Below are 72,089 nucleotides of genomic sequence, written 5' to 3'. Positions count from 1 at the left end.
AGGTCTTGATGCTGTTGTAATCTTCTTTGAGGTGCACCGAGGGAGCCAGGGGAAGAAATGGGAACTTATTACCATTATGGAGTAGCACAGCTTTGAGGCTCCTGAATGAGCTGTCAATGAAGAGACGCCACTCATTCTGGTTACAGGCGATTCCGATTGCCTCGAACAGACTGGTCACATTGTGGCAGAAGCAGAGCCTATCTTGATGGGTGGAGAAGCTGCAAAAAGGTTGGTGACGCTTCTGATCTGCGACTTGCACACTTTCATCCAACAAGTTCCACTGCTTGAGCCTAGACGTCAACGCTCAGCATTGGACTTGGTGAGACCAAGATCTCTGATCAAGTCGTTGAGGTATTTTTGGTTGGGGTATAGGTTATTCTCAACTCCACCTCTAAAATTGTCATCTGGATCTACAACGTCTTCCTCGCTCTCTGACTTGCTGCTCTCTTCTAAAGACGGCTGCTCTCTCTCAGGAGGAGTGGGTACGGGGAGCTCATGGCAGTGTGGTACCGGGGCGATGGATGAAGGAAGGTCCGGATATATGATAGGAGGTGCATTCTTGCCAGTTCAACGTTTTGAAGGGTCCACCATGCAGAAGTAGCAGTTGCTTGAGTGGTCAGTGGGTTCCCGCCAAATTCTTGGGATAGTGAACTTCATGGCTCTCTTTTCCCCCTCTGTACCATCCTACAAAAATACATTTCACCCATGACTAATGTGTAAGAGATTCTAGCAACATTTTTCATATATGACATACTTTTTCAATAACATTGAAAATTGTAAAACGTTTTTTAATTAAAAACTTTTACAATTAAATTTTTTTAAACAAATTTCATAACAAAAAATTCCGAGTAACAATTGTCCATCTTACCTTCCAGAGTTTATTTGCATTGCTCGCAGGTGAAATGAGGTGCCCAGGGTTTGTCTTGATTCCCGACAGGCATGCCGAAATATGCCTTGTAGGCCTCACATATCTTAGCAGATGCTTCCACAGAGTACTTTTTCGCTCTTGTAAATTGGCCGCAGACAAAGCAAAATGCGTCTGCCAGATGTTTGCAGCCTCTTGATGCCATCTCAGAAAAATGCAAATATGTATCCACTTAGGCAGCTGGAACTAAACTGAACTGGTGGACTTAAGGCCCCTGTAATTATACTGCTATTTGTATTACTGGAAAGTTCTAGAATGTTCTAGGAGTTACTCCAAGTTTACTCAGCACTAAATCTATCTGGAATGTTCTGGAAAATAGGTAAATTTCAAAATATCACTGTTCCGGTCACAAAGCAAAGTTTGTGGGGAATAAAAGCCATTTTCTGTACTTTTGAGGCATAAGCAATTAGGAAATAACACTTACTACCCAGGAACCAAAAAAAAACTTTGTTACAGTGTTATTTATGGTGAAATTGTTTTCGCTTAAAGCGTTCTTCGCTTAACACAGCAGGCCAGGTTATACACCCGAGGGGGATCTAGGGGAAAGGTCACAGAAGAGGCACACCAATAACCCGCTGGTGGGTTCTAGAAAGGGAGCGTGGCCGGGGGCGGAGCCAGGCCACGCTGACAGTATAAGGGCCCCTTGTAGGGCTATCGTATGGAGTGGGATCCCCGTTGTGCTGTTGGAGTCTTCGTTATTTTCGTCGTTCTTCACCACTCTTGTCGTCGTCTCCATCTTCACCATCTCGGGGCATCACCAGTCAGGCAGCCTACCAACTGTCCTGACTGAGTAACGTCACCGACCATAGATGGACTTATTATAAAAGTGTTAACCTCGATGGTGCTTGTTAATAAAGAAGTGCCTCCAACTCTTAGTGTCTCCGAGTTAGTCACTACACAGGTAGTGATAAAAAACGGATAACAGCATGACACAGGTACAACTATTTCCGGCTATGGGATTTTATCTTGATTTTTGGGAAAAATTGTTCAGTTTCATACATATGGAAAATTGGGGTTACAGATCATTCTTGAGAACCTAACCCTTTCGTAAAACGGAGACTGCCTGTACTGTATCATACTGCTCAGCCACACAGCTCAATAAAGTAGTTCGTGATCGACTGCTCAGAAACCGTGATAGAATGGCGTGCGTTGTGCGAAAAGCGTTCTCTCATAGAAGAACAGAGTTATAACGAAAACATGTTGTGTGAATACGCATTAAGCAAAGACTTGCAGACCTCGCGGAATGCAGAGGTTACGTTCCTGGGCAGGGGTTTCATGTTGGAAGAAAAAATGCGTTCAACAAATAATATAACTTATGGGGAAAATATGGTTGTGTTTTTATGTCCGAAATTATCACCCCCTCCCTATTTGTTTAACCAATACAATAGGAGATCAGCCCTTGTTATTGTCTCTTATTTCTTGTGTTTGTGTGTACACTCTATTTTTCAATTTCACCTCAACACAAAATTTACTCCATTACTCTTCCCATACCGTGACACACATGCCCAACGCTTGCTCCTAACACTGTCAATCAATTAATAAGTTTATTGGTCGCATAAACAGTGAAGCTGATGTTATCGTGGGTGCTGCTACATTTTTGAGTTGTCAGCTCCACAACAAAGCAATAGAATGTCGAACAAATAAACAACAAAAATTCGAAAGATAAAAACAAGAAATATCCGAAGGAATCCAAATTACAAACAAATAACACTAACAATAATCCAAATAACAATTTGTGCGCATACGTATGGGATGAATGAACAACAATTTATACAAAAAATATGTACAATAATTTATATTCGTGAGCTTTGTCGAGTATATGATAGGTATTGTCTTAAAGCTTTAGTGACTGCAGGTATTCATATTCTTTGGGTCTTTTGGTTAAGTCACGTATAACAAAACAATTACTGAGATGTGTTTGGGATGTGTTTAAACACATCCCAGTCGAGGATATCATTTCCCAGGTCGACGTAGCTTTGTTGGATACAGGAACAAACGGTGGACCTCTTTAAGCATGCGGGGACAACAGATTGGGATAGGGAGAGATTGAATATGTCCGTAAACACTCTAGCCAGCTGATCTATGTATGCCCTGAGAACGCGGCTCGGTATGCCATCCGGGCTGGCAGCCTTGCGAGAGTTAACGTGCTTGAAAATTTTACTCACGTCGGCTACAGAGGTCGAGAACCCACAATACTCTTGAGCAGTGGGGACCCGCGTTGGTAGGTTGGTGTTGTTTTTCTCGAATCGAGCAAAAAAGGTGTTTAGCTAGTCTGGGAGTGAGGCATCAGTGTTTGTAACGCAGCTGATTTTCCCTTTGTAATCCGTGATCGTCTGGAGTCCTTGCCACATGCTTCTCGTGTCTGAGCCATTGAATTGCGACTCCACTTTGTCCATGTGTAGTATTCGGAATGACCACTTGACGGGTAGCACACTTTATTAAATCTTGTCTTTCCACAATAACACGTGTGGTCACTATTTCTCACACCACACACTCCACTTGACACGTGTGGTCACTACAACTCACGCTGCACATTCCACTTGACACGCTTGGTTACTATTTCTCACACTACACACTCCACTTGACACGTGTGGTGACTACGGCTCACGCTGCACGCTCACGCTACTCGCTCACGGTGCACACTCACGGGCACTCCAGCCCCGTAGCATCCGTGGAGCCTACAGACCCACCCCGGCTTGGGCGTGGGTCACGACCTCTGGGTCCCGCGGGCCGGCCCTCACACGGACGTTCGGCCCCGGGTCCCAAGGTCCCGCCTCTGAGCCACACAGGGCCCCGGTCCCCACAAGGACAGCGGGACTAGGTGCCTCAGGGCCTTATCTCTTCCTCCTCCGTCTTCTGTCTTCACTGGTCACCAACTCCCCGTGCGCCTGTGCGCACTGCCTTATATAGCCTCCGCTCCCGGGAGACGGAGCGTATGCGGACCGCGACGTGAGCACCCCCTTAGTTGACCAATCCCCACGCGCTGCCACACGATCCCCTCGCTGTCAGCGCGCGTCACCGATATCCAGCCAATCACCGCCTCATAACCCATGACCCCGCGCTGACCCATGATCCTTCACCGTCAGCGTGCGTCACCAACACACACAGCCAATCACTACGCGCTGGCACACGATCCTTACCCCAGTGCGTATCACCACTACATCACCCCCTCCCACATAGCTCGCAGCCGGCCCGGCTGCTAAACAACACAACAACAACAACAATAGTAACAACAACAAAATCCCCACCCCCCAGTGTGCCCCGTAACACAACAACAACAACGCAACGACACAACACCAGACAACAACCTATGTACAAACCGACGAACAACACAACAAAAAGTCAACATCAACATACAACACCAGACAACAAGCTATGTACAAACCGACGAACAACACAATAAAAGTAATTCCAAGAAAAAAACGTGTCCAGTGTCTCTGTAACTATCGATCCCCCCCCCTCCGCTCGCTCCTCAACCGGGGTGATAGAGCGGTCGAGCGGATGGGGAACGCAGTGACGAGACGCTCCGGCCGCGTCGGCCCCTCATTCAGTTGGTCAGGAAAAGTTGGGCGACTTAGCGCGAGTCCGCCTGGCCGGTCCATCGTACGGGACGGGACGCTGACGACCGTCTGGTGGCTCCGGCAGCCCCGGAAGGCACGGATTGGGCCTGGAAGGACCGGCCGTGTCGCGGGGATTCGGCCGCCGGTGGTCGGCAGCTGTCAGTTCCGAGCCACCTGGGAGCGGATCAGGCGGAGACATGTGAGGATCAGGCGGAGACATTTCCCCCCTCGGGTCGTCGGTCACGTCACATGCTCGGTCCTCACGACACAAAGGGAGGCCATACGGAGGCGAGAACGGTTTCAGCCGGGAGGGGTGGACGTACCAACGGCGCTTTCCCCATTTTATCTGAACACACTGGGGGCGTGCAACCCGCACGACCTCCACGGGTCCCCGCCATGGCCTCAACAATTTAGGCGACGTAGCCAAAGGTGCCTGAGGGCAGTGCAGCCAGGCCCTATCGCCCGGTTTCCAGACGTGCACGGACACCTTCCGTGCACGCAAGCGCTCGTTGGCGATTTGGCGAGACCTCGAATTAAGCCGTGCGGCCTCCCGCGCCTCGGTCAGCTTAGCAATGTTACATTTAATATGTTCGGCCAATTTTGAATTCGTTCGTGGCGCGGAAAGACCCAGCTGAGTTTCCATGGGCGGGTCGGCCTCCCGACCATACATCAGATAAAATGGGGAAAATCCCGTTGCTGTATGGGGGGCCATTCTATACGCGGCGAGGACCCACGGGACCTGCAGGTCCCAGTCAACATGTGCCTCGCACACCTGCTGGCACAGCATAGAAGTCAAAGTCCTGTGGAGTCGCTCCACCATCCCGTCAGTCTGTGGGTGGTACGGGGAGGTACGCACCTTCTTAGTACCCAAAAAGTCGCACACCTCCTTCAGCAATTTACTCGAAAATTTTTTTACCTGGTTGGTCAGCAATCGTTCGGGAGCCCCCTTATCCAGAACGTAGCCCTGGACAAAGGCGTCCGTCACAGCCGCCGCCGACTGGTTGGCGAGTGGCCACGCCATAGGCCACCGGGTAAAGTATTCCACACCAATCAACAGGTACTTGATACCCCTAGGCGTGACTGGAAAAGGCCCCAAAATATCGAGCACAACGAGCTCGTTAGTGCGCGAGACCTGAATAGATTACAGCAGTGGATTTGACGCCACGGGTGGTGGTTTCCGTCTGGCGCAGTCCACACACCCCTTTAGTATATTTACCACATCGCTCCCCATCCCCGGCCAATAATAGTCACGCTGAAGCAGAGCAAGCGTTTTGTTTACCCCCAAATGCAAGAGGCGTTCGTGTGCGGCCAGAACAACTTTTCCCCGCATAGCGGAAGGCACCACGAGTGCGTGCCGCCGGGACAAATTGTCCCATCTCATTAGCAGGCCCTGCTTGAGCAGCCAGGAGCCAGTTCGCTTCCGGCCCTCCTCGGGACCCCCCACCCTGCGACGCATCGCTAGCAGGGAGCTGTCAGCCATTTGGAGACGGCCCCACTCAATCAAAGACAGTGAGAGCAGCGAGTCCCCTCCCTCAGGGGTAGCGGTAACGTCACCAATCGGCGCATCCACGGTCGCGGCCAACGCACCCACGCTTACCGCAGCTGGCGGTTTACAGCGCACCAACCCCATTAAGCACGCACATTTGGGACAAGGCGACAATCGCGACAGGGCATCCGCGTTAGTGTGGCGCAACCCCTTACGGTAAGTGGTCGTAAACTGATAGTCCTGGAGGACTTCCAACCACCGTGACAATTGGCCCGAGGGTTGGGCGACCCTCAATGAATACTGAAGCGCCGCGTGGTCCGTCCGGACCGTAAAATGACGGCCATAGAGATACGGTCTAAATTGCTGTACAAAAAAAACAATAGCCAGCAACTCGCGACGGGTGACGCAGTAGCGCTGTTCCGCCGGCGACAAAACCCTGCTACCATAGGCGACCACCCGTTCGACTCCCCCAACGACCTGTGAGAGCACCCCTGCAATGCCCGTGTTGCTAGCATCCGTATCTAGCAAGAAGGGACTTGTAAAGTCAGGATAACGTAAGGGCGGGGCACCCACCAAGGCGTCCCGGAGGGAGCAGAACACGGCCTCCTCCTCCGGTCCCCATCGGAACTTGACTCCTTTTGCCGTTAGAGCGTGCAAGGGTTTTGCAATGGTGGCGAAATGCTCAACGAATCGGCGGTAGTAGGAAGCAAAACCAATGAAACTGCGTACGTCAGAAACCGACGTGGGCGTTGGCCATGAACTGACACAGTTCATCTTCGCGGGATCGGTAGAGATCCCCGAAGAATCGACAATGTGGCCCAAGTATCTCACGGACTTTCGAAGAAGATGGCATTTGGCCGGTTTAAACTTTAATTTAGCCGATCGCATCCGCAAGAACACCCCTCTCAACCGCTGGAGGTGTTCCTCAAACGTTTTACTGAAAACAATGACATCGTCTAGGTAAATCAAGCAAGTATCCCATTGCAGACCCGACAAAACCAACTCCATAAGGCGCTGAAACGTCGCGGGAGCGGAGTGAAGTCCCATGGGTAACCAGTTAAACTGGAACAGGCCCCCTGGAGTCCGAAATGCTGTCTTAGGTCTAGACTCGTCGTCGAGTGGCAGCTGCCAGAATCCCGATAATAAATCAAGAGTAGAAAAATATCGCGCACCAGACAATGCATCGAGGGACCCGTCCATTCTGGGGAGTGGATACGCGTCAGCCACGGAGATTTTATTCAGGCGACGGAAATCTACACAAAATCGCAAGGACCCGTCTTGCTTTTTAACCAGCACGATAGGTGCTCCCCAAGGACTGGAAGAAGGCGAAATGATGTCGGCCGCCAGCATATCGTTGACGGCCGACTGAATGTGTTCCTTCTCAGCAGGACTCAGCCGGAAGGGATTCTGCCTGACTGGTGCCGCATCGCCTGTTTCAATATGGTGGCGCAACAGGTCCGTGCACCCAATGTCATATTTGTGCTTACTGAACACATCAGATAATTCTATCAGCAAAGCACGCAGCGCACCCAACTGTACCCTTGACAAATCCTTTGAATCCGCACACAGCGAATCGACCCATTCAAGGTCCTCCTCCGATCGATTTTTCTGCGCCGGGACTGGATCAACATGCGCAACAAGGCGCTCTTCCGCAGGGACCCGTGCCGCGTGAGCAAGCACAGTGCCCTGCTGAATAACGGCCGGCCGCGAACCAGCGTTTAGAACCATAATGAACGGGTCCTTGTCAGCCCGAACCAACGTGTGAGCCACCGACAAATCCAGACCTCCGACAGCCCTATTTGATGGACCCAAAAGCACGCCCTGTTCCGAGGTCTCCCCATCCAATGGCTTCCTCAACCGGAGGGGAATCAACATCTGCGAACCCGGGGGCACGTGCACGGTCTGTGTCGCCAGCGCTTGTATCGTAGCGCACACCGTCCGAATTTCCGTAGGATTCGACAAAAAGGAAATACGGCGACCCGATGGTAGCTCAATGCAACGTTGATCGATGAGAATTTTAATGGGCATTTTAGCCAAAAAATCTGTGCCCAACAGACAAGGAACCGCTAAGGAAGAGGAGACGAAAACAGGTCCCGACAATTTAATATCCCCAATGCAAATGGACGCCCGAATCTGCCTGACAATGCCCAATGAGCCCCCATTTGCCGCGTAAAATGGCACGTCCACCGGAAGCAGAGGTCGACATTGGACGGGGAGAATGTTGTAAATGAGGTCTGAAATAATAGTTGCCGACGCCCCCGTGTCCACTAACACCCTGACCTCGACCCCGTCTATGAATCCCGTAATGACCGATGAACCCGCCGATGCAGCCACTATTCTGTGACCCAACTCAGACCATTTAATGTCCCCTCGGTCCCGCACGAACCCCCCTCTCCGAACCGAATCCCCAACCCCTAATCGGCCCTCCTCCGCCGCAAAGCGACGGCCCATGTGTGTCGTGCATGTAGGCCAAGCATGTGAAGTGCCGCGACTTGCCGGGGGTAGTAGGGACGACTTGGGGCCTTGGTCGTCGTCCAGCCGAGGTCCCATGGCGCGCTGACGTGGAGCGCGGCAACCGGACGCCACGTGGCCCCGGAGGCCGCAGTTGTAACACGTGATGAGGGACGTCGGAGGTCTCGGTTGCTCCAGCTTGCGGGCCGATCGCAGAGGCGAACGACCCCCGGCCCTCCAGTCCCCCGGTCGTCCAGCGGTGAACGCCTCCTCCCGTGGGCAGACGACTTGGGGCTCGGTGACCACCGGGCCCGGAGCTGAGCCCACGGCAGCAGTGCAGACGACCCCCTGTTTACGCTTGAGGACCTCGTGCGCCTGTATACTTGTTGCGACCCGCAAAGAAGATATGTCGACTTCATCGGCCGTGTTGATGGGGACCCCCAGGTCCTGCGCCAACTTGAGCAGTTGCTCCAAGACCATCGCATCCTGGCCCTCCTCGTCCATACGAGGGAACGCGGCGTCGGCGAGAGCCAACAACGCCGTGCGGTAGGCGAGCGCAGTCTCCGTGTCCGCCTTCTGTCGCTCGTAAAACTGATGGCGAAAAACCGAAGGAGGTCCATAGACCTTGGCCATGAGGCCCAACGCAGCCTTAAGCGTGGAGCGGTCCGACCTCTGTGCGGACCTGAAGGCCGCGAGCGCGTCGTTGTCCAACATGGCAGGCAGTGCCCGCAGCGCCATAGCGTCGGACCAGGCCGACATTTCTTGATGCGCCAGAAACCTGCGTTGGAATGCGCCCCAGTCCCCGCCTTCCGCCTTGAAGGCTGTCAACGTGGGAAGGCGCTGCTGGAAGATGAAGTCGTCCTCTGCCACGTGGTTCCTCTCCGCCCCACCGTCGGTCTGCAAGATGGCGGCCCCTATGGCGGGTGGCTGATGGCGGTCCATAGCGCGCGCTGATGACGTAAGCGGGCGCGCTTGGAGAACTCCCGCCACGTGTTGCTCGCCGTTCCCGCCAAAAGATGTCCGCGTGGTTGAAATGGCGGGAACTGCCAAGTCATTTTGGCGGGAATCAGCGAGGCGAGCCTGTTGAATGTCCGCCGACGTCCCCGCTCCTCCCGACGTGGTGATCTCCGCCAGGATGGACGCTGCGGCGAGTAGCAGCTCTGCCAGACGGGAGTGCGCCTCGCGGAGTCCGGCATCTGCCCTCAGCCGCTCATCGGGCGCCCCCGGTGGTTCCTGCGGCGTCGGCATCTCCTCGTCCTCTCCCCCTGATGCCAGCTGGCCCGAGTCGTCGAGGTTATCCTCTCGGTCAATCCCGTGAGTCCGAAGAGTCTTCCTTGTATCCATGCCTGGAAGACTGTTTCACTTCTGACGCCAGTTGTAGTATTCGGAATGACGGCGGGAAACCACTTGACGGGTAGCACACTTTATTAAATCTTGTCTTTCCACAATAACAGGTGTGGTCACTATTTCTCACACCACACACTCCACTTGACACGTGTGGTCACTACAACTCACGCTGCACATTCCACTTGACACGCGTGGTTACTATTTCTCACACTACACACTCCACTTGACACGTGTGGTGACTACGGCTCACGCTGCACGCTCACGCTACTCGCTCACGGTGCACGCTCACGCTACTCGCTCACGGTGCACGCTCACGGGCACTCCAGCCCCGTAGCATCCGTGGAGCCTACAGACCCACCCTGGCTTGGGCGTGGGTCACTACCTCTGGGTCCCGCGGGCCGGCCCTCACACGGACGTTCGGCCCCGGGTCCCAAGGTCCCGCCTCTGAGCCACACAGGGCCCCGGTCCCCACAAGGACAGCGGGACTAGGTGCCTCAGGGCCTTATCTCTTCCTCCTCCGTCTTCTGTCTTTACTGGTCACCAACTCCCCGTGCGCCTGTGCGCACCGCCTTATATAGCCTCCGCTCCCGGGAGACGGAGCGTATGCGGACCGCGACGTGAGCACCCCCTTAGTTGACCAATCCCCACGCGCTGCCACACGATCCCCTCGCTGTCAGCGCGCGTCACTGATACCCAGCCAATCACCGCCTCATAACCCATGACCCCGCGCTGACCCATGATCCTTCACCGTCAGCGCGCGTCACCAACACACACAGCCAATCACTACGCGCTGGCACACGATCGTTACCCCAGCGCGTATCACCACTACACATGTACTGTATTTTTGCCTCTTTGATTGCCTTTCAGAGGTCGTAGCTGGCCTGTTTGTATTTGTCCATGTTCCCAGTTGTCCTACTGTGGTTAAATGCGGTGGTTCATGCTTTCAGTTTTGCACAAATATTGCCATGTATCCACGGTTTTTGGTTGAGATATGTACGAATCGTCAATGTTGGAACAACATCCTATATGCACTTCTTGATTAACCTGGTGACTGAGTCTGTTCTCGTCGATGTTACTTTAGGAGACGACCCGGAACATTTCCCAGTCCACGGAAGCAAAACAGTCCCGAAGCACAGATTTCGATTGGTTAGACCAGCGTTGAACAGTTCTCGTCACAGGCAATTCCTGCTTCAGCTTCTGCCTATAGATGGGTAGGAACAGGATGGAGGCGTGATCTGATGTGCCGAACAGTGGGTGGGGGAGGGCTTTGTATCCATCCCGGAAAGGAGAATACCAGTGGTCCAAAGTCTGGCCTAAGCACGTGTGTCATTTGATATCCTGGTAAAATTTTGGTAAAACAGTCCTTAAATGCTTTAAAATCTCCAGCCACAATGAATGCAGCTTCTGGGTGTGCAGCACGTATAAATCATTGAGAGCTCGAGTGGCGTCGACCTGCGGGGGATGTATACAGCCATGAGGATAACAGAAGAAAATCCCCTCGGGAGATAATGGGCTAGGCATTTCATCATCAGGTATTCCAGGTCGGGTGAACAGAATGATGAGAGCTTCTTCAAATTGCTGTGGTCACACCAAGGGTTGTTGATCATGAAGCATACCCCTTCTTGGCTTTTCCCCGACGCCTTTGTCCTGTCCCCCCATTCGATGGAAAATCGAGCAGGCTGAATCGCTAGGTCCAGCACCAGTGGGGAAAGCCATGTTTCAGTCAAACAAATGACATAGCAGCCTTTCACATCTCGTTGGTATGAAATGATCGATCTAAGCTCATCCAGCTTATTCTCAAAGGACTTAAAATTGGCTAACAAGATACTGGGAAGTGGGGGGCGATTGGCTCGTCTTCTCAGCTTTACTAGAGCGCTCCTGACCCATCTGCACAGGCGTTGCTTGGGAAGAGCACTGGGTAAGATAAACGGAGCTGTTTCGGGGGTCCGAACAAAGAGTCCAGGTCAGGTAAGTCGAAATGGAGGTGCGTAACTGACATTCTAATGCCCAAAAGTGCTTGGCGGTCATGACAAAAAAATATCAAAGACGTTCTGAGTAAAAAACATATATGACACAAAAAACAACAAAAAACTGCAAGCTTGTATAGGAGCGCAACAAGGCTACCTTCTCTGTCGGCGCCATCTGATGACGTGAACGTTAATGATTTGCCATCTCGGCGTCCGCATGACTAACGTCCTCAACGAGTGGGCAGCTGGATGCATGTGGAAATGTGTGAACGTGCTGTTGTGTGTCGAGGGTTAGATATTCGCACAATAAACACACACATACACACGCAAAAAACATACATCGTAAATAAATCGTTTTCAGTCAATTTATTCATACCTTTCATGGGATGCACTCTCACGGCACTACTTTGCGAATCGGAGATGAGAATCTTAGCAGTATCAAACTGCGTATAGCTGAAACATCACCCCCGTGTTCCTGGAAACAGACCTCATTCGGGAAACCGTGTATAGCCAAAACACGCATTCGATCAATCTACGTTGGGCAAGGTTTTCCTGTTATCAAAGCATATTTGTTTGCATGTTTACCACAAACATATATGGCTAATGCAGACTTGATGCCTTGTAATAGGTGTCTTTTTGGTGTTTGAAGATCTTAACAGTTTTTTCCACAAAAGATAAAAAAATATTCCGTCATGTTGATACTGGCATGTGATATACTGTCAGTTCATTGGAGCCTTTCAAACAGGTTGCACGTGTGGCATGGGAGGGAGATAGATTGAATGATTTTAGCCTCTGATGGGTCTTTTCCAGGATTGAGGAGTGCTTCTATTCGGGCTTGCCTTCATCACTACATGATGAAAAATAAAAGTGTCGCAATACTGTGTGAACGCTTGACTAGTTTTTATAAAGTCCAATAAATTAAATTTTAAGCACAGTAATTAACTAGTCATGAAAGAAAAAAGCAAATGTCTTAACATTAGCATTTTAACGTTCCATTCCGATTCGGTCGTTCTGCCCTGCTATATTGATGATGTCTCTGAGAGTCTGCGCGAGGCGTGGTGGTACCACCTGGGCGCTTCTAAGGCCATTGAGCTGTTCAGAGCAAACTAGATTGGCGTCCCGAGCCTTGGTGTGAAAAGCATCTCAACGCCGTTGCTCGTGAAAGGGAAGGACTGGTTTGTGTGTTTCCCGAATTTTCTGCTGTTGATGTCCAGATAGGAAACTGTACACTCTTGTGTTTGAATAATCCCCGTGCCTGAGTGCCAAATGTATTATTATCTGGTTTACCGATAACGCATAATCATAAAACAAGTGATAACGATTGTGGGCATGCAATTATAACATTAGAGTAAGTGGCAAAACATAAGCAAATGCTTCTTAACTTGTAGCTACGTTCAGAAGCTGTGTATTCCTTGTTGTAGCATACGAGTTTGAATATTTGTATCCACAATCTCTACACATAAAACAAATAATATTTCGTTAAGATTGTTGGTGCAATCTCTACACGTATAAAAATAAATGCATTTTTGTTAAAATATTCAAACGGATTGTTTTAAAAAACAAATAGAATTTTGGTTTAAATATTTTAACTGGTGCTTCTCTTGGTAGTACGATTATGTTTGAAACGAATGATGCATCAATATTTTTGTATATACCTCGACCATGGTATTTCCTCCCATGGACTCTTTTTCCAAAGTTTGTACAACCTTGCTCAATTCAAGAAATGTATTAGTGCCTGTTATGACTGTACACCTTCAATGGAGCTGCTCGTTGCTGGCCGCTTGGCGTCTCCTGACCTCCTCGTCATACGCAACGAGACAGTAGCGTTGTGGCTCCCCGGCTGTCAACCAGTGGAACTCCGTGCTGTTTATGATTTGTCTCTCTTAACGAGTTCTGCACTATTAGACTCAAGACTAAAATGTTCAGTACATCTTACAAAACATAACCACAGTGCCCTCTTGATAACCTTTGCGCTGTAAGAATAACCAAATGTCCTTATTCATATATATAATGTATATAAAGGAATTCACTAAACATATTTGTGATTTGCAGATCGAGGTTATGTGCGTCTCTCTTCTGAGTGTGGAGTAGAGTCCAGTACCACGCAGTCGTTTCCAGTGCAGTAGAGGCATCAGCAACACCACAGGGCAGCACGGCCTTCGCTATTGCGTTCGGCTTAAAATGTTTTAGCGAGTACATTTAAGGCTGCCGATACTTTTTAAATGTATTTTTAGAGTAGTTATTTATCATTATCGGTCTTTTTCATGGGTAAACAGCTTTGCTTGTACTTACTGATGCATATGAGTGTTTTGGTCATTTCAATTATCTGAAGTGCGTTATCAAAAATAAATGTTTTTTTGTAGTAAACCCCTTCCAGCTCGAACAATTTAATAATTTGGCGGATGCCTTTCTGGTTGGGAGGGTTTGTCAGGCACGGTGACTTCGAAAACAAAATAACAAATCTATATTGAACCATATCCTCTTACGTATATACATAATTACAATTCTCCTTTGTTATTGTTAATCAATGATATACATTACAAAATGTAACTCTCTCCAAATGCGATTCATATTAAAGTTATAAAAGGATGACTAATAAGAATGGCAAACTACCATTCCTGGATGTTTTGATCGAGAAGAGACCTGATAGCTCGTTGGGACATTCGGTCTACAGGAAAGCCACCCACACGGATGCCTATCTAAAGCCTGACTCCCATCACAATCCAGCCCAGAATAATTTCCTCATCAAAACACTACACCATCGGGCTCATTGTTTCTCCGACCAGCACCACCTAGCCAGTGATTTGGAGCACGTACACCAAGCCCTCAGGATGAACGGATACTCGGACAGTACAATCCGCAAAGCTGTCTCCCCAACTATGGGGAGACAAACTTTTAAGGATCCAATCAAAACCATCACTTAACCATACATAGCAGGAGTTGCCAAAATATTTCCAAAATCTTAAACAAATACAAGATCGAGGTTCGTTTCAATACAGTACACAAAATCCGTGATTTAATCCCATCTGTAAAGGATGTGATTCCTGACTTGCAATACCCTGGTGTCTACAAACTGAGTTGTGGTTGCGGCAGCAGTTATATTGGGGAAACGAAACGACATGTCTCGGACCGCATTCGTGAACACAAGGCAGATCTTAAACACGGTAGGACGAATACCTCTGCCGTTGTTGATCATTGTTTTGACGCTGTGGGCTCACACGAAATGGATTTTCCAAGACGGAGGTACTATGCAAACCTACTGGCTACCTTCAGAGATTTGTTCATGAAGCCATCCAGATATATAAACACAGACACAACTTCAACCGAGAAGATGGGTACAAACTGAGAAATCAATGGAAGGACGTTTTTAACCAGGTAAAGTCTTAACTGACTGTGATGTTTCCATCTTACCTGCCTATGTCAGCCGTTATTTCCGACTCTCTATGTCTCTCTTTCTCTCTATGCCTCTCTCTTAGATCTCTCATGCTCAGATGTCCTTTGCATTGCACTCTCATGCCTTTGGATTGCACTCTCATGCTCACATGTCCTTTGCATTGCACTCTCATGCCTTTGGGTTGCACCACTGTTCGTTCTTACATTAACATGCTAATCTCTCAAATTAACATAGCCACTTCCGTGCCCTCGTCGAGGTTGTTATTTCCGCCTCCCTGTGTGTGTCTCTCTCTCTCTATGCCTTGCACTCTCATGCCATTGGATCACACTCTCATGCTCACATGTCCTTTGGATTGCGCTCTCGTGTATTTTGGTTGCACCACTCTTTGTTCTTACATTAACATGCTAATCTCTCACACTAACATAGCCACTTATGTGCCGTCGTCGAGGAGGCCGCTCTCCGTTCTTACAGTTACATGCTAATTTCTCAAATTAACATCACTCGCCCCGCTCTCATGCTCACATGTTCTTTGCATTGCACTCTCATGCCTTTTGAATGCACTTTCATACCTTTGGGTTGCACCACTCTTCCTTCTTGCATTAACATGCTAATCTCGCACATTAACAAAGCCACTTCCGTGCCCTCGTCGAAGAGGCCGCAGCTGTTATTTCCGACTCTCTGTGTGTGTCTCTCTCTCTAAGCCTCTCTCTTAGATCTCTCATGCTCACTGTCTTGCCTCACGGCAGATGTGGAGCGTACGTTCACAGGAAGTTCCTGTTTTTTTATGCTAATTTTGGTCACGTGACCAGGAAGTTACGATTTTAGATTTCCACTGTACCACGCGGGCGTCGGCCATTACACAGATAAGTCAAGATGGCGGCACGCATCGCATCTCAGTGAGACCACAGCCGCACTTGTCCATTGTGGGAGCTTAAGAAGCATTGTCTGTAAGTTGTTTATATTCCTATAATATTGACAATGCTGTTGTAATGTTGGAATGACCGTTATAGTGATGTAAATGCCTTTATGGTGCCGTTAAGTTGTTTTAGTAAATACGAGTCCTAGTTAGTAACGAAGCCTGCGACTTTCCTTATTGTGGATGTTACTTGTGATTTAGTATGTCAAGTCAGACTTGTGCCTATGTTGCGATCCTGAGAGTAAAGATGACGAAGTATTTCATCCACAGTTTAGTGTTATGTGTAATGCTGTACATTTGGGGTGCAGTGGGATGAATACACGATGTGCCTGTATGGAACGCACCGGCTTGTGCTTTTGTCTAGTTGTTCAGTGGTAATGTAGGGGCCTGGTCCGTCCAGGATCTATTGTTATCTAAGACAATGTTCTGATGCTGTGGTGTTCATTGTGTTGGTGTTTCCGGATTATAACAGATGCTGTATCTGTGTTTTCTCACCAGTTTTACCTTGTTACAATCAATAAATGACGATTGGAGTTGGACGTTCATCCTGGCTCTGAGGGTTTATTGAACGCAAGGTTATCTACTCGACTAGCGGTGCAACGCAGCGCACAGCGAGGCCGAGATACTCACATGTCCTTTGCCTTGCACTCTCATGCCGTTGGATTGCACTCTCATGCTCACATGTCCTTTGGATTGCACTCTCATGCTCACGTCCTTTGGATTGCACTCTCATGCTCACATGTCCTTTGGATTGCGCTCTCATGCCTTTGGATTGCACCACTCTTCGTTCTTACATTAACATGCTAATCTCTCACATTAACATAGCCACTTCCGTACCCTCATTGAGGAGGCCGCTCTCCGTTCTTACAGTTACATGCTATGATAATTGTTTTTTTACCCTTTTATCTGGCAACAAAACTGACACCTTTTTTTTATAAGGAGTCATGTTTTCATAGACCACAATTCCATGCGGTCGGAATGAAAACAAAAAACGCAACTCTGATAATGTATGCACTGTCCTTGACATTGATTGGTCCACACCCGAGACAGCTTTTCTTAGAGCCTAGTCTCACATGGTGTTGGACCAGATGACGCCAAAACGCGCACAACTCAAAGGCAATGCACCATCAGAGTATGAGAGCTCGGGTAAGCATTTACACCATTGGAACCTCCTTTGCCAGTAGCAAAATATGATAATTGTTTGTTACCCTTTTATCTGGCAACAAAACTGACACCTTTTTTACAAGGAGTCATGTGTGCATTGACCACAATACCTGCGGCCGGAATGAAAACAAAACTCTGATAATGTATGCACTGTCCTTGAAATTGATTGGTCCACACCCGAGACAGCTTTTATTAGAGCCTAGTCTCACATGGTGTTGGACCAGATGACGCCAAAACGCGCACAACTCAAAGGCAATGCACCATCAGAGTATGAGAGCTCGGGGTAAGAATTTACACCATTGGAACCTCCTTTGCCAGTAGCAAAATACGATAATTGTTTTTTTATCCTTTTATCTGGCAACAAAACTGACACCTTTTTTACAAGGAGTCATGTTTGCAAAGCTGTTTCGGGTGTGGACCAATCAATTTCAAGGACAGTGCATACATTATCAGTTGTGTTTTTTGTTCGCATTCCGACCGCAGGTACTGTGGTCAATGCAAACATGACTCCTTGTAAAAAATGTGTTAGTTTTTTTGCCAGATAAAAGGGAAAAAAAACAATTATCATATTTTTCTACTGGCAAAGGAGGTTCCAATGGCGTAGTTACATGCTAATTTCTCACATTAACATCACTAGCTCTGCCCACTTCTTTATGACCCTTGGGCTACACCCATTTCAAACCTTTTAAAACAGTCTGCCTCAGCAGCAGATCATGCTTTCCCACCTGATGACGGATGCTTGTGTAGCGCCCGAAACGTCGTGATTTATTTTATTTTATACCTACGTGACTTTACCGAAAGAACCAAAGAGTATGGATTCCTGCAGTCACGAAAGCTTCAAATCAAAATTAATAAGATGCCATAATTATTTCATGTTATGTTATTCACTTAATTTAATTACTGCAGGCATTATCTTTAAAGAGCATCAGTACTTTTTACTGCAAGTTAAACAATGAAAGGCAAATAATTGAATAAAGGCATAAACTTATTTTTGAAATTTCTTCGATATTGTAATTGTATTGATATAATGTTAAATAGCATTTACATCTTGCAAAAGAAGCATACATCATGTGGGAAACTTTGATCAATTTATGGATGCCCCACTTCTTCCCAATGTGTTGGTTTATAAGCAATGTTCACGAGTATTCCTGCTGCGCTTGTACTTAGAATGAACAGCTCTGAATTATTCAGATGCCACCAAGCACGGGTTAGTACTGTAGAGGCATCAGCAAGATAACATAATCAGCATCATCCATTGTCTATCTACAGCTAGATAAAGGTGTTTCCATGCTTGTGCCACTCCCATGGTCGTGAGATCATGGTAGTAGCCATCTCACCTCTCAACAAAGCGCTATGCTTGTTCGGATCTCTGTTAGGCTAAACGCAGTTACTGTCACGACGACGGTTGGATCTACAAACGCTGAACCTGTCTTCCTCAATAGGCCCTCTTCTTCTGCTCTCAATTCATACATAAAGTCTTGGGGGTGGGATCTGAGCACAGAAAATGTGCATGAATCCCACCAGGTAGCGATTCACATGGGCTTCAAAATTGCAGAGTACGAAATGCAGAGCATCTGTGCGCGTCTCAGGGAGATCAAAACAAGGACACGTGACAGTAATTGCTAGGGATTATGTCATCAATCCCTCAACTATACCGGCCAATCTGCTGCCAGGAAAAAATCCTGATGCAACATGGCCGCCGTGACATCATCGTGGTGTACACTGCAGCCGGACTTGTGGCTAAGGTAAGTTGCACGTTTACGTTATTCATAGTTTAAGTAAATGCGTGGGAATTTTGGAGGCGGCGCCACCCGAGGCCTTGCCGGCACGGCGAGAGCTAGTCCGGAGGAACCCCTCCCCCCACCCTCGTGCACCATCATCGCTATATTCTCTGGCATGCCGCCTGGCTGGATCACGTGCTCATTGGGACCGCCCCTGGCCAGTCTCGCTATATCTCTCAGTGTCCTCTCCTACCTGGAAGGAAAGCCTTTCCCCTGAGCGGGCAGGTGCTGCTAGCTTGGTTGCCGGGGCCCGACCAGGAGTGGCTCACCCCCACGCATGGGGGGTTAGCCCCACCCCTTGGGCCTTCCTCAACCAGGCTCTTTGCACCAGATAGCTCTCGGCACCAGATGGCTCGGCCGATTCTACATCAGAGTCCTGGAGTGTGGGCAGGGGGGGGGAACAGCTCTGAGCCACACTCGCCCCGAGCGCAGCCCCTCTGAGGGGTACTCCTCCTCATCATGTGCACTAGAATACGCTACAAACTTACGATCCCACACTTCACCTGGGAAAGCAGTCCGCACCTCGCAACCTCCCATTGGAGTTAATAGTCCACTCCGCTTCGTTGAGTAGAATGCACCCGTGCGACCATCGCTTTAGGTGGGTGTCTGTAGGTGTATGTATCTATATGTAACCTTATATGTGGGTGGGTATGGATATGTGTATCTCTCCACAGGGGTGGTGTGAACCCAAACCTAAGGTCGGCCCTTCGCATCCACAGCGAATCTACACTTTTCCCGCCTTTTCGCAATCTCTGGCGGCACGGAGCGGTTATATCAGGCCGTGCTTGGTCTCGAGTGAGAGGGGAAGCCGTTTTGTACAAGATACAAATTACTCAGTGTTAGCCCTTCTGTGCGCAGGGTGCACAATTCCTAGTTGGCTCCTTGCCCCACGTACCCATGCCCCAATACCCCCTTCCACCAGAGGCTATGTGGCCTTCCCACGGCTCAGGGAGACGGCTCAGGGAGACGGCTCATAGGGGTGAAGACACTGTGCATGCCTCGCTGGTGGCAGGGAGGGCTTTCTCAACTGAGAGCCTCCCGTTTGAGCCGAGCCCTCTCATAGAGTTAGCTACCTGCATAACAACAGTCACTTGCACACTCACAACGCACCATCAATATGAAGATCAAGATGACACATAGTGTAACTTAAATCTCTCACCTAAGGCTTGGCTGGGCATTGACCAACTTTTTGAGGTGACTCGACCTGGTGTGCACGGCGCGGTGGCACTGGAACCCAGAATGTGAGAGTTCCCGCGGAACAAGGCATTCCCGTTCATCCACACACACCCACTCTCCAGCTCGCCCTCCTCCAGACTCTGCGACTCATGCCCTATGCCTCCCCTTCCTGGTTTACGCCTACTCTGGGCCCTAGCTCACCTATTCGCTACCAATAGGGGAGCGGTTATAAGGGATCCGCCAGTGCCAATCCTGTGACCCCGACTCTCCCCCCCCCCCCCCCGTCATGCAAAGTTAGAAATATCAAATCATCATCAAACGCCTGCTGTCAATCAACTTTTGAATTACTCCCAGCGAGAAGCAGTCGTTCCCACGTGCTTGGGCGTGGCCATCTCCATGACTGCCACGTATTCGATCAATATTGGACCTCGTACATTAGGAAAACGCATCGTGAGGCCTCCAACTTGGAGTGACTTGGCCGAAAACCTTTTGTCCAAGGTGTGGCGGGATGGTGGTCCTAGCATTAGCAGAGAGAGTGATCCATAAACAATGTCTCCCACATTCTGCTTGTCCCTGCGTCACCAAAACAGGGACCCTTATCCCGTGGTTCCTTTGTCCCCTGCTGTATTGTGTAGCCATGTACGTTTGTGTGGCTGGATAGCAACTATGGGTATGCACTTATGTTAATCTGCTACAGATGCACCCCCTGGGGCACCTGCCCCGCACTCCATTATATTTAGCTTGAAAGTGAATGTGTTTAAGAGGCACTGTGGCTGAAATTCAAGCTTCATAATAAAATTACGACCTTTCATACACGAGAGAAATGGGGAAGAGTAGACCAAATCGCTTCTAGGGATTTTTGGGGTGGGGGGGGCTGCCAGCAGTGGTACAAGAATTAAATTTAGGTCCACACATAAAAAAAATATATTGCCATTAAATCTATGTTTTACTGTATATGTCATGTTAAAATGTGGTACTAAATTTTACGTCTAAATAGTAACATATTGGACGTCTGTAATATAAAGAAAATATGACATTATATTCTTAGGTTTTTTCCGTAAAGTCACGTAGGTAAAAACATTAAAAAGTAAAATAAAAAATAAAATAAAAATCACGACGTTTCGGAGGCAACACAAGCCTCCGTCTTCAGGTGGTACCGTCACAGCCACGACAGCTGTATCAAGTAAATGAGAGATTTCAGGAGTTACCACTGCGTTTATATAATGGTTGGAGAAGGAGGTGGGGCAAGGGCCGCATACTTATTATTAATATGGTAAGGTGAGGCTTGAGACTAAGAATAGACTGCATAACAAAGGCTGAGCCTTTGTTATGGAGAGGTGCGGTTTGTGACTCAACCTGTAACAAGAAGACCACCACTAAACATGGTAAAACAGTAATGGTTGTCTGTCAAATAAGATTGGCAAATAAGTGGAGTTAAATCTTTTTGCATGGTTAATCACATCTTTCCAATGATTACTCAGTTTGTAACCGTCATCACGGTTGAAATTATGTCTGTGTTTGTATATTTGTATGGCTTCGTGTACAAACCTTTGATGGTAGCCAGGAGGTTTGCAGAGAACCTTGGTCTCGGAAAATACAATTTATGAGGGCCCACCGAGTTGTAGCAATGATCGGCAACGGCCGAAGAATCAGTTCTGCCGTGTTTCAGATCTGACTTGTGCTCGCGGACTCGATCAGAAACATGACGTTTCGTTTCTCCAATGTAGCAATCACCACAAATGCAACTCAATTTGTAGACTCCAGGATACTGTAAGTCAGGAACGACATCCTTCACAGATAGAATCAAATCACGGATTTTATGCACTGTACTGAATCGGACTTGGATCTTATGTTTGTTTAGAATTTTGGAGATCTTTTTGGTCACGCCTGCTATGTATGGCAACGTGATAGTTTTGGTCGGAGTTTCATGTGGCTGTTTCTGTATGGTGGGAGAGACAGCTTGGCGGATAGTGCGGTCAGAGTATCCGTTCATCCTGAGGGCCCGATGTACATGTCTTAATTCACCGGCCAGGTGGTGTTGGTCAGCAATGCCATGGGCTCTGTGGTATAGCGTTTTGATGAGAGAATTCTTTTGAGATGGGTGGTGGTGGGAATCCGGTTTCAAGTAGGAATCTGTGTGGGTGGCTTTCCTGTAGACAGAATGTCCCAAGGATCCGTCAGGCCTCCTCTCAAACAGAATATCCAAGAATGGTAGTTTACCGTCTTTTTTTTAATTTTATTTTACTTTTTAATGTTTTTACCTACGTGACTTTACCGAAAAAACCTAAGAATATGAATCATTGCAGTCACAAAAGCTTCAAATCTAGAATTAATGCCCTCTACGGGGAGGAATTCCACCTATCTGTTAGAGTTTTTAACAGACAACGAGACAAGAAGTCACAGCTTCTCGAGACACTGGCCTTCATCAAGAGATGCCGAGATAACAAGGTAATACCCATCGCTTTCACACTCACATCCGCTGCTGTGTCCTCACCGAACTCTAAACAGATCTTATTTAAAGCTAGCCTATCACTAATCTCGGAGAGAATAAGGTTACTCCGATCTGAACTCGATAATTTAGACAAGACTCTCTTACAAACACATTTAATGTTAACACAAAAAATGTCACCTTCCGGTTGGAACCACGTTGATTACATGACTTCTGCTTCTGCTGACTCAATGTCAGCCAAATGCAAAGCTAACCTGATTTCTAAATTCAACCTCCTATCTAAGAAGAAACCAGAGCCACACATCGCAAAGCTGGATGTTAACAAGACCGTGATTAATCAGAGTAACATCCCAATTTCTGACAATCTAAAAACGGTACTGGCCCAAGGACTAAATTTCGCCGTCACCCCTAAATATATACCAGTAGAGGATATGATTTCTCAGATTGATGTAGCCCTCAGAGGCATAGGACACATCCATGCGGATGTAGCAAGAGCTGAAATAGCTACTATTTTTAAGAATGCTAAGAAACCCACAAGTAACATCAGCAAAAACGAACGCTCTGAACTCGCGGACCTAAAAAAGAGAGATGATATAGTCATCCTCTCGGCAGACAAGGGCAATGCCATGGTCATCATGGATAAAGATGCATACAACAACAAAATCCTGGACCTTCTTAATGATGGGAGTTACTCCAAAATTAAAAACGATCCCACTAAAAACCTAACGACAAAAACCAACAGTATCATCACGAGTTCGACTTCCCTAATCGAACCAAGCAAACGTCCCTCTCTAAAACCATCGGCGGCTAGACCTCCCAGACTCTATGGTCTTCCCAAAATCCATAAAGAAGGCACCCCGCTACGACCCATCGTGTCGACGATAAACTCTCCTACGTACAAACTAGCCCGTTTTCTATCAGATACTCTGCTCCCCTTCACAGGCAAGACCTCTTCAGCAGTACTCAACTCAACCCAATTAGTCTCTATGGTTAAGGACATGGTACTATCTCCTGATGACATCCTCGTCAGCTTTGATGTAGTATCTTTGTTCACCAAAGTCCCAGTACCGGACACCCTAACAATAATTGAGGACTTAGTCCAACATGGATTGAATTCTGATGTACCTGCGCTGGTTAGGCATTGCCTCACCAACACTTATTTTACCTGGAATGGCACCTTCTACAAACAGAATGAGGGTACCCCTATGGGCTCCCCCTTGTCACCAGTTATAGCCAACATGTTCATGGAAAAGTTTGAATCAGACGCCATCCAGACATCCACCCTGCGTCCTTCCTTGTGGAAGAGGTATGTGGACGACACTTTCGTCATCTGGCCACATGGCCTCCCAGCATTGAACCACTTCTTGGACCACATCAATTCTAGACACCCATCCATCAGATTCACCATGGAAGTGGAGAAAGACGGTAAACTACCATTCTTGGATATTCTGTTTGAGAGGAGGCCTGACGGATCCTTGGGACATTCTGTCTACAGGAAAGCCACCCACACAGATTCCTACTTGAAACCGGATTCCCACCACCACCCATCTCAAAAGAATTCTCTCATCAAAACGCTATACCACAGAGCCCATGGCATTGCTGACCAACACCACCTGGCCGGTGAATTAAGATATGTACATCGGGCCCTCAGGATGAACGGATACTCTGACCGCACTATCCGCCAAGCTGTCTCTCCCACCATACAGAAACAGCCACATGAAACTCCGACCAAAACTATCACGTTGCCATACATAGCAGGCGTGACCAAAAAGATCTCCAAAATTCTAAACAAACATAAGATCCAAGTCCGATTCAGTACAGTGCATAAAATCCGTGATTTGATTCTATCTGTGAAGGATGTTGTTCCTGACTTACAGTATCCTGGAGTCTACAAATTGAGTTGCATTTGTGGTGATTGCTACATTGGAGAAACGAAACGTCATGTTTCTGATCGAGTCCGCGAGCACAAGTCAGATCTGAAACACGGCAGAACTGATTCTTCGGCCGTTGCCGATCATTGCTACAACTCGGTGGGCTCTCATAAAATTGTATTTTCCGAAACCAAGGTTCTCTGCAAACCTCCTGGCTACCATCAAAGGTTTGTACACGAAGCCATACAAATATACAAACACAGACATAATTTCAACCGTGATGACGGTTACAAACTGAGTAATCATTGGAAAGATGTGATTAACCATGCAAAAAAGATTTAACTACACTTATTTGCCAATCTTATTTGACAGACAACCATTACTGTTTAACCATGTTTAGTGGTGGTCTTCTTGTTACAGGTTGAGTCACAAACCGCACCTCTCCATAACAAAGGCTCAGCCTTTGTTATGCAGTCTATTCTTAGTCTCAAACCTCACCTTACCATATTAATAATAAGTATGCGGCCCTTGCCCCACCATCTTCTCCAACCATTATATAAACGCAGTGGTAACTCCTGCAATCTCTCATTTACTTGATACAGCTGTCGTTGCTGTGACGGTACCACCTGAAGACGGAAGCTTGTGTTGCCTCCGAAACGTCGTGATTTTTATTTTTATTTTATTTTACTTTTTAATGTTTTTACCTACGTGACTTTACCGAAAAAAACCTAAGAATATGAATCATTGCAGTCACGAAAGCTTCAAATCTAGAATATGACATTAGGTTACAGCTAGCAAAACAATATCAAAGATAAGTCGACCAATCAAACTTCTCACTGCTGATACCTCAGGCACAGCATGAGGACAGCGGGCAATACAAATGTGTGCTGAGCTGGGGCGCCTCTAAACTCATGCAAAGTTAGAAATATCAAATCATCATAAGCATATCATCACCACACCATGCACACCGACCGGGGAGCAACGTCATAGCGTGAGCATTTCGGGAATTGTATTCTGAAGTCTTTACACGCAGGGTAGTTTAAGAGTGTACTTTACACCATTTACTACAGACCAACCAACGAAATTAATTACACTATAAAAACATGTTGTTTTGCAGTTCTTATAGAAAACTAGCAGAAATTACCTGGCTTTCCCCTTTTAGAATAATATATTTCAAAACTGATCTTCTCTTAAAAACATAACATATACATACACAAATACTAAGAAATTGTGAAAGCCCGGCGTTCCGTTTGTCTGTCCATATGTCCATCAGCAAATTTATAAGAGGCTTGCAGAAGTCCTGAATAAAAAATAATAGAAAGTGGTGGGTAAATAGTTGATCTTAAAGATTGCCAAAAAGTCGTCGACTCCCCCCCCCCCCTCTAAATCTGTTTACCCCCCCCCCGTAGGCATATATATCTACACACTGACCCTATAGTCGTATCTACTGACTCTGCAGCAGTATATATTGACTGTAGTGGTATCTACTACTGTAGTAGTATGTACTGACTAGATAGTAGTATCTACAGACTCAAAAAGTATCTAATGACTATAGTAGTATCTACTGAATCTATAGTACTATTGACTCTACAGCAGTATCCACTGACTATAGTAGTATCTACTAATTCTATAGTAGTATCTACTGATTCTATAGTCGTAACTACTGACTTTGCAGCAGTATCTGACTGTAGTGGTATCTACTGACTGTAGTATTATCTACCGACTCTAGTAGTATCTATCGTTTCTATGGTAGTAACTACTGACTCTACAATAGCATTTAATGACTATAGTAGTATCTACTGAATCTATAGTAGTATATCTTGACTCTATAATAGTAACTACTTACTTTAGTAGTAACTACTAACTCTATAGTAGTATCAACTGACTGCAGCTATATATTAACTGTAGTGGTATCTACTTACTGTAGTAGTATTTACTGAATCTATAGTAGTAACTACTGACTGCAGTAGTAGCTCCTGACTCTACCGTAGTATCTACTGACTCTACAGTAGTTTCTACCAACTCGATAGTTGTGTCTACTGACTGTACAGTAGTATCTACTGAGGGCAGTAGTAACTACTGATTCTATAGTAGTATTTACTGGCTCTATAGCAGTATTTGGCTCTACAGTAGTATCTACTTACTCTACAGTAGTATCTACTGACTATAATAGTATCAACTGAGTGTAGTATGATCTATCGACTCTATAATAGCATATATCGACCCTATAGAAGTATCTACTAACTCTAAAGTAGTATCTACTGACTATAGTAGTATTTTTAATACAGCAGTATTTACTTACTCTATAATAGTATCTGCTGACTCTGTAGTTGTATCTACTGACTGTACAGTAGTATCTACTGACTCTATAGCAGTATCTACTGACTGTAGTAGTATTTACTGACCATAGTAGTATCTACTGACCATAGTAGTATCTACTGACTGTATAACAGTATCCACTGACTATAGTAGAAACTACTATCTCTATAGTAGTGTAATGCGAGCGTATGCTGGGGGGTCGCCGATTGGTGGGGTGGGCTTCGCCGCCTCAGCCTCTAAGCCAACCAGGTGACAGGAACCATCGGGGGTAAAGTTCAAGGGCGGTGCCCACAGGCGCTAGGTGGTGGTACTCTCTGGAAAGTTCTTGAGGGGTGTGGCGAGGGGCGGAGTCTGGGTGACGCGGGAAGGGGATATAAGAGGAAGCCGGAAGGGGCTCGTGGTCAGTGGGTAAGGGCTGGAAGCGGGGCCACGTCTCGGGTCTCCGCGAGCCATCGGCCACGTGGCGATGCAGAGACGGCTCTCAGTGCGTCATCTGCCAATGGTGCGCGGGAGCGGAGAAGCAAGAGGGAGAGCGGCGCAAGAGCGGGACGCCAGCTCATGCGATGCACCATGGGACGGAGGAACTGAGCGGAACGCGAGCTGTCCAGCAAATGAAGAAATAAACACGGAGACCCAGTCGCTTGTCGTCTACCTGATTGATTACAGTAGTATCTACTGACTCTACGGTAGTATCTACCGAACTCTATAGTAGTATCTACTGACTATATAGTAGTAACTACTGACTCTACAGTAGTATCTAATGACTATAGTAGTATCTTCTGAATCTATAGTAGTATCTATTAACTCTATAGTATTTTCTGACTATATTAGTAACTACTAACTGTAAAGTAGTATCTGCTGATTCTATAGCAGTATCTACTGATTCTATAGTCGTATCTACTGACTACAGTATCTACGGATTGCACAGTAGGATCTACCGACTCTACAGTAGTATCTACCGACTCTATAATATTATCTATAGACTACAGTAGTATCTACCGACTCTACAGTAGTATCTACTGACTCCATCGTAGTATCTACCGACTCTATAGGCGTATCTACTAAGTCCATAGTAGTGTAGTGCTCGACTTAACACGACAGCTTCTTGCTTTTCTCTCACTTTATTTGGCTTATACCGATCAACATTCCTCCAGCTAGCACCAATCAACATTCCTCCAGCTAACACCGATCAACATTCCTCCTCCGCGCTCTCCGCTCGCTCGCCGCGTTTCTCCGTCGACTCTCCTCTCCACTCTCCCCATCACAGTTCAGCCGCTCTTTATCGGCTCCACCGTCACACTCAGTCGTATCTCTATCAGCGTCTCCTCCCACACTCCAGCCGCTTTCTACTGGCTTCGTCGTCACACTCCAGCCGCTTCTGCTGGCATCTCAGTTGGTACCTTATACCTTACCACTGCTACCCTACACTTTTCTACTGCTACCCTACACTTATCCACTGCTTCTAGCTCCGCTGCTTCAACTCCAACATCCTCCGTCTCCTCCCAGGCGCGAACTCCCGTCTGCTCCAAAACCCCCTCTCTTTATCCCCCAGCCAATTAATCTTCAATTAATCTGAGGCATCCCCCGCGACGCCACTTGCCCCCAGCCCCCGCTGGCACCTGCCATGTTTTTCCAGACAATGCGACGGCACTTAGCAACAACAACAACTTCTCGGCGAATCAGCGCCCTGCGTCCTTAATCACCCCTTACCACCTGCTACTGTCATCAGACAGCGCAGCACCACCTTGGAGAACAACAACTCCCAGCCAATCAGCGCCCTGTGTCCTTAGTTGCCCCCTACTCGTCTCTGACCTTCTCCCTATGCCTAACGACAACAATACCCTCGACCTCGAATGCTCTCACTGTACTCCGCGCGCGTGTACACCCACTCTTGTATATGGCGCGTATTTTCAGGCACTACAACCCCCCCCCCCCCCCCCCCCATGTTTACAGAATTAGCCGTCCCGGCTAAGCATAACTCGCCACACGGCAACACACAACAATCCTTATATACATAGTAACACGATACCCCCCTTGACACGCAACACGACTACGACGCCACAGAATGTCAAGAAAAGTCACTTTTCGGGAGCGGGTTCCCGCAGCTGGTCCATCACCCCGGCCCGGGTGAACAGGGGACAAGGGCGGGGAGCTTCCCTCCATGGGCGCGGGGCAGCGTCCTGCCCGTGACCTGCGCCTCTCCTCGTAACACCGGCCGCTCCCTGGCGATACCGCATTCTGTTCCCATGTGTCCTGGGGCGGCACCTGACTCAAAAATGGTGATCCTGCAGACACATGGGGGGTAAACTGCTAAGGTGCGTTCTCACGCCGCTGCAAAACACGCTCGTCGGAAACATCTAATACAGGCCGCTCCGGGATGGGAGATGATGCATCATAAGGCGATACATATTTCTTCAACCGCGACGGGTGAACATGCCACAATCGACGACCGCACCAAATTCTTACATTCTGGCCCCTTCGAACCTCCACAATTTCAACGGGACCCTGCCAGGGCCGATGGAATTTTGGTGATGTGCCCACTGGCACCATAGGACAATTCAACCAAGCCCTGTCTCCCACTTGCGATGGCTCCCGCGAAGGTTATGTACCGTGCAGGTGCTCATTAGCCACCTGCCTCCGCTCCGTATTTCCCAGTGAGGCCTCTCTAGCCTCCTTCAGACGGTCCAATGCTACTTGCATGGGGGCAGGCACCGCTGACAACTTCCCCTTAGTTTTGACACCCAGCTTGACCAGGGCTGGGGCCTCCGGTTCTCGATATGGTTGCACCGGCGCCTCTCACCGCGCGCACCCATTACATGCCTTAACGTACAAATGAACATCGTTCTGCAAACCCGGCCAGTAAAAAAAAAATCGTTACTCAAAGTCAATGTGGTTTTCTTCTCACCCAAATGCATCAACACTTGTGCGCATCGCGAATAAGTTTTCCCCTCAAGCACAACGGCACCACAATACACAATTTCTGCAACACGACATCCTACCTTACTAGGAGATCGTCTATGAGCCGAAGGGAGGACCGATCCTCCGACCCTTTAGAACGGGAGGCCCGAAGCCTCATTCTGATTAGCGAAAAATCGTTCACCTGTAAGCGTGCCCAACAATCCCGTGATAATCTAAGTAACCGGGGCTTTTTAGCAGGGGCCCTGTCAATTTGGCCCGAATCGGCTGCAGCGGCCATGGCCGGAGTGCCCTGCAGCGATGAACCACAGCGCAACAATCCCTTGGTACATCTACACGAGCCTGATGGCTGAGGCAATCGGGATAGAGCGTCCGCATTGACATGATGCGTCCCTTTTCTGTGTTGGACCGTAGGAGTATCTCTGCAGAACCTCAAGCCAACGGGCCATGTGACCTGAGGGTTGGTCAATCCGCAAGGAGTACTGCAGTGCCGCGTGGTCAGTGCGGACCAAGAAATCCCTTCCATACAAATATGGTCGATACAACTGCATGAAGTATACAATCGCCAACAATTCTCTGCGCGTTACACAATATTTTTGCTCCGCCAGCAGACAGCACGCGACTGCCGTATGCAACGACTCTTTCCACCCCATCGATTTTATGCGACAAAACTGTGACTATGCCCGTATCACTGGCATTGGTGTCAAGAACAACCATCTCTCCAAAATTTGGAAATCCGAGCGGCGGTGCGTCTGCTAAAGCGTCCCAAAGCATTTCAACGAACGCTATTTCTCGTCACCCCATAGGAACTTTTTTTTTTCCTTAACGGTCAGTGTATGCAGTGGCCTCGCAATCGTAGCAAATATTTGACAAATCGACGTTAGTACGACGCAAATCCCACGAAGCTACGCACCTCCGACCCCGTTTTCGGCACTGGCCATGTGCGTATACAACTCGTTTTCTCCGAGTCAGTGGTGACTCCCGCCGCACTGACAACATGACCCAAATACTTGACAGACGTTCTCAACAAATGACATTTTTGGGTTTTAAATTTCAAATTGGTGTTCCGTACCTGGCCAAACACAGTTCGCAACTGTTGCAAATTCCCCTCAAAATCCTTACTGAACACAATGACGTCGTCAAGGTATATCAACATGACTCCCACTGCAATCCGGTGATGTTTCAATAGGGACGTGCGACCGACATCATATTTCCCTGAGCTAAAGACGTCCTTAAATTCCAAAAGCAGCTTACGAAGACGCGACCGCTGCTTGGATGTCAAATCATCATTACATTACAAATCCTGGAACCATCCTGGTTCCTCATTACTCTGTGGCAGCGCATTTCCCTCGCCCGCTGCCAAGCACGCATCCCCAGCTGAGGTCTGCGCAGCCGATGCATGCGCTAACGTAGTCCCTCCTTGAATAACAACTGACTCGTGCCCCGTATTAACAATCTGTATAAATAGTTCACAATTTTCCGGCACCATCATAAAAGCTCCGACCAAGGAGGGCGTCCGTGCCACGGCGTCTAATGGCGTCAACAATATACCTTCCCCCAGGTTATCCAATGGCAGGCCTTTTTTCATGCGCAACGGCACAAGCATCTGCGTCGCAGGCGGAACACGCACTGTGCGACTAACCACCGCCTGCACCACGGCATTACATGAGCACATTTAGATGGAGTTCCCAAAAATTTAAGGCATTTCCCCGATGGCAATTCCAAACATCATCCCTCTATTGAGATCTTATAGGCATCCTTCGTAAGAAAATAAATCTGTGCCCAACAACATGGCACGGCCAGAGTAGTCGAACCCAAATATCTCCCATTACACACACCTCCCCAACTTGAATTGTTGCGAGCACGCGACCCAAAATTCCCAACTGCCCCCATTTGCCGCTATACACGTAGCATCCACTGGTTACAAAGCTTGGGGCGAGGTTGGCAACGAACGAAAGTTTCCAAAGAAAAGAGGGTCGCTGAAGCCCCCGTATCGACAATCACTCTAATCTGTACCCCTTGAACAACGCCATCACATCCGATGAACCCGGCGCGGTACCCAAAACGTGATGAACCAACGCGCCCCATACAGCATTACCGTGCGATTCATACGAAGGGTGATTTACAGTGTGTGGTGTCGCGGATGAGTGATGTGAAGGATACGGCCATGTATTAAAATATGTCGCGACTCGCCTGTTGGTCCCGGAATGGGGAGAATCCACGGTTGTAGTCTCCCGTCGTCCTTGGGAAGGCGCCTCTCTGTCTCCAGCAGTCCCGTGCGAAGTGTCCTCGACGCCCGCACTCGTAGCACATCTGCGGGGCGCCACCCCTGTACGTCTCGGGGTGGCGGGGCAGGCTCGCGAGCGGCCAAGCGGCCACTGCTGCCAGCGACCCCGGTTCCTCCAACTCCGACGAGCCCCCGGCCGTGCCGGCGCACACCACCAGAGGCCGTGCCATCACCGCCGCTGGTTCGTCGCGAAGCCTCAACCATTCCACGTGCAGCCGGTGTTGTGAGCCTGGAGTCGGCAACCCCGGCACCTTATCGGTGTCCGGCTCCGTTCCTGGCGTAGCGGGAGACACAGCTGCGCCGTTGGCCACCGCTGGTGTCGCAGGCTCGTGCGGCGGCTGGTCCGATCCCGTCGGCGCCTCTCGTATCTTTTTCGAACTCATTCGCGAGCGCCATCATGTTGGCCTCCCACTCAGCTATCGCATCCCTCCACACATGAGGCGGGCTTGGTTCGTCATCGTCGTCCGGGTCGTCCTCCTCCCGCGGAGGCGCCCCACCATCCAGGTCCGTCGGGGGAGCGACAGCCTCCAGCCCCGACGGGGGTATCACGTCTGCATCGCTGCTGTCGGCCGACGATCCTGCCGGTACGTTTTTCTTCTTAGCGACTTTCTTTGACATGTCGGCGCGGTTCTTTAATCACTTCTGACGCCAGTTGTAGTGCTCGACTTGACACGACAGCTTCTTGCTTTTCTCTCTCACTTTATTTCGCTTATACCGATCAACATTCCTCCAGCTAGCACCAATCAACATTCCTCCAGCTAACACCGATCAACATTCCTCCTCCGTGCTCTCCGCTCGCTGCCCCACCCATGCTGCTGACACTTGGGCTATGCCCATTTTAAACCTTTATAAACAGCTTGCCTTTAGAGGCTAACCCCTTTTTAAATCCTTTATATTAAGTTCGCTTGCTTGCTTGCTTGCGTGCTTGCGTGCTTGCTTGCTTACAACCGTGCAAATCTTTCGGTCGTTTTTTAACCCACTTCCCGTGATCCAATCGAGCTGACATTTTCCACACAGACTCGTTGTTTACATTTATTCAAATACAACTCATTCATGGCTTTGGCTGAACGTCACAGTGTAGGAGCCCAGAGCGTAACCCCTCCACAGGCCGTGGCGGAGTAGCGCAGTTGGTAGCGCCCTCGCTTCCCATGCCAAAGGTCGCAGGATCGATCCCCGTGTCCTCCACAGGCGAATATATTTTTAAATCCTTTATATTAAGTTCACTTGCTTGCTTAGGACCGTGCAAATCTTTCGCTCGTTTTTTAACCCACTTCCCGTGATCCAATCGAGCTGACATTTTCCACACAGACTCGTTGTGCGTAACAATTAATGTTCATGAAGAATGCCAGTAGATTTTTTATACACTTTCAGTACGTTTTTGCATTCACTGCACAGTTTTATGACTCGTAATATTTGATCAATAATTTAAAATTCAGCATTTACTTGACAATTATAATCTATTTTTATAATTCACATTATAGAGGTCAAATTTCTCACTGCTGATACCCAGGGCCCAACAAGCAGACAATGGACATTACAGATGCGCTGTGAGCTGTCGTGGAGCAAAACACATGCTTGATATAGAATATCAAATCATCATAAGTGCTCAACACTTCGAACCCTGTAGGCAAAAACCATTTGGCTCTCTCTCTCTCATTGTTCTTCATTTTAAAGTAAATAAACCATAAAACGTTGTGAGCAAAGCAGAATGCAGTTTTATTACATAATGTAGAGTGTGAAATTCACTGCTTTAAAAATGTAGAAAAAGTTTTATATCCAGTTTATAAATGCAGTCACAATTACTAACGTACTTAATGTAATTATTAAAAATGGTTGCATTCCTTTGATAATTAGGCTGCTTTAAGTAATATAATATTTTGTTTAGAGTTAAGTTTAAAATAGAATACTAGCTGCCCTGAAATTTGATATGAGTAGATCTTTGGTTTGCCTGCAATTATTTTTTCCCTCTCTTTGACTCGCACTGCACAAGCCCGTAATCGCTTCTACTGTTGAATTAGTTGAGGACATAGATGTCTATGGCAATCTAGGGTTCAATAATTCCTTTATAAGCCTATTATTTATCATAATCAGTGGTAAAAAAAATTGCCCAATAGATATAACTGCTCATCCCAAGTTATTAATGCTTTGATATTTGCATTGTCTTTGTGCTGTTCGCCTTTTGGCATTCTTTGATCTAACACTGGTGAGATAAAGGCACAAAGGCAGCTGTCTATGGTTTAGGTCAATTAGTTCCAAAAACAATGCATATGTAATGTAGTAACTCCACGGGAGACGACTTCACGGGTAACACACTCTTTATTTTATCAAACTTGGTTACAGGTGACTAACACCTACTTTGTATCTCGGGTGACAAACACCCACTTCGCTACTTGGCGACTAACGCCCACTGAGTTACTCGGATGACCAACATCCACTTAGTACTCGGGTGACAAACACCCACTTAGCTACTTGGCGACTAACGCCCACTGAGTTACTCGGATGACCAACATCCACTTAGTACTCGGGTGACAAACACCCACTTAGCTACTTGGCGACTAACGCCCACTGAGCTACTCGGATGACCAACATCCTCTTAGCTACTTGGCGACTAACGCCACTGAGCTACTCGGATGACCAACATCCACTTAGTACTCGGGTGACAAACACCCACTTAGCTACTTGGCGACTAACGCCACTGAGCTACTCGGATGACCAACATCCACTTAGCTACTCGGCGACTAACGCCACTGAGCTACTCGGCTTCACTAGGTCTTCAGCTCCGTCTTCGGGTCTTCAACTGGGTAACTCTCCCCGAGTGCTCTCGCGCGTCCCCCTTTATACCCCACCTGCGGACGTCGCTGCGAGCACCCACTTATTCGACCAATCGCCGGGTGCTGGCTACGATCCTCTTTTCCCACATCTCATCGTGCCTCACCACTCACTCCGCGCCGCCTCGTCATCTGTCACTCCCGGCGCGCGCGTCCACACCACGCCCACAACGCGTGCCCAACCCCGCACCCCGCGCCGCCCCGTGATCCATCACTGTCACAGTCGGCGCACGTCAATACCACCACTACATCACCCCCTACCACATAGCTCGCAGCCGCCCCGGCTGCTATAAAAATATACAAACCCCCCGTGTGCCCCGTAACACAACACGACAACAAGAACAACAACTAAGCTAACAACACAACACGACGCGAACACTACCATCCGCAACCCTCAACCAATGCCACCGCGACAATAGAACAATATATACAAACCGGCGAGTGACAATAGCAATGTGTATGCAAAAAAAATAAATGGAAATTTTTTTTTTTTCTTTCGACTCGTGCAGTGTCCCCTTTTCTTCCGAGCGTCCCTACAACGGGACATTACCCCGGCAGAGGGGAACACCGGGCGAGCTCGGTGTAGAGCACAAAAAAACCGTCCTCATGAAAATTGTTGAGACCTAGCCCGAGTCCGCCTTGCCGGTCCGTCGTACGGCACCAGACGCGGTTGAACGTCCGGTGGTGCCGGCGGTTCAGGAAGACATCGGCCAGGCATCGAGGACTCGTGCGTGCCCCGGGGTTCAGGCTCTCGACGGTCAGCAGCCGTCAAGCCCGAGGCACCTGGGGGTGGGTCAGGTGGAGACACGTGAGGAGCAGCCTGCGACACCTCCCTCCCCGAGTCGACGGTCACATCACACGCCCGGTCGTCACGGCACAGAACGGGGTCACACGGTGCCGCATAGGGCTTCAGTCGGGAGGGGTGCACATACCAACGGCGTTTCCCCCATTTAATCTGTATACTCTGGGGCCGTGCAACCCGCACAATTTCCACCGGTCCCCTCCAAGGTCTCAACAACTTGGGGGACGTAGCCAACGGTGCATGTGGACAATGCAGCCAGGCCTTATCGCCTGGTTTCCAATCATGCGTATGCACCCTCCGCTCATGCAATTTCTCGTTTGCAATTTGCCGCGACCGCGAATTCAACCTTGCCCCCTCCCGCGCTTCAGTCAATTTGGCGATATTAAATTTGATGTGGTCTGCCAATTTAGATTTTGCACGTGGCTGGGAAATCCCCAGTTGGACGTCCATGGCCGGATCGGCCTCCCGCCCATACATAAGAAAAAATGGGGAAAACCCTGTCGCCGCATGAGGGGCCATTCGATAGGCCGCGAGTACCCCCGGCACCTGTAAGTCCCAATCAACCTGATCGTCGCAGACCTGTTGGCACAACATAGACGTAATCGTTCTGTTCAGACGCTCAACCATCCCGTCCGTCTGCGGGTGGTAGGGGGAAGTACGCACTTTCTTTGTACCCAACAGGTCGCACACCTCGCGCAACAAAACGCTCGAAAAATTCTTCCCTTGATCCGTCAGCAAGCGTTCGGGGGCGCCCTTGTCCAACACATAACCCTGGACAAAGGCGTCCGCCACCGCCGCAGCCGACTGGTTGGCGAGCGGCCATGCCATAGGCCATCGGGTGAAGTATTCCACGCCAACCAGCAGGAACCTATTTCCCCTTGGTGTAACCGGAAAGGGCCCCAAGATGTCCAACGCTACCAATTCGTTTATACGCGAAACCTGAATGGATTGCAGCGGTGGATTAGCTGCCAATGGTGGCGGTTTCCTTTTGGCGCACCCTACGCATCCCTTAAGAATATTCGCCACGTCGTTACCCATCCCCGGCCAATAATAGTCTCGCTGGATTAGGGCGAGCGTTTTGTGAAAACCCAGATGCATGAGCCGGTCATGAGCTGCCAGAACAACCCTACCCCGCATAGCAACAGGCACAACGAGCACGTGACGCCGGGACATGTTGTCCCACCTCATCAACAGGCCCTGTCTGCACACCCAGGAACCGACCCGCGCCTCCCCTTGTTCGGGAGCGCCAACTTTCCGACGCAGCGTAAGTAGGGAGCTGTCGGACATCTGGAGGCGGCCCCACTCAATGAGGGGCAACGACAACAGCGAATCCCTCCCCGTGGGGGCGTCCTCTCCCGGGGTGTCAGTGGCGGCGAGCGCAACTCCCGGGGTGCCGGCGACCGGGGGTTTGCACCGCGCTGATCCCAACAAACATGTGCAGTCCGTGCACGGCGGCAACCGCGACAAGGCGTCCGCGTTTGAGTGCCGCAACCCCTTGCGGTAAATCGTCGTGAATTGGTAGTCTTGAAGGACCTCCAACCATCGGGACAATTGGCCCGATGGCTGCGCCACGCGCATAGCGTATTGTAGAGCCGCATGGTCCGTCCGGACCGTAAAATGACGGCCGTAAAGATACGGCCTGAATTGCTGTGTAAAAAACACAATGGCTAACAATTCACGACGAGTTACGCAATAGCGTTGTTCTGCGGGGGAAAGAACCCTACTACCGTAGGCGACCACCCGTTCAACCCCCCCGACCAACTGTGAGAGCACCCCCCCGATACCCGTATTGCTGGCGTCCGTGTCAAGCAAAAACGGTTGTGTGAAATCGGGGTAACACAAGGGGGGAGCCTGCACCAAAGCGTCACGGAGGGAGCAGAACGCATCCTCCTCCTCTGCCCCCCAGTGAAACCTCACACCCTTAGCCGTCAAAGCGTGCAGGGGCTTGGCTATGGTGGCAAATTGCTTGACAAAACGACGGTAATAGGAGGCAAAACCAATGAAACTACGAACCTCCGTGACCGAGGTTGGCGTTGGCCATGAGCTGACGCAATGCGTCTTAGCAGGGTCCGTCGAGATCCCTGAACGACTCACGATATGGCCCAAATACCTGACCGATTCCCGAAGCAGAAAACATTTAGCCGGTTTAAATTTAAGCTTAGCGGAACGCATCCTGAGGAACACCGCTCTCAGTCGCTGGAGGTGCTCCTCGAAAGTCCGACTAAAGACGATAATATCGTCAAGATAAATCAAACAGGTATCCCATTGGAGGCCCGACAAAACCAATTCCATGAGTCTCTGGAACGTGGCGGGAGCGGAATGTAAGCCCATGGGCAAACGGTTGAATTCAAAAAGGCCCCCAGGTGTCCGGAAAGCAGTTTTAGGTTTAGACTCGTTATCGAGTGGCAATTGCCAAAATCCAGAAAGCAGATCGAGTGTGGAAAAAAACTGCGCTCCCGCCAAGGCATCCAGCGACTCATCCATCCTGGGGAGCGGATACGCATCCGCCATCGAGATTTTGTTTAAGCGGCGGAAATCGACACAAAACCGCAAGGACCCGTCCTGTTTCTTTACTAGGACAATAGGAGCACCCCACGGACTAGAAGAGGGCGAAATGATATCGGCCGCCAACATATCATTAACCGCCGATTGCACATGTTCCTTCTCGGCCGGGCTGAGCCGGAAGGGATTCTGACGAATAGGGGCCGCGTCCCCTGTAGCTATGTGGTGGCGCAACAGGTCAGTGCAGCCGATATCGTACTTATGTTTGCTGAACACGTCAGCAAACTCGATGAGCAAACCCCTCAATGCTCCCAATTGCACCCCGGACAAGTTAGCAGAACCCGCACACAGCGAGTCCAACCACTCAGTCCCCTCATCACTTTGAGGATGCGACTCGACAGTAAAATCTGCTTGAGCCACGAGCCGTTCCTCAACGGGCAGCGGCGCGGCGTGAGCCAGCACCGTTCCCTGCGCAATTACGGCCGGCCGCGACCCCGTATTCAGGACCATTACGAACGGCTCACTGTCCCCTCTCACCACGGTTTGAGCAACCGCTAAGTCGAGGCCCTTACTGGCTCTGTTTGACGGCCCCAACAGCACCCCCTGTGCCTCCGCACCCACCTCGAGTGGCTTCCTGAACCGAAGGGGTACTAACATTTGCGATCCCGGGGGTACCCGTACAGTGTGAGTCGCCAGCGCCTGCACCGTCGCACAAACCGTGCGCACCTTGATAGGGCTCGACAAGAAGGCAACCCGCCGACCTGACGGAAGCTCTATGCAGGCCTGATCAATAAGATTTTTGATGGGCATTTGTGACAAAAAGTCCGTACCTAGCAAACAGGGAACGGCCAGCGATGATGATACAAAAATAGGGCCCGCTAATTTAATGTCCCCAATGCAAATAGTCGCCCGAATCTGGCCGATGATCCCCAGGGATCCCCCATTCGCCGCATAAAATGGCACGTCTACTGGCAGAAGGGGTCTACTTTGGACGGGAAGAATGTTATAAATAAGGTCCGAGATGATGGTGGCCGACGCACCCGTGTCAACAAGCACCCGGACCTCAACCCCGTCAATGAACCCCGTTACCACGGACGACCCGGCTGACGCAGCCACGATCCTGTGGGCCAATTCGGACCACTCGACTGCTTGCGGGCCGCGTACGGACCCCCCTCGCCGAATTGAACCCCCGGCACCCAGCCGCGAACCCCCCACCGCGAAGCGGCGACCCGAATGTGCCGTGTTTGTGGACCGAACGTGTGAGGTGCCGCGACTTGCCGGGTTTTGTTGGGATGACTTGTGGCCCTGGTCGTCGTCCCGACGTGGTCCTGCGGCGCGCGGACACGGGGCCCGGCACCCGGCTGCGACGTGACCCCGAAGGCCGCAGTTGTAGCAGACGACGGACGTCGTAGGTTTCGGTTGCTCCAGCTTGCGGGGCGAACGTGTGGGCGAACGACCTCCCGTTCTCCACTCCCCCGGACATGATGCAGCGAAGCCCCGCTCCTGCACCGCAGCTGGCTGAGGTTCGGCGATCGTGGCGGCCAGTGCCGCATTCCCCGGCCATTTGCAGACGACCCCCGGCTTGCGTTTGAGGACCTCGTACGCGTGAATGCTCGTGGCGATCGCCAGGGAGCAGATCTCCATCTCGTCTGCCACGTTGATGGGAACCCCCAACTCGTGGGCCAACACCAGCAGCTGCTCCGTCACCATGGCGTCCTTCCCCTCCTTATCCATGCGGGGAAAAGCCGCGTCCGCCAAGGCGAGCAGTGCCGTGCGGTAGGCTAGCGTCGTTTCCCCAGCCACCTTCCGCCGATCGTAGAACTGGTGGCGGCACGTGGAGGGCGGCCCGAACACCTTCGCCATCAGGTGTAGTGCGGCCTGGAGCGTAGAGCGGGACGACCTTGCAGCAGATGTGAAGGCTGCAAGCGCGTCGTCGTCAAGCATCGCTGGCAACGCACGCAGGGCAGTGGTGTCGGACCACCCCGACATCTCCTGATGAGCGAGGAACCTTCGTTGGAAGGCTCCCCAGTCGCCCCCATCCGCCTTGAACGCCGACAGCGCGGGCAATCTTTGCTGGAGGACCCGATCGTCGTCGACGTCGGAGAGATTTTCCCGCGCTCCGCTGGAGTTGTGTAAAATGTCGGCTCGGTTGTCAGGCGCAAAATGGAGGGCTCCGGCGCGCGCCGATGACGTGGGCTGCGCTGCGCGGAGGTGTCCGGCCATGTGGCGTCCGTCTTTCCCGCCAATCAATGGCGGCCCCTCAAACCCGGCGGGAACTTCCAGACTTTTGGCGCGAAGCGCCTTTTGGCGGGATCCCGCCAGCCTCGCTCCTTCCTCCAACCCCGCAGCCGTTTTCCCGCCCGCTGGAACGGAGATCTCGGCCAAGATTGCAGCGGCGGCGAGCAGCAACTCCGCCAACCGGGAGTGTGCGTCTTGGAGGCTGGTGTCGGAGGCAAGCAGAGCGTCGGCCATCACCGCGAGGTGCTGCATCGGCGGCCACTCCTCGTCCTCTACTCCCGAGGTCGGTGTCCCCGGTACGCCGTCGTCATCCCGACCTCGCTCGTGGGTACGGGTAGTCTTCCTTGTGTCCATACTTCTTGAAGACAGGTTTACTTCTGACGCCAGTTGTAATGTAGTAACTCCACGGGAGACGACTTCACGGGTAACACACTCTTTATTTTATCAAACTTGGTTACAGGTGACTAACACCTACTTTGTATCTCGGGTGACAAACACCCACTTCGCTACTTGGCGACTAACGCCCACTGAGTTACTCGGATGACCAACATCCACTTAGTACTCGGGTGACAAACACCCACTTAGCTACTTGGCGACTAACGCCCACTGAGTTACTCGGATGACCAACATCCACTTAGTACTCGGGTGACAAACACCCACTTAGCTACTTGGCGACTAACGCCCACTGAGCTACTCGGATGACCAACATCCTCTTAGCTACTTGGCGACTAACGCCACTGAGCTACTCGGATGACCAACATCCACTTAGTACTCGGGTGACAAACACCCACTTAGCTACTTGGCGACTAACGCCACTGAGCTACTCGGATGACCAACATCCACTTAGCTACTCGGCGACTAACGCCACTGAGCTACTCGGCTTCACTAGGTCTTCAGCTCCGTCTTCGGGTCTTCAACTGGGTAACTCTCCCCGAGTGCTCTCGCGCGTCCCCCTTTATACCCCACCTGCGGACGTCGCTGCGAGCACCCACTTATTCGACCAATCGCCGGGTGCTGGCTACGATCCTCTTTTCCCACATCTCATCGTGCCTCACCACTCACTCCGCGCCGCCTCGTCATCTGTCACTCCCGGCGCGCGCGTCCACACCACGCCCACAACGCGTGCCCAACCCCGCACCCCGTGCCGCCCCGTGATCCATCACTGTCACAGTCGGCGCACGTCAATACCACCACTACATCACCCCCTACCACATAGCTCGCAGCCGCCCCGGCTGCTATAAAAATATACAAACCCCCCGTGTGCCCCGTAACACAACACGACAACAAGAACAACAACTAAGCTAACAACACAACACGACGCGAACACTACCATCCGCAACCCTCAACCAATGCCACCGCGACAATAGAACAATATATACAAACCGGCGAGTGACAATAGCAATGTGTATGCAAAAAAAATAAATGGAAATTTTTTTTTTTTCTTTCGACTCGTGCAGTGTCCCCTTTTCTTCCGAGCGTCCCTACAACGGGACATTACCCCGGCAGAGGGGAACACCGGGCGAGCTCGGTGTAGAGCACAAAAAAACCGTCCTCATGAAAATTGTTGAGACCTAGCCCGAGTCCGCCTTGCCGGTCCGTCGTACGGCACCAGACGCGGTTGAACGTCCGGTGGTGCCGGCGGTTCAGGAAGACATCGGCCAGGCATCGAGGACTCGTGCGTGCCCCGGGGTTCAGGCTCTCGACGGTCAGCAGCCGTCAAGCCCGAGGCACCTGGGGGTGGGTCAGGTGGAGACACGTGAGGAGCAGCCTGCGACACCTCCCTCCCCGAGTCGACGGTCACATCACACGCCCGGTCGTCACGGCACAGAACGGGGTCACACGGTGCCGCATAGGGCTTCAGTCGGGAGGGGTGCACATACCAACGGCGTTTCCCCCATTTAATCTGTATACTCTGGGGCCGTGCAACCCGCACAATTTCCACCGGTCCCCTCCAAGGTCTCAACAACTTGGGGGACGTAGCCAACGGTGCATGTGGACAATGCAGCCAGGCCTTATCGCCTGGTTTCCAATCATGCGTATGCACCCTCCGCTCATGCAATTTCTCGTTTGCAATTTGCCGCGACCGCGAATTCAACCTTGCCCCCTCCCGCGCTTCAGTCAATTTGGCGATATTAAATTTGATGTGGTCTGCCAATTTTGATTTTGCACGTGGCTGGGAAATCCCCAGTTGGACGTCCATGGCCGGATCGGCCTCCCGCCCATACATAAGAAAAAATGGGGAAAACCCTGTCGCCGCATGAGGGGCCATTCGATAGGCCGCGAGTACCCCCGGCACCTGTAAGTCCCAATCAACCTGATCGTCGCAGACCTGTTGGCACAACATAGACGTAATCGTTCTGTTCAGACGCTCAACCATCCCGTCCGTCTGCGGGTGGTAGGGGGAAGTACGCACTTTCTTTGTACCCAACAGGTCGCACACCTCGCGCAACAAAACGCTCGAAAAATTCTTCCCTTGATCCGTCAGCAAGCGTTCGGGGGCGCCCTTGTCCAACACATAACCCTGGACAAAGGCGTCCGCCACCGCCGCAGCCGACTGGTTGGCGAGCGGCCATGCCATAGGCCATCGGGTGAAGTATTCCACGCCAACCAGCAGGAACCTATTTCCCCTTGGTGTAACCGGAAAGGGCCCCAAGATGTCCAACGCTACCAATTCGTTTATACGCGAAACCTGAATGGATTGCAGCGGTGGATTAGCTGCCAATGGTGGCGGTTTCCTTTTGGCGCACCCTACGCATCCCTTAAGAATATTCGCCACGTCGTTACCCATCCCCGGCCAATAATAGTCTCGCTGGATTAGGGCGAGCGTTTTGTGAAAACCCAGATGCATGAGCCGGTCATGAGCTGCCAGAACAACCCTACCCCGCATAGCAACAGGCACAACGAGCACGTGACGCCGGGACATGTTGTCCCACCTCATCAACAGGCCCTGTCTGCACACCCAGGAACCGACCCGCGCCTCCCCTTGTTCGGGAGCGCCAACTTTCCGACGCAGCGTAAGTAGGGAGCTGTCGGACATCTGGAGGCGGCCCCACTCAATGAGGGGCAACGACAACAGCGAATCCCTCCCCGTGGGGGCGTCCTCTCCCGGGGTGTCAGTGGCGGCGAGCGCAACTCCCGGGGTGCCGGCGACCGGGGGTTTGCACCGCGCTGATCCCAACAAACATGTGCAGTCCGTGCATGGCGGCAACCGCGACAAGGCGTCCGCGTTTGAGTGCCGCAACCCCTTGCGGCACTCACTGTCACAGTCGGCGCACGTCAATACCACCACTACACATATACAGGAAGTACTCATTTAACGCGGCAGATGCATTATTGAAAACTGCAGTGATAAGCAAAATAACCCTTTATGCGAAGAAAAAATCTTCATAAATAATGCAACGATAAAGTTTGCCGAGATACCATGTACACACATAGTGAAATGGCAGGGAAAATTACTGAGGGTATGCTGCCATGTTACTGTTTCATTCCACGTACTCTATCATACCGCTCAGCCACCCAGCTCAAGAAAGTAGTTCATTGTCGACCGCTCAGAAACTCCATTAGAACGGGTGCATTCCGCGTTGCACAAAAAATGTTTCCAAAGGGAATAACCGTGTTGTTGCGAAACTATAAAGCCAAGACTTACCATACAAGCAGACCTCACCAAACGGTGGGAAATGCCGTGTTGGGCAAAACTGTGTTTGACAATTAATATACCTTATGGGAAAAATATTATAGCATTCAGATGTACAAAATAAGTTTAACTAATTCTACAGGATATCTCTGTGCTGTGACCATGTCGTGGTGGAGAGACTTGTGTGCCCCAATGTCCCTGAGAGCTATGCTGGTGGGAGCTTCGGGCTCTTGGCAGGTTTAACCATACCGGATTGGTTTCAGGCGAGAGGCCAGACAAAAGCCAGCATACTGGCCTTCCAGGTTGGGGGTTGGGTGTGGCGCTAACAACACCACTCCGTAAAAAAACTGAATGTTACAGAAACTACAATTAATGAAACGATGGACATCAGGCCCTGAGTAGACTCCAGTGATCATACTGCCAGTGTAATCATGGGCAACACCCTCTCCAAGTGGTTCCCTGTAAAGTCTGGATTGAGACAAGGGTGGATAATCTCACCCATCCCCTTCCTCCTCACTATAGACTGGATCATGAGCAATGCTATATTGGACGGACCCAGAGGAATCCAGTGAACCCTGTTCAACCAGCTGGAGGACTTAAACGTTGCCGATGACCTCGCTGTCCTTTCCACCAATCACTCTAACCTACAGGAAAACACTGATAGGCTCGATAACAATACCAAGCAAACAGGTCTAAACATCAACACTTGCAAAGCTGAAGCGATGTGAACCAATGCCACCTCCATGAGACCCGTTATTAACGGTAACCCACTGGAGTTTGTAAACGACTTCACCGACCTGGCAGCCTCATCAGCAAGGACAGTGGGACCCATAAAGACGTCAAGGCAAGGCTGGGGAAAACTAGGGGCGCCTTCTGTCAACTGTGAATAATTTGGAAGTCCAAACAGTACAATCTGAAAACTAAAGTTCAAATATACGTCAAGTCCATCCTGTTATATAGCTCTGAATGCTGGAGGGTGGGGAAAGCAGACATGAAAAAGCTTGAGGCTGTATATTTTGGCTAAACAAAAATTCCAGTTTTAAATTGTACATGAGGACCCGAAGCAGGAACATCACAAAGGAAATAAAACGATGAAGACTGCGATGGCTATGGGGGGGGGGGATGTCATAATAATGGAACAGAACCACATACCTAAAATTGCCCTGAGATGGACGCCTCCAGGTAAAAGAAAACTGGGGAGGCCAAAACCCACCTAGCGAAGAACTGTTACCGAAGAGCTTGGTCAGATGAACATCACGTAGGGAGAGTCACAGCAAGCAGCCAAGGACAGGAAAAGATGGAGAGAGCTCATTGTAGCCTTATGTCCCATAGCGGATAAAGAGGAGTAAGTAAGCACAGAATATTTGCCCTTGTTATAATACTAAATAATGCTGAGTCACTCTTCACTTCTTGTGGACTCGTACTGATGCGAGAGCTTCTTGTCTTTCTTGTCTCTTTTATTCACGCATAGGGTTCACGCCTCCTTCTCGTCATCACTCCATGCCTCTCCGTTCGCTCCAATGCACAACCCGCCATTATCATCACTCCATGTCTCTCAGTTCGCTCGCTCCGCTCCGCGACTTCGCTCGCTCTCTCTCCTCCCCCAAGGTCCGTTACTCCGCTCTACCCTACTCTGTACTCACTCCGTCCACTGCTACCCTATCTGTATTCTCTCTATCCACTGCTACCGTATGCTGTATTCTCTCTATCCACTGCTACCCTATCTGTATTCTCTCTATCCACTGCTACCGTACGCTGTACTCTCTCTATCCACTGCTACCCTATCTGTATTCTCTCTGTCCACCCTTATCGTATCTATTCCTGCTCCCTGCTGCTCCGTCTCTGTCCCGGGCACCAACCACTCCAACTCCGACTCCAACACCAACTCCAACACCAACCAAGACTCCCGTCTCTCCGGTACGCTGTGCCTTTATACCCGAACCAATCAGCCCCAATTAATTATCTCATCCCCCACTTCGCTACTCGCCCCCAGGCCCCCAGCTTCACGTGACCATGTTATCGCCGTCAGCCCGGCGCCAGTCATCAGCCACTCACCCTCCTGACCAATCACCGGCCTGCGTTCTCCGTTACCCTTAACACCTGTGGTGTCTCTTAATGACATCCCCCCTCAATGACACACAACAACAACTATATCCTCAGTTGCCCCCACTGTACGCTGCTCGCTCCCCTAGCAACAGAAGGCGTGGCGCGTGACATTTCAAGTCCTACATCACCCCCCCCCCCCCTGTTGAAAAAGTTAGCCGTCCCGGCTAAGCACAACGCATCACGCGGAAAACACAACATACAACAAAATGTACACGATCCCCAGCTCCCAAAGTTTAAAGAAAAAGTCAATCTTCTTAAGCGGGTTCCCGCAGCCGGTCCTTCACCCCGGCTCGACTGAACAGGGGGCAGGGTATCTCTGTCCATGGGCGCGGGGCAGCGTCCTGCCCGAAACGTGCGCCCATCTTAGTTACACCGGCCATTCCTCAATGAGACCCCAACGTGGCCTCGTGTGTCCCGGGGTGTCCCCTGACTCAAAAATGGCGATCCTGCAGACACACGGGGGGTAGACTGCTGAGGTGCGTCCTCCCGTCGCAGCACAGTACGCTTGTCAGACACATCCAATACAGGCCGTTCCGGGATGGGAGATGACGCATCATAAGGCACCACATATCTCTTCAAGCACGATGGGTGAATATGCCAAAATCGGTGACCGTATCGAATCCTCACACTCTGATCCCGACGAACTTCCACAATCTCAACGGGCCCCTGCCAGGGCCAATGGAATTTTGGTGATGTGCCTACCGGCACCATCGGACAATGTAACCAGGCCTTGTCCCCCACCTGCCATAGCTCACGTGGAGGCTGTGTACCATACAGGCGCTCATTAGCCGCCTGCCTTCGTTCCGTATTCCCCAGTGAGGCCTCCCTGGCCTCTTTCAACCGATCCAATGCCTCAAGCATGGGGACAGGCACCGCTGGCGACTTCCCTTTAGATTTCACCCCCAGCCTGACCAAGGCCGGGGCTTCTGGTTCACGACCATACATCAAATAGAAGGGTGAATACCCCGTCGAAGCGTGTGGGGCTAATCTATAAGCGACCAAGGCCGCCAAGACATGTAGATCCCAGTCTGTCTGAGTCGAATTAACCTGTTGGCACAGCATAGACGTCAATGTTTGATGAAGACGCTCGACCATCCCGTCGGTTTGCGGGTGGTATGGAGATGTCTGAATTTTTCTTGTACCCAATGCGTCACACACTTCCTTCAATAGGTGGGACGAAACATTCTTACCCTGGTCCGTGAGCAGGTTCTCCGGGGCACCTTTGTCAAAAACGTAACCCTGCAGGAAGGCCTCCACGATCGATCCTGCTGACTGGTCCACTAGCGGCCACGCCATAGGCCACCAAGTGAGGTACTCGACCCCCACAAGCAGGTATTTGTGACCCCACGGGGTAACGGAGAACGGTCCCAGAATATCAAGCCTTAAAATACAAATGAACATCATTCTGTAATCCTGGCCAATAGAAATCGTTACTCAAATCGTTACTCAAAGTCAAAGCCGTTTTCTTCTCCCCCAAGTGCGAATAAGTTCCCCTCTCAAACATAGTGGTACCACAATACAAAACTTCTGCAAGACGACATCCCATCTGACCAGGAGGTCGTCAACGAGTCGAAGAAAGGCCCGATCATCCGAATGTTTGGAACGAGAGGCCCGAAGCCTCATTTTAGTAAGCGAAGGATCGTCCACTTGCAAGCGCGCCCAACGATCCCGTGACAATCTCAGCAACCCAGGCTCCATAGCCGGTGCTTCGTCGACCCGGTCTGAATCGGCTGCAGCGGCCATGGCCGGAATGCCCTGCAGCGGCGGCCCGCAGCGCAGCGATCCCTCAGAGCATCTACACAAGCTCGATGACTGAGGCAATCGGGACAACGCATCCGCGTTAACATGACGCGTCCCTTTCCTGTGCTGGACCGTGATTGAGTATCCCTGCAGGACCTCAAGCCACCGGGCCATTTGGCCCGAGGGTTGATCGATCCGCAAGGAGTACTGTAGCGCCGCGTGGTCAGTGCGGACCAAAAATTGTCGCATGTACAAGTATGGTCGATACAGCTGCACAAAGTGTACAATCGCCAACAATTCCCTGCGTGTTACACAATATCTTTGCTCTGCTGGGGACAGTACACGGCTGCCATACGCGACGACCCTTTCAACTCCGTCAATCGTTTGCGACAATACAGCGCTGATGCCCGTATCACTGGCATCGGTGTCCAAAATGAACATTTCCGCAAAATTTGGATTTCTGAGCGGCGGCGCATCAGCCAAAGCATCCCGGAGCGTCTCAAATGAACGCTGTTCCTCGTCACCCCACAGAAACTTCTTACCCTTAGCAGTCAGCGTGTGCAGTGGCCTCGCAATTGTGGCAAAGTTTTTAACAAATCGACTGTAGTATGACGCAAATCCCACGAAGCTACGCACTTCCGACACTGTCTTAGGCACTGGCCATGCACGTACACAACTGGTTTTCTCCGGGTCTGTGGCGACCCCCGCTTCACTGACCACATGCCCCAAGTATTTAACAGATGTTCTCAACAAATGGCATTTTTGGGGTTTAAATTTCAAATTGGCGTCCCGTACCCTGCCAAACACAGCCCGTAGCCGCTGCAAATGTCCCTCAAAATCCTTACTGAACACAATGACGTCGTCAAGGTATATCAAACATGACTCCCACTGCCATCCAGACAATACAAGTTCCATCAATCTTTGAAAGGTGGCTGGTGCGGAGTGCAGCCCCATCGGTAGTATGTTAAATTGGAACAACCCTTGCGGCGTGCGGAAGGCCGTTTTCGGTTTAGATTCCTCGTCCAAGGGCAATTGCCAAAAGCCAGACAAAAGATCCAAAGTGGAAAAAAACTTCGCACCGGACAATGCATCCAATGAGTCGTCAATGCGCGGAAGCGGGTATGCATCCGCCACCGAAACCTTATTCAATTTGCGGTAATCCACACAAAATCGTAGAGAACCATCTCGTTTTTAAACCAATACGATCGGAGCCCCCCATGGGCTGGAAGAAGGGGAGACGATATTCTGTTGCAACATCTCGTCAACCGTTTTCCCAATGCAATCCTTCTCCAGCGGGCTCACACGGTGAAGATTTAATCGAATTGAGGGTACATCCCTAGCATCAATGTGATGTCGCAATAAGGTCGTGCGACCGACATCAAACTTTCATGAGCTAAAAACGTCCCTGAATTCCCAAAGCAACTCCCTTAGACGCGTCCGCTGCTCGGGTGTCAAATCGTCGTTGCCTTCATACAAATCGCGAAACCAGCTCGGTTCCTCCTCCTCCCGTGGCAGCGTGTCTCCTTCCCCGGCTGCCAAGCACGCATCCCCTTCCAAACCCCGCGCGACCGACGCATGCGCCAACGTAGTCCCCTCTTGAATAACGACTGGCTCGTGCCCCGTGTTCACAATCTGGATGAACGGTTCGGCCGTCGCCGGCACCATCGTGAAAGCACCCACCAAAGAGGGCGTTCGTGCCACGGCATTCGAGGGTGACAACAGAATGCCTTCCTCCAAGTTACCCACTGACAGCCCTTTTTTTCAACCTTAACGGCACAATCATTTGCGTCGCAGGCGGAACGCGCACCGTGCGGCTAACCACCGCTTGAACCACAGCGTTGACACGAGCAAATTTAGATGGAGTTCCCAAAAAATTAAGGCACTTCCCCGATGGCAATTCCAATCGTCCCTTCTCAATCGAAATCTCTATTTGGCATCTTTTGCAAAAAATCCGTGCCCAACAAACAAGGTACAGCCAAAACAGACGAAACCAAAATGTATCCTGTTACACACACCTCCCCGACTTGTATCGTTGCAAGTACTCGACCCAAAATTCCCAAACTGCCCCCATTTGCCACTATACACGGGCCATCCACTGGTTCCAAAACATGGGGCGAGGTTGGCAATAATCGGAAAGTTTGCAAGGAAATAAGGGTCGCCAAAGCCCCCGTATCGACAATGACTCGAACCTGAACCCCTTGAACAAGCGCCATCACATCCGACGAACCCGTCGCAGCTCGCAAAACACGATGAGCCAACGCACCCCATAAAGCATTCCCCTGTGCGCCATACGAAGGGGGATCAACAGTGTGTGGTGTCGCGGATGGGTGAGGTGTAGGATACGGCCGTGTATTGCATGTGTCGCGACTCGCCTGATAATCCTGCGCTGGGTAGAATCCGCGGTTGTAGCCTCCTGATGATCGCGGGAAGACGCCTCTCCGTCTCCAGCAGTCTCGTGCGAAGTGTCCTCGACGCTCACACTCGTAACACGTCAGCGGACCACCACGTCCGAACGTCCCTGAGCGGCGAGGTGGGCCCAACAGCGGTCGTGCGGCCGCTGCCGTCAGCGACCTCGGCTCCCACTCCGGTAGGCCCCCATCCGCACTGGCGCCCACCACCAGGGGCTGTGGTGGCACCGCCGATGGCTCGTCTCGAAGATCCAGGTTGGCCTGGATGTTTCTGGCAATCTGCAAAGGTGACCCGTCGTCGTTGCTGTTGCTGGGAAGTGAGAGGACGACTCGTAGCTCCTTTGCCATCTGCAACAGCTTCTCCTGGGCCAAGGAATCAAGGGCAGCCTGATCCATCGCTGAGTAAGCCGCTTGGCGGAGGGTCAATAGCGCACTGCGATACGCGAGGGGAGATTCCGTCTCCGCCCGCCGTCTCAACTGAAACTTGCGCTTGGCCTGCATCGCCGTGAATGTCCCTGACAATGACAAGCGAACCCCCCCAGGGAGACCGTAGATTGTCGCCAGCGCATCGTCGTCCTAGGCCGTTGGCAGGGCCCGTAGCGCTTCAGCTTCCGTCCACCAGAGCGACTCATACGCTGCCCGAAACCGTCGTGTAAACGCCGTCCAGTCGCCGACTGTAACCTCGAAGCGTTCCACGTGCAGTCAGCATCGCGTGCTCAAAGTCAGCGACTCCGGCTCCTCCACGGCGTCCAGCTGTGCACCTGGCGCATCGGGAGATCCAGCCAAGCCGCCGGCCCCGCAGATGTAACGAGGTCGTGCGGCCGCTGATCCAATCCCGTCGGCGCCGCCCGTATCGTCTGCATAAACTGTTCAAATTATTTCGTGAGCGCCGCCAACCTGACCTCCCACGCCGCCATCGTAGCTCTCCATACATGAGGCGGGCTCGGCTCATCCTCGTCGTTCAGGTCGCCCTTGTCACGCGGCGGCGCCCCATCAGTCGCGTCCCCCGGTAAGCGGGAGCCTCCACTCCCGATGGAGGTATCACGTCCGCATCGCTGCTGTCGACCGACGAGGCCGCCGGCAAGTTCTTCTTCTTCGTAACTTTCTTTGACATATCGGCGTAGTTCTTTTAATCACTTCTGACACCAGTTGTAGGACTCGTACTGATGCGACAGCTTCTTGTCTTTCTCGTCTCTTTTATTCACGCATATAGTGCACACCTCCTCCTCGTCATCACTCCATGCCTCTCCGTTCGCTCCAATGCACAACCCGCCATCTCATCACTCCATGTCTCTCCGTTCGCTCGCTCCGCGACTTCGCTCGCTCTCTCTCCTCCCCCAAGGTCCGTTACTCCGCTCTACACTACTCTGTACACGCTCCGTCCACTGCTACCCTATCTGTATTCTCTCTCCTTCTTGGTTCTATCGGTAAAGTCACGTAGAAGGGAAGTAATAAAATAATAAAAATAAAACATAATAAAATTATTCTCACGACGTTTCGGCCACAACGCAAGCAGCCGTCCTCAGGTGAAAACCAGGTCCGTCGAGGCGACAGAGTCTGAATGAAACAGCACACGAGCTTGGAGCATATATACAAGCTGTGCGCCTTGACAAAGGAATTTGCATATCAAGAGGAATTTAGCATATTTATGGGAAATGCAGGAATGTGATTAGTACTACATATGCATGTGCATTATGCAGGATTAACAGCATCAAAGGGAGCTGCAGTTGCTGCTGCTGCAGTTGCTGCTGCTGCTGCAGTTGCTGCTGCTGCTGCAGTTGCTGCTACTGCAGCAGTTGCTGCTGCTGCTGCTGCAGTTGCTGCTGCTGCAGTTGCTGCTGCTGCAGTTGCTGCTGCTGCTGCTGCAGTTTCTGCTGCTGCTGCTGCAGTTGCTGCTGCAGTTGCTGCTGCTGCTGTAGTTGCTGCTGCTGCTGCAGTTGCTGCTGCAGTTGCTGCTGCTGCAGTTGCTGCTGCTGCAGTTGCTGCCTTATCCATTTTAACATAACACTATGTATTATTCTACCCACCCTAATGTGTATCACACTGCTATATATTTACTATACAATTACGACACCATACATTACTCTGCACACTGCACCATGCCAGTGAGTGGAACGCGGTCTGAAAGTCACCGTAAACGTGAACACAATCAGTTAAGATCCGAAATGGTTTATTACGTCCTTCCAATGATTGCTAAGCCAGAATCCATCTTCTCGGTTGAAATTGTCTCTGTGTTTGTATATGTGGATCGCCTCATGAACGAATCTCTCATGATAGCCAGATGGCTTGCAGAGAACCTCTGTCTTGGAGAAGTCAATGTCATGTGAGCCCACTGAATTGTAACAGTGATCTGCCACGGCTGAGGTGTTTGTCCTACCGTGTTTCAGGTCTGCTTTATGTTTACGGATGCGGTCCGAGACATGTCGTTTGGTTTCTCCAATGTAACTGCTACCACAGAGGCAACTTAGTTTGTAGACGCCAGGGTACTGTATGTCTGGAACCACATCTTTTACAGACGGGACCAGATCACGGATTTTATGTACTGTGTTGAATCGGACCTGGATGTTGTGTTTAATCAGGATTTTGGAGATCTTTTTTGTGACCCCAGCAATTTAGGATAAGGTGATGGTATTGAAAGGCTCCTCAACAGGATCCGTCTTGCCAAAGATACATAAAGAAGATACACCTCTTCGTCCCATTGTCTCTACAATCAACTCCCCTACCTATAAACTGGCTCGTTTTTTTGTCTGAAATCCTACGGCCTTTCACTGGAAAACCACCTCTGCAGTACTAAACTCTACTGACCTGGCATCGACAATCAAGGGGATTGCCTTGTCCCCAGACGACCTGCTTGTCAGTTTTGATGTTGGTTCCTTATTCACCAAAGTTCCTGTACCTGACACCATCGCAATCATTGAAGACTTGGTTCATCACGGACTGAATGCTGGGGTACCCCCCCTGGTGAGACACTGCTTAACCAATACATACTTCACCTAGAATGGAACTTTCTACAAGCAAACTGAGGGCACCCAAATGGGCTCCCCCCTATCTCCGGTTGTAGCCAACATCTTCATGGAGAAATTTGAGACTGACGCCATCAAGACTGCCACTCTACACCCGACCTTATGGAAGAGGTACGTAGATGACACTTTTGTCATCTGGCCACATGGCCGGCCTGCTCTAGACCAATTTCTCGACCACATCAATTCCATACACCCAGCCATCAGATTCACCATGGAAGTCGAAAAAGATGGCAAGCTACCCTTTTTGGATGTCCTAATTAAAAGGAGACCTGATGGTTCAATGAGCCACTCTGTCTACAGGAAAGCCACCCATACGGATGCTTACCTAAAACCGGATTCCCACCACCATCCATCCCAGAAGAATTCCCTCATCAAGACTCTATACCATAGAGCCCAATGCATTTCCGACCAGGAACACATTGGCAGTGAACTCAAACACGTACGCCAAGCTCTTCAGGCTAATGGTTACTCCGACTACACAATCCGCAAGGCCATCACTCCAACCATCAAGACGGATCCTGTTGAGGAGCCTTTCAATACCATCACCTTACCCTACATTGCTGGGGTCACAAAAAAGATCTCCAAAATCCTGATTAAACACAAGATCCAGGTCCGATTCAACACAGTACATAAAATCCATGATCTGGTCCCGTCTGTAAAAGATGTGGTTCCAGACATACAGTACCCTGGCATCTACAAACTAAGTTTCCTCTGTGGTAGCAGTTACATTGAAAAAACCAAACGACATGTCTCGGACCGCATCCGTGAACATAAAGCAGACCTGAAACACGGTAGGACAAACACCTCAGCCGTGGCAGATCACTGTTACAATTCAGTGGGATCACATGACATTGACTTCTCCAAGACAGAGGTTCTCTGCAAGCCATCTGGCTATCATGAGAGATTCGTTCATGAGGCGATCCACATATACAAACACAGAGACAATTTCAACCGAGAAGATGGATTCTGGCTTAGCAATCATTGGAAGGACGTAATAAACCATTTCGGATCTTAACTGATTGTGTTCACGTTTACGGTGACTTTCAGACCGCGTTCCACTCACTGGCATGGTGCAGTGTGCAGAGTAATGTATGGTGTCGTAATTGTATAGTAAATATATAGCAGTGTGATACACATTAGGGTGGGTAGAATAATACATAGTGTTATATTAAAATAAATAAGGCAGCAACTGCAGCAGCAGCAACTGCAGCAGCAGCAGCAACTGCAGCAGCAGCAGCAACTGCAGCAGCAGCAGCAACTGCAGCAGCAGCAACTGCAGCAGCAGCAACTGCAGCAGCAGCAGCAACTGCAGCAGCAGCAGAAACTGCAGCAGCAGCAGAAACTGCAGCAGCAGAAACTGCAGCAGCAGCAACTGCAGCAGCAGCAGCAGCAACTGCAGCTGCAGCAGCAGCAACTGCAGCTGCAGCAGCAGCAACTGCAGCAGCAGCAGCAGCAACTGCAGCAGCAGCAACTGCAGCAGCAGCAGCAGCAACTGCAGCTCGTGTGCTGTTTCATTCAAACTCTGTCGCCTCGACGGACCTGGTTTTCACCTGAGGACGGCTGCTTGCGTTGTGGCCGAAACGTCGTGAGAATAATTTTGTTATGTTTTATTTTTATTATTTTATTACTTCCCTTCTACGTGAATTTACCGAAAGAACCAAGAAGATGAATCCCTGCAGTCACGAAAGCTTTAAATCAAAATGTATTCTCTCTGTCCACCCTTATCGTATCTATTCCTGCTCCCTGCTGCTCCGTCTCTGTCCCGGGCACCAACCACTCAAACTTCGACTCCAACACCAACCAAGACTCCCGTCTCTCCGTTACGCTGTGCCTTTATACCCGAACCAATCAGCCCCAATTAATTATCTCATCCCCCGCTTCGCTACTCGCCCCCAGGCCCCCAGCCTAATGTGACCATGTTATCGCCGTCAGCCCGGCGCCAGTCATCAGCCACTCACCCTCCTGACCAATCAGCGGCCTGCGTCCTCCGTTACCCTTAACACCTGTGGTGTCTCTTAATGACCTCCCCCCTCAATGGTACACAACAACAACTGTATCCTCAGTTGCCCCCACTGTACGCTGCTCGCTCCCCTAACAACAGAAGGCGTGGCGCGTGACATTTCAAGTCCTACAATAATACTAAATAATGCTGAGTCACTCTTCACTTCTTGTGTGTACAATTTTTTTCAATTTCACCTCAATACAAAACCCCCGTATCTATTACTCTTCCCGCACCGCGGTACTCACGCCCAGCGATCGCGCCAACACTGTCACCTGAACGTTAATGATCATGATTTACCATCTCGGCGCCTGTATGACATCCTAAACGGGTGGGTAACTACATGCATGTGGCAATGTGTGAACATGCCGTTGTGTGTGAGTGTGTTAAATTTTCACACTGAAAGAACACACATGCTAAATAAATCGTTCTCACAGGAGATTCACATTCACACCTTTCAACAGATGGAGCACTCACAGCACTGCTTTTCTATGCTGAGATGAGAATCCTAGTAGCGTCAAACCGCATATAACTGAAACATCATCAAAGGCTTCCGGAAAACAGACCTCATTAGGTAAACCGTGCATAGTCGAAAAACGTGTTTGATAAATTGGCATTGGCAAGGTTTTCCTGGATGAGCAGAGCATGTATGTTTCCACGTTTTACCACAAACATGTGTAGTGACATCGCTGGATGTCACCATGCTGTGGGTGCAGTACCGGCCCTAGAGGGGAAAGGTGTGAGTGGAGTAACATCGCTGGATAGCACCATGCTGTAAGTGCAGTGCCGGCCCTAGAGAGCACGGTGTGTGTGTCGACCTAAGGGGAAGGTCGTGTGGAGTCCATGGCACTCTGGTTGACCCGGGAGGACATGTGACCGGTTGAGATGACAGGGGGGGGCAAGAGGGGGCTAGGAGGGTCACGTGATCTGGATCCAGGTTCTTCCCGATGGTTCTGGAAGTGGGACGTGGCCAAGCGCGGAGCTGGCCTCGCCACAAAGAATATAAGCCGAGTACCGAGAGGGATCGTGGTTGTTTATCCCGGGAAAGAAACCCTTCGCCTACGATCTCCGTTCTACGAGTCTTCCAGCACGTGAACCCGGGCAGTATGCTGTTGGTCCCGGGTCCGTAATTAACAGTTACGTCGTAACTTGTGCAGTTAGCCAAATGGTCACCACCCTAGGTTGTTATTGTGTTAAGGGGAAAGTTACCCCGTGTGTTGGAACTAAATACATGCGTTGCTTCCAAGTCTAAGTGTGCGACTCAGTTTAACCCACTACACATGTATGACCAATGTAAACTTGATGCCTTGTCACAGGTGTCTATTTGATGCTTGAAGATCTTAACTCTATTTTTTCCGCAAAGGATAAAAAAATGTTTTTTTTTTCGTCATCTTGAAGTACTGTCAGTTCATTGGAGCCTTTCAACTAGGTTGCACGTGTGGCACGGGAGAGATAGGTTTAATTATCTTAGCCTCTGATGGGTCTTTTCTAGGCTTGAGTACTGCTAGAGCATCACTCATATACCTACGTGATTATACTTTTTTTTTTGCAATACTGGATAAACACATGACTAGATTAAAAAAAAAAGTCCTATGTGAAATTTTAAGTACAGTAATTAAGGAAAAAATTAATTTATTTAAATTATCATGTTGATAACGTTCCAATCCGACTCGGTCGTTCTGCCCTGCTATATTGATAATGTCTCTGAGAGTCTGCACGAAGCGTGGTGGTACCGCCTGGCCACTCCGCAGCCCATTGAATTGTTCAGAGCAAACTGGAATGCCGTTACGCGCCTTGATGTGAAAAGCAGCTCCACGCCGTGGCTCGTGAAACGAAATGACTGGTTTGTGGGTTTCCCAAATTTCTTGCTGCTGATGCCCAGATAGAAAACTTCACACTATTGTGTTTGAACAATCCCCGTGGCTGAATATGTCAAACTATTATCTGGTTCACCTATAACACAATCATAAACCACATGACAACAACTGTGGTCATGCAATTATCCATCCGAGGAAGTGGCAACACAAGTTAAAATGCTTCTTATCTTGTAGCTACGTTCAGACGCTGTTTATCTTTTGCTGTTGAATACGAGTTTGAATCTTTAGTGGTAAATCTATTTATTTTCTATGTAAACATATACTTGCTGTTCATATCATGCATATTACTAAATAAATCACGGCAGTGAGTGCACAGTTATAAATGAGTCACTTATACATCATTAAGTATTTAATGAACCACAATATAAAAAAAACATATGTAACTATTTTGCGTGCATAGCATACTCGTGAAGAGTTCCATATTCAATAATTAAAATAATATTAGTAACCACGCAGGTTTCCGACCAGCAATGCGGAATTTCCAACACTGATTCATGACTGCCAATTAACTGATACGAACACTGTCCCACACGTGGCTTTAACATTGGGACACCTTCCTTGTTGCCTTCATAACCAAAGCCAAAATTTTGCAACAAAAGTTATAAAGTATAAATGGGTCATTGGAAATCCTGGCACCGTATCTGTCGGACTCACATATTTAGTGAATCAGAATTTATTTATCCTGGAGGAATCCGATGAGTTATAAAGCTCCAGTATGGGCAGGTCAAACGTTATAAAGCTCCAGTATGGGCAGGGCAAACGTTATAATAACAGACAATACAAAACATGATAGGAGTACAAATTATAGGAAAGGTAAACAAGTCACTTTAAAAAATATACGAATAAAACGAATCTATATATTTTTTATCTTACCAAGTAAAGCCCATTGAGCTATTAGCTTATTTTTCAGAAGCGACCACAAATGATGCACAAATGAGAGCTCAACAACAATGGCTTCTCATTTGGACATTATAGTAGCAACATCATCTAAATAACCGAAATGCATGTTTCAAAATATATGCCTGTACATTTGGAGTTTGCATTTCCCCCGTGGTCGTTTGCATTGTACTCCAGGTCCTCCGCTTTTTCTCTTCACATTTAGAAACTTGCGTTTAGACTATTTGGCTGCTGTACATTTCCACATAAGCCATTTCGTTGAGCTATCATTTATGGCCAGGTCGCTTCTGATAAATAGCTACACTGCATAGCTCAGTGGGCCTTACTTGGTAAAATAAAATTGTTTAGTATATCTCCGTGTCTCTGTGTGTATGTGTGAGTGTCCACGTCCGTTTACATTTCTGTGGTGGCTACGAGATCTGGACGCAGTACCATTGGTGAGTTCCTCCAACAGGCAATACTTCATTGGCTGGGTCTTGCAGCCCACATGCCCAACCACCGTATGCCCAAACAGCTTTGTTCGGTCGGATAGAGGGGCTAAACGGGCGCAGCACAGGATAGAGAAGAGATGGAGTAATGTGGCACGAGAGGATGTGGAGCTGAGTGGACTTGTCAATGACTGGAACCCGCGGTGTCAAGATCAGCCTCTGTAGAGGAAGCTTGTGAAGGATGCTACTGGGCAGTTGGAGGTAGTCACCCTCCAGCAACAACGGAGGGCAGAGGAGCTATGCTCACAACGAGCGGAGCGCCAGGTGGCTAAAACACGGCAAGTTGGCACAGTAGGAGGCACAGGTGGTGCATTGGCCAGTCATCTAAGTCAGTCAACCCATGGCACCTGGATCTGTCCCGTGACCTGCCAGGGTTGTTCGACACTTCACGTGGCCTTAAAGTGCACATAGCCTGGCACATGCGCCGTGGTGACGTCAACACCACTTAGTGACGGATTACAGTTGTTGTATTTCTGCGTGTGGGCGTGTCTCCGCATATCTGTGTCTGTGTGGATCTACATGTGTCTTTGTCTCCGTATCTGTGTGATTATATTTGGGTCCGTGTTTTTGTGAGTGTTTCCGTGTGTGTGTATGTGTCTGTGTATCTTTATAAAGACAAAGACAAAAACATACCCCTATATCCTCGGTGATGCCGGATGGTAATGCTGTGGTGTACAATACCATGGGAGGGAATGGCCAATTCCAATCGGCTTTCCCATCATGGTATTCGTAGCCATTACAGCGGCAAATGAGGGCTCTGTATAGGTGCGAGGGACTGGTAACTCCTCCACCTTCAATTCAATTATCATGAAAACACGTGTTTAAAAAACTAGCTAAGCTTGTGCCGGAGGCCTCGGGGGGGGGGGGCATCTAGGAAGTCTCCTGGCCAAACTCCACTTGGCAGAGCCAGGAGACCTACGGAAATGCGAGTGGCCACGTGGAATGCTTGAACTCTCACTGCGGAGGAGAGGCTGTCACTCCTTTGTCAGGAGCTGGACTAGTACTGCCTGGATATGTGACATTTAGGAGGTTTGATGGACTGGCTCTGCCTCCAGTGACCATGAGGGGTGGACTCCTCTACTCGGGGCAAGAGACTGCCAAACAACAGGGAGTGGCTCTTCATCTCAACAAATATATGAAGGGGGCTTGGGAGCGTGGCGGTGAAGTGTGGGAAGCTGTAAGCCTCAGGCTACTGTGGGCTCGCTTCCCCATCAGTGGGTGGCGAGGAATGGTGGTGGTGGTTGTGTATGCCCCCACCGAAGATACACATCAGTGGAGGGATACAGGCAAGGCCGATGACTCTGATGCCTTCTAGGACCTCCTGTCACAGGTGCTAGCTAAAGTGGCCCCTTGGGATCGAGTCATCCTGTTGTGTAACTTTAATGTCCGAGTGGGTCATAACACTGGCACCTGGGCTGGAGTGATTGGAAGGCATGGGCCAGATCAGCTCAATAATAATGGTAGCAGCCTGACTTCTGTGCAGCCCATGGGCTTGTAATTACCAACATGCTGTTCTGGCATCAGCACATCCACGAAGCATTATGGATGCCTTTTGGGTCCAATCAAGAACATCTGCTGGACTATACAGTGATGGAACAGTGGATATTAGCCCATGTCCTTTGACACCAGGACCTTCCGTGGAGCTGATCTGCCCACTGACCATCGGCTTGTGATCTATAACATGCGCCTGCCATTATTCCGGTGGGTGTCTATCTAGGACCCATTCAAACCCGCCTGGTCTCAGCTAGCTGATGAAAATTGCAAGTGAAAATGTCATCATTGCTTGCAGCTGGAGTTGGTATCGTTGCCCCTCCTAATGCCAATGGGAAATGGGCAAGGTTTGGACTGTGGCTCATGCAGCTGCAATGGCTGCTTTGGGTACGCAGTCCAAATCTCCCCAGAGACCCTGGCTAATGGAGGTGTTCCGGTTGGCTGAGGAAAAGCGACAAGCCCACTCGCGCCATATACATTATCCCACATCTATGAATGAGGAGGCTTCGCTCGGGGGGTTGAACAGCCATACGGTGCTGCAAGGATGAGTGGTGGTCACGAGTTGCTTTTGAGATGGAATCTAGCTCAGTCGCCCGAGATCACAAATTACTCTTAATTTCATCAAAAAATTACTTGCAGCGCCACACCTATTACCATCCTTAGGGGGAAAGAAAGGTGATCCGATCTCCGATCACCAGGAACAAGTTTGCTGAGCATTTCTGCGAGACCTTGGGGGAGGAGAATTCCCTCAGCCCAGAAAACATTATGAGGCAAAATGAGGATGATCCCACTGAGGCTGCAGCGCCTCAACTATTGGAAGAAGTAATCATCCCCTTGAATGGCTGACTGAAGTGCCATTGGTTGAGGAAGTACGAAAGGTGATCCAGAGAACGAGAGCAGGAAAAGTGCCGGGCAGAGATGATCTCCCAAGCGAACTGCTGAGGGAGGGTGGTGTCTTTGTGCAGACTTTCTCTACATGACATCATTACAACAGTCTGGACTACTGGATGGGTTCTGCAGGTTTGAAGGATGCCCTGGTAATCCCTCTCGTCAAGAAGGGGGACCGTACAGACTGTAACAACTACAGGAGCATGTCTCTCCTCAGTGTGCCGGGAAATGCCCTGGCAAGGATTATTCAGCATCACTGTCTCGGCCTCGCTGTGCGCTGCGTTGCACCGCTAGCTGAGTAGTTAACCTCGCGTCCAATAAACCCTCAGAGCCAGGGTGAACATCCGACTCCAAACCTCATTTATTGAATTGAACGAGGTAAAACTGGAAAGAAAACAGCACAGATACAGCATATGATAATACCCGGACACACCAACACAATGAATGAAAACCACAGCATCATAACATTGTCTTAGATAACATATTTCTCAATAATAGATCCTGGATAGACCAGGCACCTACATTACCACTGAATAGCTATACAAGAGCATAAACTGCTGTGTTACATAAAGGCACGTCGTGTATTCATCACACTGTACCCCAAATGTACTGCACTACATATAACACTTTACTGTGGATGAGACATTTTGTCATCCTTGCTCTCAAGATCGCAATATAGTTACTTGGGTACAAGTTTGACTCGACTTATTCGATTACAAATAACATTCACAATAAGGCAAGTTGCAGGCTTCGTTGTTAACTAGGCCTCGTATTTATCATAACAATTTAACAGCATTATAAAGGCATTTACAGAATTATAACAGTCATTCTAACATTATAACTTTCCCAGTATTATAAGAACATAAACAAACTTACATACAATGCTTCTTAAAGTCCCACAATGGACAATTACAGCTTTCTTCACTGGGACGCGATTTGTGCCGCCATCTTGAATTCTGTGTAATGGCTGCCTCCAGCCTCGTGGCTGAAAGACTGTCAAATCGGAACTTCCTGGTCACGTGACCAAACTCAGCATCAAAATCAGGAAATTCCTGTATACCCACACCCCCACATCTGCCGTGAGGCAAAACACCTGCCGTGAGGCAGAACAATCACCATGCCAGGGCACGCTGAGGAGAGGCTTGCGGAGTCCAATGTGGTTTCATACCAGGGCAGTCCTGCAAATATTCCATATTTTCTGTCCATGTGCTATACAGCAGATGTCGGGGGAATTCCAACAAGACCTACATCTCTGCTTTATTGACCTGGTCAAGGCCTATGATAGCATCAGTAGGCCTGGGCTCTGGGTTGTTCTTCGATCTTTCGTGAGTCCCTGGCTCTTTACTCACAATCATTAAGTACTTTCATGATGGGGATACATCATGAAGGCATACAAGGGTACAAGGGTGGCTGAGCGTGATGTTGCCCCCACCATCAGCTTTGTGTTCTGGCCTTAATAGGTGCTTGCTAATAGCACTTTCCTCAACAGTTCTCAATGTAATAGGGGTATCTTTGTCATTGCCTACTGTTTTGTTTTTCATAGCAATTTTGTAGGTTAATGTTATTGAACTATTTATTGCAGAACTGACAGTGCACGTTATATGTGTAGTGGTGGTGTTGACGTGCGCCGACTGTGACAGTGATGGATCACGGGGCGGCGCGGGGTGCGGGGTTGGGCACGCGTTGTGGGCGTGGGGTGGACGCGCGCGCCGGGAGTGACAGATGACGGGGCGGCGCGGCGTGGGTGGTGAGGCACGCTGAGATGTGGGAAAACAGGATCGTAGCCAGCGCCCAGTGATTGGTCGAATAGGATGGGTGCTCGCAGCGACGTCCGCAAGTGGGGTATAAAGGGGGACGCGCGAGAGCACTCGGGGAGAGTTACCCAGTTGAAGACCAGAAGACGGAGCTGAAGACCTAGTGCCCCGAGACCCCTAGTCCCGCCGTCCTTGTAGGGACCGGGGCCCTGTGTGGCTCGGAGGCGAGACTGTGGGACCCAGGGTCCGACGCCCACGTGGGTCGGGCTGGGGACCCACAATCAAGACGGACACCCCGGGCAGGGAGTGTCCCGAGTAGCTCAGTGGGCGTTAGTCGCCAGGGTAGCTAAGTGGGTGTTGGTCACCCGAGTAGCTCAGGGGCGTTAGTCGCCGAGTAGCTAAGTGGGTGTTGGTCACCCGAGTAGCTCAGTGGGCGTTAGTCGCCGAGTAGCTAAGTGGGTGTTGGTCACCCGAGTAGCTCAGTGGGCGTTAGTCGCCAGGGTAGCTAAGTGGGTGTTGGTCACCCGAGTAGCTCAGTGGGCGTTAGTCGCCAGGGTAGCTAAGTGGGTGTTTGTCACCCGAGATACTAAGTGGGTGTTTGTCACCCGAGATACTAAGTGGGTGTTTGTCACCCGAGATACAAAGTGGGTTGTTAGTCACCTGTGAACGAGTTTGGTAAAATAAAGAGTGTGTTACCCGTGAAGTCGTCTCCCGCCGAGTTACTACATTACAACTGGCGTCAGAAGTAAACCTGTTTTCAAGAAGTATGGACACGAGGAAGACTACCCGTACCCACGAGCGAGGTCGGGACGACGACGGCGTACCGGGGACACCAACCTCGGGAGGAGAGGACGAGGAGTTGCCGCCGATGCAGCACTTCGCGGTGATGGCCGACGCTCCGCTCGCCTCCGACACCAGCCTCCAAGACGCACACTCCCGGTTGGCGGAGTTGCTACTCGCCGCCGCCGCTGTCTTGGCGGACATCTCCGTTCCGGCGAGCGGAAAAAACGGCTGCGGGGTTGGTGGAGAAAGCGACGTTGGAGGGATCCCGCCAAAAGGCGCTTCGCGCCAAAAGTCTGGAAGTTGCCGCCGTTTTTGAGGGGCCGCCATCGATTGGCGGGAAGCACGGACACCACGTGGCCGGAGACCTCCGCTCAGCGCAGCCCACGTCATCAGCGCGCGCCGGAGCTCTCCATTTTGCGCCTGACAACCGAGCCGACATTTTACACAACTACAGCGGAGCGCGGGAAAATCTCTCCGACGTCGACGACGATCGGGTCCTCCAGCAAAGATTGCCCGCGCTGTCGGCGTTCAAGGCGGATGGGGGCGACTGGGGAGCCTTCCAACGAAGGTTCCTCGCTCATCAGGAAATGTCGGGGTGGTCCGACACCACTGCCCTGCGTGCGTTGCCAGCGATGCTCGACGACGACGCGCTTGCAGCCTTCACATCTGCTGCAAGGTCGTCCCGCTCTACGCTCCAGGCCGCACTACACCTGATGGCGAAGGTGTTCGGACCGCCCTCCACCTGTCGCCACCAGTTCTACGATCGGCGGAAGGTGGCTGGAGAAACGACGCTCGCCTATCGCACGGCACTGCTCGCCTTGGCGGACGCAGCTTTTCCCCGCATGGACAAGGAGGGGAAGGACGCCATGGTCACGGAGCAGCTGCTGGCGTTGGCCCACGAGTTGGGGGTCCCCATCAATGTGGCAGACGAAATGGATATCTGCTCCCTGGCGATCGCCACGAGCATTCACGCGTACGAAGTCCTCAAACGCAAGCCGGGGGTCGTCTGCAAATGGGCGGGGAACGCGGCACTGGCCGCCACGATCGCCGAACCTCAGCCAGCTGCGGATCAGGAGCAGGCCTTCGCGGCATCGCGTCCGGGGGAGTGGAGAACGGGAGGTCGTTCGCCCACACGTTCATCCCGCAAGCTGGAGCAACCGAAACCTACGACGTCCCTCGTCGTCTGCTACAACTGCGGCCTTCGGGGTCACGTCGCAGCCGGGTGCCGGGCCCCGCATCAGCGCGCCACAGGACCACGTCGGGACGACGACCAGGCCCACAAGTCATCCCAACAAAACCCGGCAAGTCGCGGCACCTCACACGTTCGGTCCACAAACACGGCACATTCGGGTCGCCGCTTGGCGGTGGGGGGTTCGCGGCTGGGTGCCGGGGGTTCACTTCGGCGAGGGGGGTCCGTACACGGCCCGCAAGCAGTCGAGTGGTCCGAATTGGCCCACAGGATAGTGGCTGCGTCGGCCGGGTCGTCCGTGGTAACGGGGTTTATTGACAGGGTTGAGGTCCGGGTGCTTGTGGACACGGGTGCGTCGGCCACTATCATCTCGGACCTTATTTATAACATTCTTCCCGTCCAAAGTAGACCCCTTCTGCCAGTGGACGTGCCATTTTATGCGGCGAATGGGGGATCCCTGGGGATCATCGGCCAGATTCGGGCGACTATTTGCATTGGTGACATCAAATTGGCGGGCCCTATTTTTGTATCATCATCGCTGGCCGTTCCCTGTTTGCTAGGTACGGACTTTTTGTCCAAAATGCCCATCAAAATTCTCATAGATCAGGCCTGCATTGAGCTTCCGTCAGGTCGGCGGGTTGCGTTCTTGACGAGCCCTACCAAAATACGCACGGTTTGTGCGACGGTGCAGGCGCTGGCAACTCAGACTGTACGGGTGCCCCCGGGATCGCAAATGTTGGTACCCCTTCGGTTGAGGAAACCACTCGAGGTGGGTGCGGAGGCACAGGGGGTGCTGTTGGGGCCGTCTAACAGGGCCAGAAGGGGCCTCGACTTAGCGGTTGCTCAAACCATGGTGAGAGGGGACAGTGAGCCGTTCGTAATGGTCCTGAATACGGGGTCGCGGCCGGCCGTAATTGCGCAGGGAACGGTGCTGGCTCACGCCGCGCCGCTACCCGTTGAGGAACGGCTCGTGGCTCAAGCAGATTTCACTGTCGAGTCGCATCCTCCAAGTGATGAGGGGACTGAGTGGTTGGACTCGTTGTGTGCCGGTTCTGCTAACTTGTCCAAGGTGCAATTGGGAGCATTGAGGGGTTTGCTACTCGAGTTTGCTGACGTGTTCAGCAAACATAAGTACGATATCGGCTGCACTGACCTGTTGCGCCACCACATAGCTACAGGGGACGCGGCCCCTATTCGTCAGAATCCCTTCCGGCTCAGCCCAGCCGAGAAGGAGCATGTGCAATCGGCGGTTAATGATATCTTTGCGGCCGATATCATTTCGCCCTCTTCTAGTCCGTGGGGTGCTCCTATTGTCCTAGTAAAAAAAACAGGACGGGTCCTTGCGGTTTTGTGTCGATTTCTGCCGCTTAAACAAAATTTCGATGGCGGATGCGTATCCGCTCCCCAGGATGGATGAGTCGCTGGATGCCTTGGCGGGAGCACAGTTTTTTTCCACACTCGATCTGCTTTCCGGATTTTGGCAATTGCCACTCGATAACGAGTCTAAACCTAAAACCGCTTTCCGGACACCTGGTGGCCTATTTGAATTCAACCGGTTGCCCATGGGCTTACATTCCGCTCCCGCCACGTTCCAGAGACTCATGGAACTGGTTTTGTCGGGCCTCCAATGGGATACCTGTTTGATTTATCTCGACGATATCATCGTCTTCAGTCGGACTTTTGAGGAGCACCTCCAGCGACTGAGAGCGGTGTTCCTCAGGATGCGTTCCGCTAAGCTTAAATTTAAACCGGCTAAATGTTTTCTGCTTCGGGAATCGGTCAGGTATTTGGGCCATATCGTGAGTCGTTCAGGGATCTCGACGGACCCTGCTAAGACGCACTGCGTCAGCTCATGGCCAACGCCAACCTCGGTCACGGAGGTTCGCAGTTTTATTGGTTTCGCCTCCTATTACCGTCGTTTTGTCAAGCAGTTTGCCACCATAGCCAGGCCCCTGCATGCTTTGACGGCTAAGGGTGTGCGGTTTCACTGGGGGGCGGAAGAGGAGGCTGCGTTCTGCTCTCTTCGTGACGCCTTGGTGCAGGCTCCCCCCTTGTGTTACCCCGATTTCACACAACCGTTTTTGCTTGACACAGATGCCAGCAACACTGGTATCGGGGGGGTGCTCTCACAGGTGGTCGGGGGGGTTGAACGGGTGGTCGCCTACGGTAGTAGAGTTCTTTCCCCCGCCGAACAACGCTATTGCGTGACTCGTCGTGAATTGTTAGCGATTGTGTTTTTTACACAGCAATTCAGGCCGTATCTTTACGGCCGTCATTTTACGGTCCGTACGGACCATGCGGCTTTACAATACGCTATGCGCGTGGCACAGCCATCGGGCCAATTGTCCCGATGGTTGGAGGTCCTTCAGGACTTCCAATTCACGACGATTTACCGCAAGGGATTGCGACACTCAAATGCGGACGCCTTGTCGCGGTTGCCACCGTGCACGGACTGCACATGTTTGTTGGGATCGGCGCGGTGCAAACCCCCGGTCGCCAGCACCCCGGGAGTTGCGCTCGCCGCCACTGACACCCCGGGAGTCGACGCCCCCACGGGGAGGGATTCGCTGTTGTCGTTGCCCCTCATTGAGTGGGGCCGTCTCCAAATGTCCGACAGCTCCCTACTTACGCTACGTCGAAAAGTTGGCGCTCCCGAGGTAGGGGATGCGCGGGTCGGTTCCTGGGTGTGCAGACAGGGCCTTTTGATGAAGTGGGACAACATGTCCCGGCGTCACGTGCTCGTTGTGCCTGTTGCTATGCGGGGTAGGGTCGTTCTGGCAGCTCATGAACGGCTCATGCATCTGGGTTTTCACAAAACGCTCGCCCTAATCCAGCGAGACTATTATTGGCCGGGGATGGGTAACGACGTGGCGAATATTCTTAAGGGATGCGTAGGGTGCGCCAAAAGAAAACCGCCACCATTGGCAGCTAATCCACCGCTGCAATCCATTCAAGTTTCGCGCATAAACGAATTGGTTGCGTTGGACATCTTGGGGCCCTTTCCTGCTACACCAAGGGGAAATAGGTTCCTGCTGGTTGGCGTAGAATACTTCACCCGATGGCCCATGGCATGGCCACTCGCCAACCAGTCGGCTGCAGCGGTGGCGGACGCCTTCGTCCAGGGTTATGTTTTGGACAAGGGCGCCCCCGAACGCTTGCTGACGGATCAAGGAAAGAATTTTTCGAGCGTTTTGTTGCGCGAGGTGTGCGACCTGTTGGGTACAAAGAAAGTGCGTACTTCCCCCTACCACCCGCAGACTGACGGGATGGTTGAGCGTCTGAACAGGACGATTACGTCTATGTTGTGCCAACAGGTCTGCGACGATCAGGTTGATTGGGACTTACAGGTGCCGGGGGTACTCGCGGCCTATCGAATGGCCCCTCATGCGGCGACGGGGTTTTCCCCATTTTTTCTTATGTATGGGCGGGAGGCCGATCCGGCCATGGACGTCCAACTGGGGATTTCCCAGCCACGTGCAAAATCAAAATTGGCAGACCACATCAAATTTAATATCGCCAAATTGACTGAAGCGCGGGAGGCGGCGAGGTTGAATTCGCGGTCTCGGCAAATCGCGAACGAGAGATTGCATGGGCGGAGGGTGCATACGCATGATTGGAAACCAGGCGATAAGGCCTGGCTGCATTGTCCACATGCACCGTTGGCTACGTCCCCCAAGTTGTTGAGACCTTGGAGGGGACCGGTGGAAATTGTGCGGGTTGCACGACCCCAGAGTATACAGATTAAATGGGAAAAACGCCGTTGGTACATGCACCCCTCCCGACTGAAGCCCTATGCGGCACCGTGTGACCCCGTTCTGTGCCGTAACGACCGGGCGTGTGATGTGACCGTCGACTCGGGGAGGGAGGTGTCGCAGGCTGATCCTCACGTGTCTCCACCTGACCCACCCCCAGGTGCCTCGGGCTTGACGGCTGCTGACCGTCGGGAACCTGAACCCCGCGGCACGCACGGGTCCTCGATGCCTGGCCGATGTCTTCCTGAACTGCCGGCACCACCGGACGTTCAACCGCGTCTGGTGCCGTACGACGGACCGGCAAGGCGGACTCGGGCTAGGGCACAACAATTTTCATGAAGACATTTTTTTTTCGACACCAAGCTCGCCCGGTGTTCCCCTCTGCCGGGGTAATGTCCCGTTGTAGGGACGCTCGGAAAGAATGGGACGCTGCACGAGTCGAGAAAAAAAAAAAAATTTCCATTTATTTTTCTTTCTGCATACACATTGCTATTGTCACTCGCCGGATTGTATATATTGTTCTATTGTCGCGGTGGCATTGGTTGATGGTTGCGGATGGTAGTGTTCGCGTCGTGTTGTGTTGTTACGTTAGTTGTTGTTCTTGTTGTTGTGTTGTGTTACGGGGCACACAGGGGGGTTTGTATATTTTTATAGCAGCCGGGTCGGCTGCGAGCTATGTGGTAGGGGGTGATGTAGTGGTGGTGTTGACGTGCGCCGACTGTGACAGTGATGGATCACGGGGCGGCGCGGGGTGCGGGGTTGGGCACGCGTTGTGGGCGTGGTGTGGACGCGCGCGCCGGGAGTGACAGATGACGGGGCAGCGCGGCGTGGGTGGTGAGGCACGCTGAGATGTGGGAAAACAGGATCGTAGCCAGCGCCCAGTGATTGGTCGAATAGGATGGGTGCTCGCAGCGACGTCCGCAAGTGGGGTATAAAGGGGGACGCGCGAGAGCACTCGCGGAGAGTTACCCAGTTGAAGACCAGAAGACAGAGCTGAAGACCTAGTGCCCCGAGACCCCTAGTCCCGCCGTCCTTGTAGGGACCGGGGCCCTGTGTGGCTCGGAGGCGAGACTGTGGGACCCAGGGTCCGACGCCCACGTGGGTCGGGCTGGGGACCCACAGTCAAGACGGACACCCCGGGCAGGGAGTGTCCCGAGTAGCTCAGTGGGCGTTAGTCGCCAGGGTAGCTAAGTGGGTGTTGGTCACCCGAGTAGCTCAGGGGCGTTAGTCGCCGAGTAGCTAAGTGGGTGTTGGTCACCCGAGTAGCTCAGTGGGCGTTAGTCGCCGAGTAGCTAAGTGGGTGTTGGTCACCCGAGTAGCTCAGTGGGCGTTAGTCGCCAGGGTAGCTAAGTGGGTGTTGGTCACCCGAGTAGCTCAGTGGGCGTTAGTCGCCAGGGTAGCTAAGTGGGTGTTTGTCACCCGAGATACTAAGTGGGTGTTTGTCACCCGAGATACTAAGTGGGTGTTTGTCACCCGAGATACAAAGTGGGTGTTAGTCACCTGTGAACGAGTTTGGTAAAATAAAGAGTGTGTTACCCGTGAAGTCGTCTCCCGCCGAGTTACTACATTACATATGCATCACGTAATTAAAGGTTGTAAGGATTGGGAAACTTGGCAGGGTTGCAGTGCGTAAACTGCACTTAAATCACGTTTGGGCAACATTAATTATTGTCGGATGTGCAGCAAAGCATGCAAACAATCACATTTAAAATCACAAATACGATTACAAAGCGACGATAATGTGGGGGCTGACGCTCCCCTCCTGCTCTCCCCCTCGACCTCCTCCTCTTCTTGCCAGGCTGTCACCGATCGAGTCATCGGCCTCCCCGCATCGGCGTCCTCTCTGTGAAGCATAGCTCGAGGCTGGCCCTCCGCCGCATGGAGTTATCCACACGCTCCCAGCGCACACTCCCCCCAAATGTTCGGAGGCAACTCCTTGCACGCGCGCACCTGTGCACGCTGCTGACCACCACGCATACGCGCAGCCACCCGCTCCTATTGTCCGCCACGTACACGCGCTAAAAATAACCGTATGAATATGCGCGGGTGCGGCTCAGCACCACCACCACCACAATAACCACCACCACAACAATCACCACCACAATAACCACCAGCAGCACCAAATTAGTGATGGTAGGGTTTGCGCGTTAATTACCAGGGTAACGGTACACTATTAATGACAACACACGCGCATTAATCCCCGAGCAAACACGCATGGGCGAGCGCAAACACGTGGGTACAGGTGGTCGCGCTGATGAGGGTATTTGCACGCTAAACCCAAGCACAATGGCGAAACGAACGTGGCTGCCTCGCGTATTTTCACCCGTTATTCACACCTGCCCCGAACGTCCGCGATCGTTTATCAGTGAATGCGCGCCGATCACCACACTTATGCGCGTATCCACACCACCCCACGCTCTCTTCACACCCACAGAAACCACGCAATGTCGGTATTTTATGCTCGGGTTTATTCCCGATGCGACTGTAATTAAACACTACCTGTCACGGAGCCAGAATCATCCAGCGAGCAGCGTCTCACCTCTTCTTGGTTCTTTCGGTAAAGTCACGTAGAAGGGAAATAATGAAATAAAAAAAATAAAACATAATCAAATCAAAATTCTCACGACGTTTCGGCCACAACGCAAGCAGCCGTCCTCAGGTGAAGAACAGGTCTGTCAGAAAGACAGCGTCTGAATGAACACCACCAAGCTGGTCGTGAGAATTTTTATTTTATTTTGTTTTATTTTTATTATTTTATTATTTCCCTTCTACGTGACTTTACCGAAAGAAGCAAGAAGATGAATCCCTGCAGTCACAAAAGCTTTAAAGCGTCTCACCTGTTTCTATTAAATCTCTTGGCAGGTCCCTACGCTACCTCTCACCTCTCTCACGTACTCACTGTTCTGCCCGGACGTGCGCCCCGACGCGTCACACGGACGCTCGAGTGGCCGGAGGGTTGACTGCCCAGATCGCTGACTTGGAGAGAACTGAACTCGGTCCCCCCTGTCCTGCTTTTATCCCTTTTTACATCAAAGGGGTCCTCGGCCAAGCTGACGTGACCTCCCAGCCAATAATCACGCTTCCCTCTCTGCTTCTGCCTCATGTGCTCACGGTTCTGCCCCCACAACCCTGCCCCCACAACCACCGCGCCCCCACAACCGCGCCCCCACAACCGGGATCAACCCCTGCTCCTCGCTGGAAGCTCGGCTCCCTTCCCTTGTGTGGGCTGTATTCTTACCGTGGTTGCCCGATGGGCTTCGCCGTGGCCATGCAATGTTAGGTCAGTCCACGGCGCCGCAGTGCAATTTAATCTGGGGGAAATCTGCCAATTTCTTGGCCCCGGGAAACCGTGGAGTCCCCCACGAGGGGGCTCTCGGGTGAAATCCTAAAGGCCAGGTGATTTCCCCACGAGGTCCTACGTGGGGGCATGTGTGTGTGTCCGTGTGAGGGATTGCGAGGGGGGAACAGCGCCGGCAGAGCTGCTCCATTGCTGTGCCATCACAATAATTCAAGCCTGTGTGCATGCCTCCAGCTCTGGCGAGCTGTGTCCATAGAGACCCATTCTTAGATGGATTTTGTTCACTTGGACCACCGAGCCAATTAACTAACACATTCCTGCGGAGGGAGCTGGTAGGAACGTTGGGTTGCTCGGTCAATGGCCAGGGTCAACGGCGGCGTGGT

Source organism: Lampetra fluviatilis, chromosome 42, assembly GCF_964198595.1.
Source record: "Lampetra fluviatilis chromosome 42, kcLamFluv1.1, whole genome shotgun sequence".
NCBI classification, from domain to species: domain Eukaryota; kingdom Metazoa; phylum Chordata; class Hyperoartia; order Petromyzontiformes; family Petromyzontidae; genus Lampetra; species Lampetra fluviatilis.
This window is presented reverse-complemented; position numbering follows the sequence as displayed.